The 65,170-nt window shown below is 35.7% G+C and overlaps 5 protein-coding genes across 5 annotated transcripts in view; 3 read left to right on the plus strand and 2 right to left on the minus strand.

Annotated features, from left to right (window-relative positions):
* Positions 1-25,111, plus strand: part of LOC107035741 (cardioacceleratory peptide receptor) — a 50,549-nt gene extending 25,438 nt beyond the window's left edge. The window contains exons 2-7 of the mRNA XM_015253308.1: positions 14,850-14,985; positions 17,330-17,527; positions 18,327-18,421; positions 18,491-18,743; positions 21,845-22,025; positions 24,916-25,111. Coding sequence (XP_015108794.1) covers positions 14,850-14,985; positions 17,330-17,527; positions 18,327-18,421; positions 18,491-18,743; positions 21,845-22,025; positions 24,916-25,111 — 1,059 coding nt within the window. The remainder of the gene's footprint in view (positions 1-14,849; positions 14,986-17,329; positions 17,528-18,326; positions 18,422-18,490; positions 18,744-21,844; positions 22,026-24,915) is intronic.
* Positions 25,112-39,261: 14,150 nt separating this feature from the next.
* Positions 39,262-41,417, plus strand: LOC107035743. Its single transcript, XM_015253310.1, has 3 exons — positions 39,262-39,471; positions 40,531-40,674; positions 41,276-41,417. The coding sequence occupies exons 1-3, from the start codon at positions 39,325-39,327 to the stop codon at positions 41,342-41,344; spliced, it is 360 nt and encodes a 119-aa protein (XP_015108796.1). The 5' UTR covers positions 39,262-39,324; the 3' UTR covers positions 41,345-41,417.
* A 178-nt stretch (positions 41,418-41,595) lies between these two features.
* Positions 41,596-44,483, minus strand: LOC107035742 (trafficking protein particle complex subunit 5). Its single transcript, XM_015253309.2, has 3 exons — positions 44,213-44,483; positions 42,850-43,159; positions 41,596-41,752 (listed from the first exon to the last, which is right to left on the minus strand). Exons 1-3 carry the CDS (start codon positions 44,383-44,385, stop codon positions 41,654-41,656), a joined length of 582 nt encoding a protein of 193 aa, XP_015108795.1. The 5' UTR covers positions 44,386-44,483; the 3' UTR covers positions 41,596-41,653.
* A 24-nt stretch (positions 44,484-44,507) lies between these two features.
* LOC107035738 (exocyst complex component 4) lies at positions 44,508-48,688 on the plus strand. The gene is made up of 2 exons (XM_015253306.2): positions 44,508-44,643; positions 45,717-48,688. Exons 1-2 carry the CDS (start codon positions 44,587-44,589, stop codon positions 48,519-48,521), a joined length of 2,862 nt encoding a protein of 953 aa, XP_015108792.1. The 5' UTR covers positions 44,508-44,586; the 3' UTR covers positions 48,522-48,688.
* Positions 48,689-49,028: 340 nt separating this feature from the next.
* Positions 49,029-54,992, minus strand: LOC107035739 (double-strand break repair protein MRE11). Its single transcript, XM_015253307.1, has 7 exons — positions 54,775-54,992; positions 53,556-53,724; positions 53,228-53,355; positions 52,748-52,938; positions 51,966-52,416; positions 50,245-51,068; positions 49,029-49,314 (listed from the first exon to the last, which is right to left on the minus strand). The coding sequence occupies exons 1-7, from the start codon at positions 54,872-54,874 to the stop codon at positions 49,204-49,206; spliced, it is 1,974 nt and encodes a 657-aa protein (XP_015108793.1). The 5' UTR covers positions 54,875-54,992; the 3' UTR covers positions 49,029-49,203.
* Positions 54,993-65,170: the final 10,178 nt, after the last annotated feature.

Consider the following 65,170-nt stretch of genomic DNA (forward strand, 5'->3'; position numbering starts at 1 on the left):
GTTTACTAGTTTATCTGCCACATGTTGTCGCCTCCGTTCCCAGTTATTTTGCCAACCTAATTTGAATTCTCATTATGGGACCACCCGGGATTAAAAGTCTGCTCTGTGGCATGTGGATCGAGCGTGTAACCTACTGTACCAGGAATAGATTCATTACTCTTCTGTCTCTGTTCTCACTGTATGAATGAGGGATCCAATCCCGCCAGGAGAAAGAAAAATAGATCTCGGAAATTACTTCGGGATTTTGCAATAAACATTGAGTGCGGGCTGAAGCGAGAATTTGAATTTCCCAATTCAAAACTGCTACACGAATGTACGTTTTTGTGTTTATGTTGGAAATTTTTCAGCAAATGACATTTTTAGACATTTTTTTTTTTTTTGACATATTTGTTATTTTTTGGTATTTTTATTATTATTACATTTGTTATTTTTCGACAATAACATTTTTTTCAGCAAATAACATCCAGGTGAAAAGCTGAATCTAGACGCGGCATCCATACGGAAGCCATAACAATTAAAAATGACATTTTTGCTGAAATTTTAAAAAATCTCGTAATTGAAAAATCGCGTACTCCATTGGTGATCCCATAAATTTACTTCCCCCATTCGACCCTCTAGATTGTCTGACCATTACGGTTAGGGCTGCCCACGAGTCGAGACAAGACGAGATTTCGGGAAGGTCTTGTTAAAATTCAAAATTCAGTAGCGAAGAGGTAAACCGGATTAAGTCGATCTTGACTGTTGACCAGTTTTTGATAAATATCTCGGAATCTAAGAGAGATAGCAAAATTTATCTCAAGACCTTTTTCATAACCCTTTACTGGCTCTACAAAAAAGGCTATGACAAAATTTTTTCTATCTCTTTTAGATTTTGAGATATTCGTCAAAAACTGGCCAATAGTCAAAATCGACTTAATCTAGTTTACCGCTTCGCTACTGAATTCTTAGTGTATTCTGGAATTTTCTAGAGTGAAAAGTCCGTTTTTTTTTAACAATCCAAGTACATTAATCTGCAGGAGATGATGATGAAGATCAATGCGCTTTTGGTTCCAATAATATTAATAATTTTAAGCAGGAAATTTGTTTAAAAATTTCGAGAGAGCGATGGCCTTCTGTTACCCCTTAAGACCAGGAAGATCAAACGTCACAAGAATAATCGCAATGTCGTCTCTTCCGTTCACCTTTATTATGGTTTGACTCTCACCTACATGTGTATTTAGTTCTTAAATCTTAAGTGGTTGTTAAAATTCGGCATCTACACGGAGAGAAATATTCAATAAAAATTACGTATCTTTTCCGTAATTCCGAAGCGAAATGGGGTTGTAGGAAATTGTACGCAACTGTCACGGAATTTTTCCAGAGCGTTCCGTAATTTTCATCTGAATCTCCTGTGAAAAATTACGATACCGTCACTTAAATTTTCTGAGTCGATTCCGTAATCGGTGAGCGAATTGTGAGTTCCGTAATTTTTACTGAACATTTCTCTCCGTGTAGTTATTGTATTTCAACAACTGGTTACCAACTCATTTTTTCAACAACCGATCGCTGACCTCCGACAACTAATTGTCGAATTTCAACAAATACTTTTCTTTGTATAAATTCCAGATCAATCGTTCAGCGGAGATCAGTAGACATACGAGAAATTGATATTCTTAATCTTCAAGTTAATTGAGAGATTCATATCAATTTGTAAATCCGAACAAGTTGTAAAATTTATTTAGCACTCAAGGTAACTACGTCAGTTACACAATTGGGTTTAAATAAACATTCATATAAATCCCGCCCCCTCCCTAAAAAAACGAGATAAATCTCCCTTCGAATGAAATTCTGACGCGTTTGAGTAATCGCGGAGAATAAATTTAACCATCACCCTTTCTCGGCGCAAACCAATAAATCTTAGAAATGAGATATATGTGAAGGGGAAAAATGAGAGATAGCGACTAATAATAGCGTTAAACAAATAGTACATTTTACATGCGGAGGGGAATGTCTCTAATTGTAGCCATGTTTCCACGAAAAGGGGATCATTTTTATATGCTATTCTGATATTTCTTATAAAATTCATCTACACTGTTAAAGTTTCGTCGAAAATTAAGTAATAGTTGCACCGGAATTCTCAATGGGAGAATTCAAGTGCAACTATTATTGTGAGTTTGAATTCAATTTAAGACGAAATTGTCCATGGAATCTCTCATTCAGGTTGGGAATTCTGAATAATTGGGTTTCCCATGTTAGATTATCACTGATATTTCAATGGCATCTAGAATTATCAAATTCATTGTGGAAATTGAACATTACATCCAACTGAATTTTCAGTGGATTGAAAATTCAATTGGATTCAGTTGGGAAATTGTTGCTTGAATTTCCAAATTATTTGATAATTTTCATTATCATGTGGACCTGAAAATTGGTATTCCATTGAATCCTGCAGAATTCAACTGATTTTTCAATAACAAAATGCATGAAAATTTCATTTGCATGAGTGATATTAAAAGATCAACGTCATTCACAAAAAGGCACATGTTTTGCAAAAATTGTCCCAAAGCCATTTGTAGGAAATTAATAGGAACTTTTGAAATAACCACATAAATTCATAAAATTATGAAAAATATTCTTCAAATGAATAGAAAATTTTCTACAATCAGTTTTTTTCTATTAATATTTTTTTCACATTTATTGGGATTTGCGTCAGAATAACTTTGACTACATATTCCTCTCCACGCAGCGATTGAGAATAAATATCACGCCTCATAGCGTAATTCTCTGGGTTTGATTTCTAATGCGGAAAAACAGCGAGAATTTTCTTCCTCGATTATTAAATTTTTTAAATTACTGGAAGTACCTGAGAAGACAGTAGGCGACAGGGGACTCACTGGGACGACCTTGAAAATAATATTTTCAATTCACTTTACTATCGCCCGTACAACTCTGCATCCGATTAAAATATGAAATATTAATTAATTATGCATTTGCCTCAAGAACGAGTTATTTCAGGAAAAAATTGTTGATGAGAACTTTTCTTGTTGGAAAAATTTTCCGTGAAAAAAAAATCGTTCGTGTCATTTTGCTCAAGATCAGTCATTCCTATGATAATTCCACGCACACCTCTCGCTATTTCTTTACAGAATTAATCCTCCAATTTAAATTACTCAAATACACTAAAAATTCCAAACTGGCAAATTCCACAAGACTAGCCACACTGATAGAAATGGTGGAACGATTCAGTTGCACCAAACGCGGCTTCTGAACTGTTACCGCGATTCGTTAATAGTTAACGAATCTTGGTAATACTTTAAAAGTCTCGTTTGGTTCGACTAAACCGTTCTATGAGTGCACTCCACCTCTAGTAACTGTGATTCGAAATGACGCAGTGGACAAGACAACAACGGATCAAGTAATGATTCAATCCCCACATCCAATTTCCTGGAATGTCACAAAGACCCACTTGCATTCTAGTTCACTTCAGTGAATAATTAGGAGGGGCCGCTGCAAAACTGCCGAGAGTTTGTTCAACAATGAGTGCAACGGAGAGCATTGTCCTCGGCATCTTCAGTGCTCCTTGCCAGTCATCACTTTAGTTTCACCCGGTGATATACGAAGGAACTAGAAGTTTCGTCCTATTGTCGTTTGAAATATCGCAGGATATCCGCACGAATGTAATTGATATTTGTGCACACGTGCGGACAAAGTTCATAGAAAATATTCCAATCCGTTTTAAAAAAGAATGTAACGTTTTTTGTCAGCAATCTATTCCGTCATGCTTGACTTAGCATTATTTCCATCCTAAACGTGAATATTTTATATATAATAAGAAAATATTCAAAGAATCATAATATAAAAAAATCAAAACATATCTATCAATAAAAAAATTGGTATGTAAGTGTGAAAAAATTTGATAAAATAATAAAAATAAAATAAATAAATTATTAAAATTTGATCTTCACTTTTTTTAATAAATCATTTAAATGGCAATATTTCTCCATTTTCATTCCGTGGAATATCATGACCTTAACAATGAAAATGATGGTAATGAAAATCGAACAAGATCGAATGAAGTGGAATTCAATACTAACTCGATTCATGATACAAGCCCTTCAACAACAATAAAACACGTGCACCCTTTCCTCAGTAGAATAAATTATAAAGAAAAACCTATAAAATTTCTTGACGAATGCTCTCGCGTTTACCATGAAATTTGTTCGTGCGTGAATTTCTCGTTAATTTTCAATAATCCACCGATTTTAACCACATTTGGGTTCCTATTATTGAAATAATCTGAATAATGATGGGATGATCCCAAAGGCAATCATTCAAAACCATTGAAGTCAACGAATACTTCACACACAAATTTCATAGAAAAAGTTGGTGTTTTGCTAATAAATTCTATTGGATTTCAATTGATAATTTTATCAGTTTTTCGCGGATACTATTTTACAGGAAGATTGATAGAATTTGATCTTTTTATGCAATTTATTTTCCGGATGAATTTATTGGCCCGAAGTTTCTCAGTTTTTATTATTTGGTTTTGTTGATAATAAAAGAAAAAAAAGTGAAAAAAAAACTTGGAAAATTTACATCGAGGAATAATAAGGAATAACAATAAAAATCTTATGAGGAAAAACTTGATAAACATTTTAATAGAAATTCTATAGAATTCTCTGGCGAATGCACTAGCTGATTCAATGAAGATGTTTTTGTGCGTGCGATTCTCATTGATTTCGAATCGGCCACGAGTTTTTAATATAATTAAGTTCCTATTATCGAAGTAATCCGATCAGTCCTGTGATGATCCTCTTCCATCTGCAGAAGAAAGACTACCCTGAACAGTTCTAATTTCCACAAAAAACGGATTTATTCCTCGATGAAAAATAAATTACAACGGCTCCAGAAAATGAAAAACTTCCGTTGCAATTCGAATCGCCTCTACCCACCCGTTCCACCATGAAAAAACGGTAGAAAACTCCAAGGTGAGCCAGTCTAATCTATCTATCAACCGCAGGAGATGAGGAAATGTGGATCAAATTAGACCACGGAAGGAGGGGTACAATGACCATTCCTCTTCCACTCGACATTCTTAAACATGAGCCAGAGTGATCGCAGTTTTCTATGCATTAGCATAAATGATTTTACCTCGGTTCGTTTAACATACCTCGAGTGTATATAAACCCATTTTAACGAGAAGCTTTTAGCCGAGGACTCGGCCCAACAATGCTGGAGGAAAAGAAGGGATCAAGAGGGGAAAATAACTAGACTCTCAGACTGAAAAAAAATAATTTCAATGAAAATCCAGATTTTCTAAATGAATTTTCCGTTTTACATTGCTTTTTTTCTACATTCACATTTTTCAGTTTTTGTGCTATCGCGTGGAGAAAAGTCATCTCACTATATTATGAAAATCCAAATCGACTTCTGGTGGAACAAATTTGGTACCCGAAATTTTGACTCCAAAATTGAGGGTTACGAGAGTCAAAATAAGGGTTATGAGGTCCAAACGAGGGTCACGAAGGTCAGAATAAGGGTCATGAGGGTCAGATTAAGGGTCTAAATAAAGGTCATGGGGGTTATACGGGGCTTTCTATATATTTTCAAAATCTAAATGGACTTCTGGTGATAAAAAGTGGGAACTCCAACCCAATAGTCTATTAAAAAATTGGTGAAACAGGTTTTGGTCAGCAATCTATTTCGTCAAGCTTATGCTGGACTTAAAACTACTTCAAGTTTATTTTAGCTCAAAGAAATTCTTTCTCTAGATCTTTTTTTACATCAATTCTTTAAAAAATATTCATTCGCAAACATCATTCTTTTGTCATTCAAATAAAAAAAAAGAAAACTAAATGAAAAAGTAAATAAATAAATAAGTATAAGGATAATGACGAACCATATTCCTTTTTTCAAAAAAAAAATCGTGAATAAAAAATTTTTATTCATGTGCTTGTCTAGGAACATTCATGTTTTTGTAAAATTCAAATACAATCGCAGCGAAGATGGATTTCATTTGTGACAAGTACATAATAAATAGTATGATCATAAATAAATTCGCAATTTTTTATTGAATTATATTTCCCTCCACAATCACCTTTCGGGTGGTAAAATCTGCCGAGATTTTCCGAGTACTTTCCCCTCAACTTTTCCCTCTGACTAGCCGAGGATTTGGCGCAACAATGCTGCAGGTAAAGAAATGCCGCACAAAAAGGAGAAAATAACTAAACTCTCAGACGGAAAAAAAATTAATGTCAACGACAACCCAGATTTTCTAAATATATTTTCCATTTCATGTTCATATTTCATTTTTTATCCTTTCAGAGGTAGGGATTCGTTGTGGTTGGAAGGAAATTCACGAGGACACAGATCTGGGTTTAATCTTCACTCGGGACGAAGCAAACTCAGGTTATCTTGTTACCTCAGAATATACTGGTAACGACCCTTAATCCTACCAGTCGTTGTATAACGAGATGAAGACACCATGAGCTTTATTACGTTAGAATCATGATCAGAATTTCACCACATCACTTTTTTACAGCGTACTTAGTAGAAAAAAATTTTTTTAAGTCCGTCTTTACCTGATTCAAGAAACTGATGCCGAGAATTGACAAGAAAAAAATATTTTAGAAATTTATAAATAAACCGTATTCACTCGGGACGAAGCAAATCCAGGTTATCTTGTTGCCTCGGAATATATCGGTAACGACCTTTAATCCTCACAGTCTTTGTACACGGAGAGAAATTTTTGATAAAAATTATCCTACCGTTCTATAAAAGTGTATCATGAGCTATCGTTTCCTCATTTCTATCCCGAAATTTAATAAAAATTAATATATGATGATCAAATTTTATTCTACGTTAGAGAATTTTATCCTGACGCATAATAAATTTTACCCTTCCAGTCCAATAATTTTTATGTAGATAACAACGAAAATTCTAGAACGTTTGGTAAATTTTATCCTACCGGTACGGTAATTTTTACTCTACCGGCACGGTAATTTTTATTTTTATCAGGATAAAATTTCTCTAACGTAGAATAAATATTGATCATCATATATCAATTTTTACTAAATTTTGGGATAGAAATGAGGAAACGATGACTCATGATACACTTTTATAGAACGGTAGGATAATTTTTACCAAAAATTTCTCTCCGCATAACGAGATGAAGACACCGTGAGCTTTATTACGTTAGAATTACGATCAAAATTATTTTACATCACCTTTTTACAGTACACTATTAAAAAATTACTGTTCAAATTTGAAGTAAAAAATCTTTAAATTTTTAGCATTGAATATTCAATGAAATTTGATTTCTCAGGCTCATACGACAATGAAAATTACTGAAGATCGTGAAACTTCAGGCAACTTTCCTTCTGAATTTTCAATCTGTTCAAGATTCAATTGAATCTATTGCTTAATTTCCACGATAGGTTTGAAAATCCAAATTGTCTTTAAAAATGAGCAACTGCATCAGCAATTTAGAATGAAATTTAATTCAAGTTCAGAGTATTGAGAATTCAACTGCATCTGTCACTTAAATTTAAAAAAATTTCTAACAGTGTACAGATGGTAAATTTTTTCAGATGTACGTCTCTACTTGTGTTACAATCAGACAGAAGTCCGATTGACTCAACTAAAATTTAATAATTATTTTGGAACTCAAACCAAAATTTTGACAGAAAAATTTTCGATTCACTTTTAATTCAACTGGACTTGATTTGAGAAATCACTTTCTTTTCATAAACCCATTATCCTCGGCTTCCGGACAAGTACGAAATCTCTTGAGGAAAGTTTTGTTTCTCAGTGCGAGACATTTTTTTCCTTCAATTTTCGAGCCTTAGTCTCTTGATGGAATTGCAGACATACTCTTCCAAAACTTTTTTTTTCAATGAGAGAGGGGTTCTTCGTATGGGTGAATGTGTATTCCAGACGGCAAAATTGGGTTTACTGCTATTCTGGAAAAGTAAAACTTGGGTTTTATTGTATTATGATATAGCCGAGAATAACCGTATGCAGTGCGGGGTTCGGTTTCAATGCCTGGGATGTTTTCCATTCTCCATACATTACAGAATTACGCATTCAACAAAATGGGTTATTAGGATTGTTGATGGGGAAATGTAATGTTTCGATGCGGATAACTCAAACATTACATTGTAACGAATTTCTAATTTCTCCATTTTAAATTCTTTCATTCAAGCATTCATTTATTTGTTATACTTCGAATCTCTCCTCACTGAGAGAAAAATATAATTTTTCTGACTACATTCCATCACCATCGAATTATAGTCAAAAAGTCCTCAACAATTTTTCATGGGTTACGGTAACTATGGCCGGAGAAGTAATTACTGCAATGGAAGACCTCAAAACTTCGTTAAACACTTCGTCAAACACTTCGTGTTTTTTAATATTTAAAGCGGTAAATAAAGTGAAATTTTTCCGACAATCACATCCTATCATCAAATTCTTCATGATCAGGAACAGGAAGAAATTTTCAAGTTGATGGTTGTGGAGAAAATCGGGTGAGCGGTATTACCCGCTGAGCGGTATAGGCACACCCTCCCCTATATTTATTTGTCTAGGTCTCCGCCTTCGACCCTTTCCTTCAAAACGCAAATTAACATTTCATATATAATTATTCATACAAATTCAACATGTGGCGAAGCATATCAAGCCTCACCAACACAAAAGACCAAATAGTCCACTATAGAAAAAGATTCAAGAAACTTCATGATATTAAAGAACCCAGAACTATTATCTTTTTTCTATAAAATATGCATTGGAAAATCTATCAAATATGCATTGAAAAATCCTGCGGGAAAGTTGGGAAATTTTCCAATTCCATTCTCTCGGCGGATCACGCCGCGTATCTCTCATGAATGGAATTTTCTTACTTTATCTGTTCACACATTTTGATTCCAAATAACTGACCTACGTCGAAGAAAATGTGAGCCAAAAGTTTCTGGATTTTCCCATTGTGATAAGGAATTTCTTCCCTTGAGGATAAACACGCGAAGAAACACTGAATATGGTGTGTGTGTTCAGACGTATATAACGAAATCGTTTGATACGCAGAGAATCAGTAGCGAAGCTGTAGAATTGTGTAAATCGATTCTGACTATTTGCCAGTTTTCAATGAATACTTCTATATAAAAAAATGTGCAGTTGAGCTGCAGACTTTTTCAATAGACTAGACATGTGCGCGCGCTTGTCTATTCATTGTGAAAATGAAGAAATCGAATTTATTAAACTTCATATACTCGTAGCCGTTTTACAAGCATTGGTAATGACTTGAAGAGAATGAAGAGAATGAAGAGTGAAACATGAATGAATAATTTTTAATCTTCCATTAATTATTTTTTTTACTTTTTAAAATAATCTGATTAAAATCTGTATAATCGTAGGTCTTCAAAGATTTCTCTCGAATTATTTGGGAAACCGAAAAATTTTCCTGAATTTTGTGGAGTTTAGAATTTATGTATGAAAATCTGAGAAGAAAGCTTGATCATTTTGGCGTATGATAAATATGAAAAAATTAAAATTTGGGAAGTGAAGAATAATTTGTGGGTTGAAAAAACTAAGAAGTACTATATTTTTTTCTCATGATCAACAATTAGGCAATTTAGATATGTTTTGATATAAAGATAAACTTCACACGTGAAAAAATGAACAATATGACGCAGAAAAAATTTTTGTCGCTTGAAGAATTTGACTACTTCACGTGACTCATTAACCAATCAGAATTGAGAATTAGCGGTCAGGCAGTTTCGAGATATTTTGATATAAAACACCTTCACGTTTCCTTCATCTCTTTAGTAAATAGAAGATGCATTAGGATTTTCTAGCGAATTCGCTAGGTCGTTCTATGATTTTTGTTTCGTGCGTGCATCAGGATATTCAAATTCCGTCACATCTCACCGCAGGGGAATGAAAATATACACAGCAATGACTGAAGCGATTTACTTTTTATTTCAGCCATTCAGGGCTCCTTTTTACTACTCTGCTGTGTACAATCTTTCAGAGTTTGCTCCCGACTTGTATTCCATTTCAGTGTTGCCCACATATAATCTTTTTTGTACATGAAGCTCGCATGAGTTCTCAACTTGTCAAATAATAAAAGCTAAAATCCTTTCCGGTAAAAGGAGATGGTACATGTCAGACTCGTTGAAGAATCTTATATATCACGGAAGGTGCACATAGCTGGAGCCGGATGAAGTAGCGGGTATTGTTCACAGATCTGATCATAACTTTTTTCGTCAACTCGTTCAACTTCTCCTTTTCAATTTCTTTCGAGGAACTATTCCACCAAACTATCACGACCCAAGGTCGTAAACTATTTGAAAATAATTTGGATTTTATAAGAAATCTGAAATTTCATTTTTTCTCGGAGGAAATTTTTTTTTTGGACCTACTAAATCTATTTTTGCGACTAAAATTTTTCATCTGAAGACAGTATTCAAATGGTCAGCAGTAGATTTTGTTCTTCTGGTAATTTTCAACTAACGATTTTTTTTTGTTCAGCCAAAAAAGGTTGAGAATTTTTATTTTCAATTTAAAATTCAAGTGAATCCAAAAATTTCGATTTTTGCTGAACAATTGAACTGAAATTTCCAATTTACATTAATTTTCGTATCAAATTATAATTTACAAAAGACGAAATTCTCTAAAATTCCAATACCAATGTCACTAAGTGAAAATTACTCTGAAATTTGTAACAGCTCAACTACACTAGTGCGTCAGTACCTCAGAATAATGCGAAATTTGCAACTAGTGCATGGCTTCATTAATTTCCTTCGCAAGGACGTTTCTAAAGAAATTAATTTAACTCGATATAAAATTAATATCGCCTCCGTGTGGCACCTCGACACCGACACTGCAGCCCTTTCTGTCCCTCGCTCTCGCTAGAAACACCCAGCACACCCACCAAATGGAGTTTTTTAAATGGATGTGTCAGAGGCACGCAAGATATTCAAATTAGAGGGACACCTTTCTTTTCGCGCATTAAATCCTTCTCTATTTTTCATTCACTTCACGCTAAACAACTGCGTTCCCTCGGGCGCTTCGCCATTATCGGTCGATTATACGTGATAATGGCTCGGTGAACGAGTGTAGTGCATCCGTAGTCCGCAGATTGTAGCTATCGATTTATTGAAGCTTCCACCCAACTATTGTTCACAAGCTACCGTCCATGTCTCACTTCACGCCGCTAGAAGCTTTCCGTGTCTCTAATGAGGATCAACGAATAAATTTTTTTGTTCACATTTCGACAAGTTGTGGGCAATCAATGTTACCTCTTAGTAATTCGATCACAAACAAAATTGATGCTACGTGCGTCTCTCACCCAGAGAAAGAACGTTAAAATAATTACAAAGTTTAGATCTATCACAACTTTTCTCGTTAACCCTCGATCACTCGCTCAATGAGCGCGGCGCAAGGTGTTTTCTTTTTTTTTTATTTTAGCGCGTTTCTCGACGCTTAAACATTTGACAGAAATTAGAGTTCCTAGTTCAATCCTTCTATTAAGCGTTGGCGTTATTCGTTTTTTCCCCGGGGAATTTGTTTAGCTAAAAAAAGAAAAGAAACGTCGAACGGACAGAAAAGCGGCGCCGCGCCGCCCGGTGCGAGTGAGTCCCTGTCGATCCCGCGAGCGCCAGTGTTGCTACATTTACTGCCGCACTTGAAATGCGCGCATAGCGGTAAGCGCCAAGGTGGCAACAGCGTGCTGGGTTTAACCCAGCGGCGCTGCGCTAACCGGCGACGGATGAAGGCTGGCAGCCGAGCGCGAGTGATCGAGAGTTAAAAGAAAACTTCAAAAGACGCGCACGTTTGTAACTACAGGGAAAAGAAGTTTGTGCAGTCGTGTGGATTGAAAGATTCGAAGATTTTAGAAACTTACTGTCAACACCATCTCAGAAAGGGATGATCTTACAATGTCCAAACTATTCTTACTGAATGTAACCAATCTATTAATTGATTCACGTGTCCGAAAGAGAGATGATGTAATTGTTGTAGATTTAATTGTTGGTAAGTAGAAAGGAACTTGCGATCTAGGATTCAAAGTCGATGGTATCCTCAAAGGCAATTGTTCAAGAAATTGTGGACAATCAATATTACTTCTTAGTAATTTAATCACAAACAAAATTGATGCTATCGAGCGTCTCTCACCCGAGGAAAGAACGTCAAAACGGTTACAAAGCTCAGATCCATTACAAACTTTCTTGTTTAAAGAAACTCCAAAAGTGGCGCACGCTTGAAACTCCAAGCAAAAGTGAACGTCAATATTTGCATAGGATGTTGACTCGTCAAGAAGTACTCATCTCTCAACGTGAAACATCACCTCTTGAAATGGATTCGTTCGAATTTAATCGACATCTCAACGTACACTTTTCATACTGATAAATCCCTTAAACTTTTTATGATTGAATTCCTCCCTATCGTCAGGCACACCAAGTGTGATATTATAACCGAGAACTGTTTTTATTTCTCTGAAAATAGAAGATGTGATACTGGAAAACAAAAATTTTCTCTCAATAATACAGTATTGAATTAAATGAGTCATGGTTCAGATTGATCGCAAATACTCGCAATTATCGATGTTCTTTCTTTGGAAACTTGAAAAATTAGTGATTTTCTGTACAAAATATTCTCTATTGAGCATTTCAATTTTTCAATAGAGTTGGCCAAAAAATAATAGAAAGTTCAATGAAAATCCAACAGAATTTGCTAGCGAATTCACTAGGTTTTTCCATGAAGTTTTTCCTCACGCGTCTTAAAACATGTTGAGTTCCCAGTAATTATACAAGACTCATTGAACCCGGAAGTGTATCGGATTAACCTCTGATGATAGTCGCGGAGATCCAGGTTGGGGTGTCGAAAATTATGATGTAATACGATAGCCTGTATTATCCAGTTTGACGTCTTGATCAGATCGGTCGGAAAATTGTTCAGGGGTTGACTTAACCCGGGATCTAATTTCACACACTATATTTAGGGAAGAATTAATGGAGATTCTGGGTAACACTTCGATCGAAATATTGAATTGACACATCAAGCGAAAATTGTGAATTTGTCAAAATTCCAGTGAAACGACGAATGAAGTCATTGTACTGATGTCAATAATTCCCTCAGCCTATACTGAGAGGAAACAAGATTTTTCATTACTCGTACGTAAAGTGAAATTTTACGCACGCGTCACGTACGCAAAATCTCACTTTTCCCACATTGTGATGAAAAATAGGGTTCGACAATCGTGGGAAAAGTATTCTTTGACCCTTGGGAGCACTACACACCTCCCATACGGAGAGGACGTAATTTTTACCTAAAATCACGGAATTTTTCCAGAGCGTTCCGTAATTTTTACCTGAATCTCTCGTGAAAAATTACGATACCGTCACTTAAATTTTCTGAGCCGATTCCGTAATTGGTGATCGAACTGTGAGTTCCGTAATTTCTGCAGAACATTCCCCTCCGTGCACGAGTCTAAAAAAACTTTTATGCATTCGTATCAAAATATACTATCCTAGGACCAATAGTATATTGTGTTACTAGTGTGTAAAGGTCTACTTTTTCGCACGCACGTGCAACACATTATATTTTTTGTGATATCTACCAAATTCACTGGTTGAAACGATTGAGGGGGTAAAGCGGTTGTTTTTGAGCACGAGTGCATAAAATTCAAGAGCGTGCGAAAAGTGAATTTCCAATGCGTAAAGCGAAACTTCACGGACGAGAATTCACTTTACGGACGCTTGTGAACATTGCGCACGCCGTGCAGAAAACAGTCACTCTGCACTGATCGTTTACGCTAAACCGTTTTGGTAAAAGCAATTTTTCAGTATCATAAAAAAAATTTTGCCGTAACTTTTCTCTAAAGATTGAGTCAAATTAGACCATTCTTGTGATAAGCCCTTGTACATCAATTTGTTCGCTCCTATTCTACTTTCCACCACCTGAAACGATTATATGGATACCGCTCCTCATGTTTTCTATCACAACATCTGCATGTTGGGGGAGATAAGAAAACTCGTAAAGCATCTGAGTAATAATTATCCCTAGATAATGCCAGCCTCGACGACGTAATTTATGCCATGGGGCTGAGATCACTGGGAAGGGGATGATTTGTCTGCCACCTCTTATAAAACATTCCTTATAAAGGACTCAATAACGGTGAAGAAATGGGAAATTTCGTCAATTTCAGCATTTTTGTTTCCCTCGAAAAACACGGTTTGCAAAAAATGTATAATATTGCGGGGTATTTGTTCTGTTCCTCCCTCTCAACTATCTTCATGTACGATCGTCTCTTTGTATATGGTCATTCTTTTATCTTGTGTTTTTTTCCGCGGACGTAGCTTTTCATTTTGTGCTCTTTTCATTTATTTATCTCGTCCCAACTTCTTTTAATTATTTCCGGTATTTCATTTATTATTTCCGGTACAAGTCTGAAATTTCCGATGCACTTTTTGGAAATTTTTATCGGATTTAATTATCACTGAAATTTCAAGCAATTTTGTCATTGAAAATTTAGAATTTCGTGGAAAAATTAAAGAGAACAGTAAATTTCAGTTCCATTTTTCCCTGAAAAAATCATGAAATTTCAGATTTCATTGAAAATTCAACGTAATTTGGCACTGAATATTCATATTAGATGAAAAATTCAAATAAATTAAGGAATTATCGTCTTAAAATTCTGAAATTCTACTGAATTTTCAGTGAAACCTGGAATTTCATGATTTTTTTCCTCTAAATCGCATTCAGTGTCACTTGTCCTGAAAATTACTAGTAAACTGTCCGTGAAATTTCATGTATTTTCTAACAATGTAGTCTCATAATACTTGATGTACCACTAATATTATAAATCATTGTTGCAGACGGAACAGTTCACAGTGCTGTGGCTGCTGTTTGCTGTAATTGTGGCGGGCAATACAGCGGTACTGGCGGGTCTGCTTCTGGGAAAACGCCGGAAATCACGAATGGACTTTTTCATCAAACAGCTGGCGCTCGCTGGTATTTTGTGTATCTCTGTGTTTTAATAATATAGGTATATCCATAAACATCGCGAACGTAGTTAATCGATTGAGGGGAGTTGTAAAATATATTTGGGTCATCAGATTTTAATGTTTGCACTTTTGTTGGGCTGAATCACATCACTTCATTACACTGTTTATATGCGTGTTTTTTTACCCTGATTGCCTGTCGAGGATTAACCAGAATTATCGAGTGTGTTTGGTGATCATTATCACACTGTTAATTCGGTATATTCTTGATCGAGATGTTTAGTGTATGAGTACTGCGATTATCCCGTTCTCAGCGAAACCAATCATAGAATTAATGAACCATTTCCCATGCTAGCGCCTCGTTTTTCGTTAATTACCATTAACTGGATAACCAGAAAAAATTCAAAAAAATTTGACATAATTTCCAAAATTCCATAAGAACATACATTATTTCTAACAGAAGTTTTTTATTTCCCAGAAAGTGAGTTTCATTTTCCGCTAGGCTACACAATTAATGAGTTCACTCGCAATTTCCTCCTTCATACGACAAACTAATTTCCCTCGTTATGGCAAATACGGGGGAGGTAATTATGTTGAAAAATATGGAAACAGAATCAGGAGTTATTCGTTATATAAGCTGAATTTGCTAGCGCACCGCTGGCAACGTTTAATCTCATCGAGTTCTCATTAGCAGAAAACTGAGAATGATATTCTCTACTTCAGTAATATCCTTCATTGCGAACCACTTCACCTGTTTATTCCGGGGGAGATGGTTCATTGGCAATGAGTCGTGAGAAAAAAATCTGATGGTCAAGAATATAATACTTTTTTTGAATATATTCATTCATTCGTAAATATTGTTGTTTTCGTACATCGAAAGCTCTTTTATAATATATTATATATTGATGTGGAATATGTTCTCGAATTGAGGACATATTTGAGGTATTATGAGGTATTATTCGAGGTATTATGAGAACTAGAAACTATTTTAAGAAAATAAAATTGAAATAATATTTCAATTTCTTGATTTGAGTATATTTTATACTCAATTGGAGGTTGGGTATTTCAAATCGAAGATGATTCTTTGTTATCAGGCTGGATTGTAGCAAGCCCTCTTAAGTGTAATATAAGGGTCAGACACTAAGTGTCAGAATATAAGGGTCAAAAAGTGGAGGTTAAAAAATGAGGGTCAGAATATTAGGGTCAAAACATTAGGGTCAGAATATAAAAGTAAAAGTGTCTCATTGCCTGACAGCCACTTTTTTACTTTTATATTCTGACCCTAATTTTTTGACCCTTATATTCTCACACTTAGTGTCTGACCCTTATATTACACTTGAGAGCGCTCGGTACAACTCGGGCTGATACGAAATAATCATCCTCGAATTGAAACACCCATCCCCCATTCGAATATAAAATATACTTGAATCAAGTATATTTATTCTTGACTCAAGTTTATGTATATACTTGATTCTGGTATAAAATATACTAAATTCAGTTATATTTTGTTTTCCGTGCTCTTGCAAGTTTTATCTTTCTCAGTGCAGGATATTTTCTTCTCATCAATTTTCAAGCCGTGAGTTTCTTGATACACGTGAAGGCGTACTCATCAAAAAGCTTTTTTTTCTCAGTGTAAATCATTGATTCAAGCCATTATCACGCTATGTTAGTCAGCAGTCTCCCGCACAGCATTTACAGATCCCCTGTAGCTACCCCAAAAAAGTCGATGCTGGGGATTTTCGTCTCAATTTTGTTCTGAAAAGATGGCTATTAGAAAAAATTTTAAAAAAAGTTGAAATGTGGAAGATTTCCTCAAGAAAATATCTTGATGGAAAAAATTGTATAAACGACGAAATTCTACGGATTTTGTTTACAAAATAGCTTTTATTGGACGTTTTCTACTAGAAAAGCCCAGTAATGCACATGCAAAAAATTACGAATAGATTTTCAATAAAAATTCAATAGTTTTTCTTTAAAAAAATTTCGTGCGTGAAGACAGGAAAATTTCGTGGAAACTTGCAAGAAATACGACCTCTTTCGTCCCACTAATTCCTGAGATGAGATTAATGGATTCCGCGGAATTGAATGCATCCCATGTGTCTCGAAAACTATTGACCGGGAAGGAATTGTCCCATATTTAATCTAGAATGAAACCTTCCATTACCTTTGTTGGCACCCCTTCAACTTGCGATCTCAGTAAGTTGTCAAATAAAAGCAAGTGTCTTGGAGTTGATGATAATCCCCTAAATGAGCAGAAATTCGCTTCTCCCGAATAAAATGAGAAATTAATTAAAATGCTATTATGAGCTCTCCTTCGAAATTAATTCAACTGCTCTTATGTTCTCTCCTTTTAGATTTACTGGTTGGATTAATCTCGGTGTTAACAGACATCGTATGGCGTTCGACAGTCACCTGGTATGCCGGGAATATAGCCTGCAAGCTCATAAGATTCAGTCAAGTCCTAGTCACATACAGTTCAACTTACGTTCTGGTGGCGTTATCAATAGACAGATATGACGCAATCACACGACCGATGAATTTTTCCGGAAGTTGTGAGTACTGACGAGAAAATAATTCCCATGACACGTGACACTATCTCCCCAAATGGAATTCAATATGCATCCCTAGCCCGTACTATCTTGTATGAAAATAAAAAGTGAAATCGGAAATGCATCAAATCATATATTTATGTAAATTGGATTCTAGGATTTTATTCAGATAGAATTGGAAAACGTCATTTCTTGCTAGTCATTTTGTCATATTTCAAAGTGTCAAGCATCAGATTATTCATAGAATATCAAATAGTTTGAAGAGGCGGTCTCACACTAAATACTTCTATTTTTTTTGTAATGACCCCGAAAATCGAATGTGGAAATTTAAGCATTTCTCCACGTTTCATGACCTTTGGAACCACTTCTGACCCTTTTCATTTACTTTCGGATGAGAGCTTTGTAATCAAATTCAAAGTTGAGTTTTGGTTGTTTAATGTTAATTTAGTCGTAATTTAGTGTAATTTTTGGGTAATTTGTGTTTAATGCCCTGTCCGTACATATCTGCAAATATGACAAAGTTTGTCGTTAATTGGTTACTAATGAGTGGATGGAATTCAATCATTTTTTAAAGGTACTGTTGAGCCTTGTCCATCGACATTAGTTGAAATTTGATTCATACATCAATTTTTATAGTATGCATTATTTACTAGGGTCCCGGTTCCCTGCTCGCTTCGCTCGCTAACACCGGGGAGGCCTTGCCCCCCCCCCTCACCTCGCTCGCTCGCCCCTTTCTTAACAATGAATTCCCTCAAATTGATCTTCAATATTCAACAATTGAAAAATGTTGATTTTCTCGCAGGGTGGAGAGCTAGAGCCCTCATCGCCGCTGCCTGGGGATTGTCAGCAGCCTTCAGCATTCCAATTATCTTTCTTTACGAGGAGACAGTGGTGGAGGTATATAATACACTTTCAAGATGATTTCGCTCGCTGCATAAATAAAGCTTTCGTTATTACGTGTTTCAGGGAAAAAAACAGTGTTGGATCGAACTGAGTTCTCCACTCAAGTGGCGTGTTTACATGACCCTAGTCAGTTTTACGTTATTCGTAATTCCAACCTTCATCATCGGTGGATGCTATACTGTTATTGTTGCGACAATATGGTCGCAGAGTAGTGTATTGAGACAGGGTCCCATGAGGGATAGACGAGCCTCTTCCAGGGGGCTCATACCTCGGGCCAAAATTAAGACTGTTAAGATGACGTTTGTCATTGTTTTTGGTAAGTTTTCATATTTTGTTTGTTATTTTTTCTCTTATTGACGATGTCCCAAGATTTTGGCCATTTTTTCTGCAGTGAAATGCTCTAAACAATCTCAATTTTTTATTTATAAGCAACGAGTTTAAACAATTTTAATTATTTGTTTGCAGAAAATGCATGTTTTGAAAAATCATGAGTCTGTGGAAAATGGAATTTTAATGACGCTGAATATTCATGATTTTTTTCAAATTTTTCTGACGCAATTTAATTGACAAATTTGATGATTGAACATGTGGAATCCGTAGTGTGGTCTGTTCCAAATTGTAAAAGATACTTGGGTATCCTTAAGGATATCCAAATATTTTGGCGATTTGTTCTCTTGTGAAATACTTTTCTACATTTGTAGACGAACATTAGAGCTTTCATTTCGGCCCCATTTGACCCTAAGTTTCCGGACATTTTACAATGGCTTTATTATTTAAACTTTGCAGGTCTGAATTTCAATCTCGATATTGAACCGTTAGAAGACATTTTTAACATCTGAAATAAATTATAAAGTTTACTTTTAAAGGAAGATTGATGAAATGATTTAAAAATTGCAACTTTTGAAAATTACAAGCATTTTCTTTTAATAATTTCTAAACAATCGATTTTCGGCCGTAAAAACCATTTGTTCGGAATCGTTAGAAATTTATTCATATTCTGAATTTTACCAGGTATCGATTGCATTCTTGAAAAATAGATTTCTGAAAGTTTAAACTATTTTTATTATTTATTTATAAACAACGAATGTTGTAAAAAATCATAATTCTGTGCAAAATGTAATTTTAATGACGCCGAATATTCACGATTTTTAAAAATTTTTATCACGCAATTTAATTGACAAATTTGATGATTGAAAATGGTCGAATCCATAGTGTCACCTATGAAAAAATTCCTTAGAAAACCTAAGCGCTATTCGTTAGAAAATTCTATTTAAATTCTCTAGAGATTCTATGGAAGTTCTATTAAAATTCTACGAAATTATCGCTAAAATTCTATTTATTTTTTGCGCAGATTAGATATGCGATAGGAAAAAGTCAATAGATTTCGAGCAGTCAACAGTTCGAACTCTTCTAGTAATATTTCTGATGGTCACGACAAAAATTTTAATATCCCTCAAGTTAATCTGTTCCACTCAAATAAAATATTCTCACGTGGAACATATAGTTTTTCAGCGGAGCAAATTTTTCCTCTCAACGTGAAGCTATTTCATCATTTATCATTATTTTATATTTTTTTATCCAGCGAATATACTTCAAATTTATAATTGGAATTTATAATTTCCGAGTTGAACCAAAATTAAATGAGTTTGCATTTTCTATGAATGAGATGCTATAAATATTCTCATTAATCGCAATCCTGTTGCAATCCGTTGAATACATTATTTTATTGAAACTACGTGTATGATGGATTATTTGTGAATTGCGTGGGCGAGTTATTGAATATCGCATCATTTGCACTGACACAGCATCCAAAAGAAATTTATATCAGACGATCGAGTACTTACAGTTGTATATTTACGTTCAATTATTACGGTTGCAATTCATTCAGCTGTTCATTTTTTCACATTTAGTTGAAAAAATAATGGACTTCGGTACGTTCGTGAAAAAAACAGAGACGAATGGCGAGAGAAATCAACTGTGAATTTACAATTGAAAACTTCGCAGAGTGAATTCTTCAGACGTACATCAAAAACATTCTTGTTGAGATCATTCAACTAGAGATAATTTTATGATGGGTCGAAGTTTTATTAGGTTGATCAATGAGAATTACCTATGTAGAAGAAGGCACATACGACTATTCGTAGAAAAGACATGAAAGGGGTTCATCCGTAATATTTATGCGAAGAATGTCCCGTGAACATTAAGTCTAGATGTCTAATCACACTCATACGGAGAAAGAAAGCGTAAAGAATATGTAAAGTTATGAAATTTGTAAAATGTTTACGCATTCTAAGAAGATATGCATGTAAAATGAAACAAACAAGTGGACAATTTTTTAATATATGGGTGTAGTTATTGTTGCTAATAAATTAGAAATTTGCTGCCGAATGAGGTGTTTTTTGAAATACACTGATTTAATTACTTTTACTGATGATTCTTTCCGTAATCATGAAAAACCGATTTTCTCGTTTAAATCGCATAAACAATATGCTGTCACTCAACAAAGAATTGTGCGACCCCCATCATATTCGGATAGAATCAAGAGGGCATTGTTCCCAATTTTGTGAACCCCGACTCATTCCATTTTTATGACAATTTTTTGAGTGATCGTTGAAAAATCGATTTCTGGAAAAATATCAATTTTTTCGAATCTGAATGAAAAATTGAATTTTAAATGATGTCAATGAATTGAGCTTATTAAAGTCTATATCCATGGAAAAATTAATAAAATTCGATTGATCCTTTACAAGAAAATTTTGAAAATAATGAAGAAAAACAACCACATACATACAAACACATTAGTTTACTAATATTATGAGCAGTTGTTACAATAATTAAGGTTTACTTATCATTATTGAATTTCGAAACATAATAAAATAATTGATAATTTAAATTTTAATAAAAGGATTTTCGATTCGCCAAATAATCATCAATCTTTTGATTTTGGAATTTGAGTATTCAATTGTCGATTAATTTAACAATTAAAAAATTGATGGGTACTATTAACAATTGACTTACTCAAAATCTAACTTTATTTAAAATTTATGGTTATGCTGATGTCTGCAATATTTAGTCACCCCAACATAAAAAATTGGAAACTTAAGTTTGAGTGATTATAAATCTTCTATTCGGAAGCAAAAACATGTCTTTCTCAAGAATTAATAATAAAACTGGAGTTTACTTAATTTAAAAACATTTCTCACTTAAAATAAGCCGATATTTGATACTCAATTTCAGATATACTCCTTTTGGAGCCACGTCCACAGCTTTTTTTATTATTCAAAGAACAATGCAATTTTCTTATTCATCGAACCATGAGTTTCTCACAATCAATAACTTTGTCCTGAAAGCTACAAACTTCCCCCATTTATGTAGAAATCACCGATTCTAACGTCATCAACATTTTATCTCTTCCAGTGTTCGTACTGTGCTGGAGTCCCTACATTATTTTCGACTTACTCCAAGTCTACGGCCACATACCGCGCACACAGGCCAATATTGCAATAGCAACCTTCATCCAGAGCTTAGCTCCACTCAATTCAGCGGCAAATCCGATCATCTACTGTTTCTTCAGCACGTCATTCTGCAAAACCGTACGGTAAGATCCTTGTAATAAATTCATCGAGAGTCTACTCGCTCCCGATGTATGCTCCCACTCCCTGAAAGTCCCTAAGTCAATTTGAAAATAATTGATTTGAAGTCAATTTTAAATCCCTGAAATCGGGCAATTAAAAATTTTCTAAATCATTTTTAATCCTATATTGATCATGCAAGGATTAGATTGCCATCTACTGGTTGCCCGGAAAAGTCCGGAAAAATTTAGATTCGTTAATTGAAGTATTTGGAAAATTTTAGTATTAAAAAAAATATATTACATCTCAAATTTTTAGAGGAAAAAAAATATTTCCAACGGTTGAACAATTTTTTCTTTTGATAAATGAAATTGCTCGTTGCATGACGTTGCCGGAAATTCGCTAAACACGTCCGGGCAGTGTAGAGTGAGTTCGGCAACGCTGGAACCTAAATAACACGGCGGGGAATCCCCGCGGAGGTGACCAACTAGGGATAAATTCGCCGTCAAAATCTCACTGGAGTCGTTCGAACCGAATCACTCGAAACTATTTTTAACAAATTCGGAGTTAAATGTCATGTTTGATGAATATAACTGGAACTTTACATAAATCGAAAACACAATTCAGTAGCGAAATGGTAAAACGGTACAAGTTAATTTTCACTATTGGCCAGTTTTCAATGAATATCTCGGAATCGAAGGAAGATAGCAAATTTTTTGTTATGACCTTTCTTGTAGAGCCGATTGAGAGCTACAACAAATGTAATTACGAAAATTTTGCTATCTCTCTTAGATTCGAAAATATTCATCAAAAACTGAACTGGGAGATGAGTCGACTTGAACCGTTTTACCACTTCGCTACTGAATTTCTCAACTATTACGTTAATTCTCTATTCCCCATCTCAATCCAACTATTCATTTTTATTTCAATCACATCATATCTTTCAAAATTCCAGATTTGAATTTTATGTAATCATTTAAAGTCAGTTGTGGGCAAAGCGTCAATTCAAGTAAGAGTTGCACTACAAATCAATAATTTTTCAAATCATCAAAGTCCTCTCCCATTTCGAAATCATGACATCACGTCAATCATGAAGTGTGTAGGCCCTCGAAATTCATTCATATTCCGATGAATGAGAATATCGACGATCATTTCCACGCGTCCAAAGCCTCGAGTAGACAGGATATATTTAAAGAAGCTTTTGATGTTCCCCTCTCCCCACTCGTTAATTGTTCCCTGGATCTCTTTGATGAACCGGCAGCAGTTATGATTAATGCACCTCTGGGAGGAAACTCACATTCACCGAAACTCTGATTGCATCTGCATATTCACTGCTAGCACGACCTTACAGAGAGGAGATTATTTTTCCTTTCAGTTCCAGTTTTCGCGTTTCATTCGAAAAAGAAGAGGCTGAGGAGATAAGTCCTCATATTCTGGAGGTTTCACCACCATCAGTGGAAGAGAAATGTAAACAAACGAATGCACTGACAGAAAAATGAACAAGTTTTCGAACAAATCTTGTTTGAGCCAACAAAATCTTCAGCTGAATATTACCAAAAAAATAATTGTTTGTTTCGAATTTGAAAGTCTCAAACATGAATAATTGCTCTGCTTTCCACAACGAAATATTTGGCTCAAGAGGCAATCAAAATATCTTTTATAGAGGAAATTTTATCGGGAAGTTACAAGATTGCTGTCACATAATTATTATTATTTCATTTAAGAATTCATTTTTTGTCTGTGATTTTTCAATGGCGGAGAGGACAAACTACTACCCCTCGTTTCATATAAAACGAGCATTTTCCGGGAACAAAATACGTATAGGTGCATCGAATAACGAAAAAGTAGTGCTAGAAATTACATTTCTTTGAAATTTTTGAATTTTTTTTTAAAAGAGTAAATCTATTTTTGTAATAAAAATGTTCAATCTCGGCGCACGTTCGCCTGTTTCATACAAAAAAATCCTTTGATAATTTTTAACAAACGATTTTTTTGGCACAAGTAAGACTTGTTTGAGAGCTCCGCTGTTTTTCTCTCAGTGTGGAGTGTGGAATGATTCATTACTGAGATATTTTATCCTCCAGTTTCTCATTTGTTAGGAAAATATAAGATAGGGTGGAAAAGCGAAGTATACACGTCATAACATTCTTGTTAGTTTTTTTTTCTCTCACCCATTCCTACCTTTCCCCTTTGTTGATTCCATTTCTCTATTTCTAGCATCATCAGCGGATTCTATTGTATGCTATGAATATTCTTCGTGTGGAATGATGACAGGAGCATTTGATAAATTGTTCTTTCGTTTTCCCTTCAATGTATATAGCTGAAGACTTCACTTGAGAGAACAGTTCCAATTCACGGAGTAAAAGGTCCTCAATCATTTTAAATGTCTCAAATACCAGCTATGATTATGCATTATTCGTTCTCACACTTTTTATTTGAAAATTTCGTTCGAAAATTTCAGCCTCAATTTCGGACAGATCTGTACTTTTCACGATTATTAATATTCAGCGGTTATTTTCATGTTTCTTCTCCATAAATTCCCCCCCCCCCGTGCAAAAAATTTCATAGAAAAATTCCGCAGTTCACCCGCGCGTTTTTTTCAATGGAAATGTTCGATGGAAAATATTTTCTAGAATAAATCAACAGAATCCTATTTTTCTACACACTCTACTCCATGGAGATTCATTCATGCAGATTAAATTCGAATGAGATTGATTCCATTCAGATTAATTTAATGAAAGAAGAACACAAATAGAATGGAAAAACTTGGAAAATTCATGTCGAGAAATTCATATAGAAATGTTTCAATAGAAAAATGTTTCTGTGAAATTTTTTGGTGCGTCCCCCCGATACTGATCACGAATGTAGTATTTAAAATAACATTTTCGTCTCCGTACTCATCGCGTCCTCGGGTAGGAACCTGCAGGCGATTTCCTGGATTTTTGGATGGTGCCCTTCACGTACACATCACTGCTTTGGCACCAGTAATAATCACCACAGCACGAGGACAACAATTACAACATCACTGACAGCACAGTCGTCGAGGCGTAGCAACCACATTGCTATGATACACTCGACATCTCGAAAACATGTGATGGTGTCTCTCGTTTGATACGTGCGGGCGACAAAAGGGAAAGGACAAAAATGTGGACCCGAAAGTCAAACATAATTGAGAAGTTTTTATTGAAGTAGCGAAGCGATAGGCTGAGTTATCGAGGAATATCTCCGATTCTAAGGGAGATAGAGAAATTTTTGTAATAACCTTTTTTGTAGATCTTAATGCGCTCTGCAAAAAAGGTTCTAACAACATTTTCGCTATCTGCCTTGGATCCAGAGATATTCATTGAAAACTGACCAGTAGTAAAAATTGACTTATCGCTTCGCTACTGATTTCCTCATGAGTATTAAAAATGAACTAGCGATTTGCGTCGATACAGTGAAGTAGATGAAATGTGAACAGTTCATTCGCGTGTAAATATCCCAATCATTGGCTTTTTCAACCCATTTCATCGAAGAATTCGATATTACAGTGGTGAAACAAGATATGTCAATTCAACTTCGAGATGAATTTGTGATAAATATCTTGAGGTCTGAAGGAGATGGCGAAATTTCCCTGAGGATTTTTTTTCACAGGACGAAATGAAAGCTACAAGATTGAAATTCATAGGAGCTTTGTTATCTGTCTCAGAAGAAGGAAATTCTCGGATTAAGAACATTATTCTTCGTGACTTGTAAATGACTGCATTGAATTAATAACGAGGTTCTTGAGTTGGGAAAAAAGGCCTGTTTTATGTTCCAAAAAATTAATTCTGGAAAACAATTGAGATAAAAGAGGTCTTTCACTTTAAATTTAAAATACCAAATACTTAGAAATTTTCTTATTCGTTGAAATAATTTTCCCCATTTGTAAATAAGTAATCAGAGGCGCAAATTACAATATTTCTTATAACTAATTTATGAACAACTGATTTTACCAGAAATTCCTTCCATGCCAAAGAAAATAAAGTTTCTGAAAGTTGAAAAAAATTGATAATTTAGTTATGAAAAGGGAATATTTAAAGTTTCTTATGGATCATAATTTAAATAATGCATAATTTCTTACGAATTTTGGTCTCCCAATTTAATTCACCAAAATGTCTGCATCATTCTCATTTTAAAACACTTGGAAACATTGCTCTTGATTCAAGAATTACTCGATTTAAAAATATCCAAGTACTTTGGCTATTTTTTCTCCTGTGAAATGCTTTTCTAATTTGTAGTCGAACATCAGAGCTTTCATTTGAGGCCCATTTAACCCTGAGGTTCAGGACATTTTACAATGGTTTTATTATTTAAACTTTGCAGGTCTGAATTTAAATCTCTATATTGAACCGCTGGAAAACATTTTAACCCCTCAAGTACGACGCGCATATCGCGCGGTGTGGTCTCATCGGCTACTCGAATTCGCTGTTCAATACACAATAATTTCTACCCTGATGATCGCAAAATTATCATCTAAAATTTAATGATAATCTTGAGCTTTTACCAATAAGTTGTTCAATTACTGTATTCCTTTACACAGATTTTTCTGGAATTTTCAAGACTAATCTCAGTTCGATAGTACAAACGGTTGCCAAGATCGGCGATTGTCGGGAATTTGTTAATAACAACTCAGTAATTCATTTAATCGAAATTTCGTTTGCGCCATTCGACAAAGGAATGTATAGAGTATGTTCGGTAAAAATTTCAGAATTTTTGATGAAAATTAGCTCGATAAACGAGAGATTTGAATATCCATCTGACATCGAATTCAGTTCCGTATTGTTTATGTATTGAAGAAAAATATTAAAAATAACTTGCAAAAAAAAATCGAGTCGCATTGTGTTGATAATTTTATCAATTCATGGGAGAAATTTTTATAATTTCGATATCTGCAATAGTACGAAAGATAATGAATTTTTAGTGAATGATAATGAAAGATAATGACATGCTCTCGGGTTTATATGTGACATGGTCGCTGTACTTGAGGGGTTAAAAATCTGGAAAAAAATTAGAAAGTTTACATTTGGAGGAAGATTTTACATTTTTGACGAAATAAGTAAAAATTGCATTTTTTGAAAATTATAAGTTTTTCTATAAATAATTTATAAACAATCAATTTTCCACCATAAACATCATTTGTTCGGAATCACAACAGATTTATTCATATTCAGAATTTTACCAAAAATCGATTTCATGCCTAAAAAATGAGGTTTCGGAGAGTTTAAACAATTTAAATTATTTATTTATAAATAGCAAATGTTTGAAAAAATAATTATTCGGTGCACAGTAAAATTTGAATGACACTGAATGTTCATGATTTTTAAAAAAATTTCTCACGCAATTTAATTGATATTGGATATCCTTAATTACGAAAAATTGAGAGAAAACTGATGAACATATATCGTTCACCCAGTACGAGAGGGAAGCCTCGCATTTATTATCCTACATGAGGATGCGGACATTCCAAATAAACCTAGCATAAGTAATGTAACCATTTCGCAAACTTTTGATAATAATTTGAATTCTAAAATTCATGCTCCCATTTCTCAACTTATTTGGAGTGATTCCAAAGTGGCGACACTTCCTTGTGAACGAAAAAGATATGACATAAATAATTGCTATGCGATTCTATCAGTATTTATTAGTTTCATGAATGAAAAGACTACTCACGTAGTTGTAACTCTCATGAAATCCACGGAAAACGATGCGCTCAAGTACTTATCTGTGTAAATAATATAAATATTCTAATAACGTTAAGTTAAGAAAGGATTATAAATTATTCTTCATATGATGGAATGCTATTTAAATAGAATTCTGGTGATAGTGTACCTCAATGTCAAATAGTAGAAATTAACAAAAGTCTATTGTGAAAATTATAAATCCGTATTTTAGGAACACCAAATGCCATTTGGATGAAGTATAAGCTTAATCACGTGAATAAAATAATTGACATGGAATTTATTTCGAATATATTTATGTATTCATTGACGTGATATGTACTCTACTAAAGGCATGTTGAAAATTTCATGTATTCATAAAATTGTGAATAAATCAATTGAAAATCTCTCATCAATTTCGAAATCTGAGTCGAGAGGAGGAGATTTTAATGAAAATTGACCCCTTTTCATACGTTTCCACGAATTCACTCCAACAATTCATGTTCACAATCGAAAAGCACTTGTCGTTCAATGGAGGAGTACTCTGAAAGCGACAGCGACAGGAAATATGAGAGAAAAAATGTCATTTTGTTGATTCATTAAGAAAAATAACGGATTATTCTTTTTCAATGCTTTAGAAATTCGCCCCATTATCGCATCATTTTCCGCCAAATCCATCCTTTCTAAAAAAAAGAGAGGGTAATATATCGAAGCGAAAATGAAAACTCGCACTCGGCGAATATCGAATTTTCATGAAGCCCGCGTAACAAACAAAAGTGAATTGAATACTATTCTATGAAACATGAGTAAAGGAATCATAATTGTCCAAATCATTTAGGTCAGAGGAAAATCGAACAATTCAACTTTCTTAACATTGCCTTTACTAAGGTTTTCTTCGAACAAAGTTGATTAGAATTAATAGCTAAAAGTATGAGATTATCTTACATTAAGGATAGGAGAATGTAAATGCAAGTGAAAATGATGATTGCTTTTTGCAATGATAATGATTACAAACAATTAATTGAAAAAAGGCATATCGAATGTGACAGGAAAAAGCGCCTGCGGCGAAGAGACATTTTCGATTAAAAATCACTAGATTTTTATTTTCCAATACAAGTTAGTCTGTCGAGAAATAACCATTAGAAATTGATTCTATCATTACATAATTCTTCTCCAAATTCATGAAACAAAAAATGTACGCCACAGATAAATCAATAGTACACAATTATCCCGCATGGTACCCTCAACCAATAAAAATATTTTTTCATTTCATTTTATCAAGTGACCCAGCTCGATACCAACTCACTCGACTCAGGAGCTTTAACAATTGGATTCAATCATTGAAAAATTGAAAAAAATGTCAATACTCTTTGTGAAAACGTCAAGCACAGCGAGCCCTCAAATTGACAGCTGCTCAACAGGTTAATCTCCTCGGTTTGATTCATCCACTCACTCCTCTCTACAATGACTTCGCTGAAATTCAATCAAATTTTTCCAATCAGATTAAAAAATAGAAAAATATTGGTAAAACTGAGAAAGTTGGTGACAGGTGTTGGAAACACCTTTCCTGTAACTGTCGCAACCTCTCTCCCTTTTATTACCTCGTGTTAGGTGACTCTCTGTGAATGTAACCCGAAAAGTTTTCCAGAGTCGTTGGAAGATACATAAAATCCGTTGCAATTTCTCTGTGAAATGTTTCTCGAGAATTTCTTGATAGAATTATATGAAAAACACTTTAGGGGGAAGTGAAAAGTTTTCGTCCACCACGTCTCTGCTGCCCATGGATGTACCTCAGGATCCAGAGTTTGTTAGGATGCTGCAAGAGGACAAGATCAAAGTTATGAGGACACGTACTGTTGCTCTTTTCAATGAGAATGTCTATTTGAAAGCACAGTGAGTCCATTAGGGGAGTCTCGATGGAAACTTTCGACTTTTTCGAAATGTTAATAATCGCGGAAAAAAATATACCTGCACGCGGAAAAACCTAAACGGAAATTACGTTTTGCTAAAAGTAATTTATGCTTTGATAACTGTAATTTACGCTTAACGTCAATATGATGTCTGGTGGCTTTTTTCCGTCATGAAAATCGTAATTTAGGCTTTAAAAAAGCGTATTCTACGATCAAAATAAAAACGTAAATTACGCCTAAACAAAGCGTCTTTTACGTTAATCAAAATGTAATTTAGGCTTCAATTTCAAGCGTAAAAGACGACTTCTTAAACGTAATTTACATTTGGGTTTTCCTGCGTGTGAATTAGCTTTTCTATTGAAATTGTTTCGTGCGTGATGTTTTGAACAATGAATTTTTTCTTGTTCATTTCGTTAATTCAAACAACTTTTACCTCTCGAAATTTTCCATTTCCCCGAGTGCAGCCTCAGAGGTATTTATTACAAAAAAAGCTGATCCACCGGTGAAATTTACTTCTGTATCAGCTCACTCTTGAATTGATTTCATGAAAATGTTGACAGATTCGATGAAAATTGTTGACAGGATCCACCAGGAGCGAGCCAGAACAAAAGAACTGGAGGAGCGTCTAATTGCGATGGAGGACCGACTCTCGTTAAAAACCGAATCATCGAGAAATATTGAGGTGAGGGAAGTAAATTTTATCACCAAAGTAATTGCACCCCAGCCCTCATCACCGGGCGCATCATTAAAATACCGTAGGCGATTCCGGTTTTTATTCTGTATCAAGAAATCCTTTGAAAATATGGAGATTTCGAGTGAAGCGAATATTGCTGGATTAACTTATTCATTATCGGCTAAATGTCAATCATTTCTGTTCAGGTTCATAAAATAGGAAGAAATGAGAGCGAAAATTCTGAACTCAGGATATTGGGGAAGTCCACGGACTTGCCGTCTCTCTGCCCCTCTTGTTGCAAAAAATTTCAACAAAGTAATGCTGATGATCCTATTGTTTTCATTACGAAGTGAGTTTTTTTAATTTCTCTCTGCGTCCAGAGGAGTAACACATTTGAGTCAAATGAAATGATTAAAGTAGTATGGATAAACTCCAGTTGAGTCATTGAGTGTAACGACGAAAAAGAAATTTAACTGGCAAAAAAAATTATTGATCATTGAGAATTTTTCCCATGAATTCTAATTTTAAGGAGTGTGAGTAATTGATCCATCGAATTCTTTCTTCCGTCATGTTTTTAAGTAATAGTTTAAATAATAATGAAACATTGAGGCCTTTCATTGTGCCCTTTTTCCCGTCAGATCCGGTATTCTTTTTTTCAATTAATTGATTATAATCATTCTCATTGCAAAAAGCAATACGACCAATGGAAATCATAAGTCCCAATTTATCAGCTGTTAAATTTTCATATTACAATAAATAATTTGCTCATGTTTCAATTCCTAAGCTTACTGAATAAGATTTTAATCATAATTACAATTCAATTCCTTCTAGAACACACTTTAGAGTGTGAATTTCTGGAATTCAATGTTTGTTGATACTCTGGTAAAAGTGCGTGCCCACACTGTTATCAATTTTTAGTTAGTTCACACGGTAATTCAATTAATCTGTTGTTCATCTCATCAATATAATTCCGTGCTCAGAATATTGTCATCTCGTGTTTTCAGGACCAAATTAAAAATTAAAAATTCATTTGGAATATTGAGTCACAGCATCTTTTTATTCATATCAGAAATTTTGTATTTAGATATTAATATTATTTGTTCAAAGTGGAAAAATCGATCATCATTTTCACTATATTGCATTCAGATTCTCCTATCCTTAACGTCAAAAATTTGAGATAATCTCATAATTCTAGCTATTAATTCTAATCAACTTTGTTCGAAGAAAACCTTCGGAAACGCAATATTAAGAAAGTAGAATTATTCTATTTTCCTCTGACCTAAATGATTTGGACAATTATAATTCGTTCATTCATGTTTCATAGAATGGTATTCAATTCTCTCTTGTTTGTTATGCGGGCTTCATGAAAATTCGGGGTAAGACGATTGTACTCATGAAAACCGCCTTACTCTCTCCATTCGTCCGTGCTTTTATAAAAAGAAAAATTTAACATAAAATTTTCATTCTTTTTTCTTCTGATTTTTTTAGATTTTTTGTCAATTTCAATCTTCTCTCTAATCTCGAAAAAATCATTTTCTCATCAGACTCTATTATTTTACCACTTTTGAATTACTTATTATCAGTAATACTAGACTGTCATTTGAGCACGTTTTTATTCATATCAACTTCCGTTTAGAATTTAATTCAAATTTTAATCTTCAAAATTAAAGTTATGTTTATACAACTTTAAATCGCAGCAACGAACGATCAATCATAATGTATCATCAATTATCGCAAATCATTATTTTTTCTTTCTAATTAATAATTATTAACAACTATAAAACAACTATAAATAATAATTAAAGATGAACCAATTGATTACGTACAAATAATTATCGCAATGTATTATGACTCATTGATAATAATGAATTCATAATAGTCATTATGCTAAAATACATTAACACAACGTCAACGTCTTTAATCCTTCACCAAAAATAACAGAACCGAATTGAGTAATTTGACAAAAGACATGGAGGAATTACGCGATGGTCTAGCAAGCCGCGAGAAAGCATGGGAAGGAATGATGGAGAGGGAGCAGAGTTACTGTACACAATTGACGCGCCTTGCGCAAGAAGTAATCACTGTTAATCAACTCGCTGAAAATCGTGGCAATGATCTAGAGACTCTCGCCAGGATTCTCGAGGTAATTTTAACGCCAGAAGCGTTTAATCTTCTCATTAATGTCAGATAATGATGTAAACTGTTGAATTAATGAGGAGCGTGATGGCGAAGTGAAGGCAGCGCAGAAGGAAATACTGGGATTGAAAAAATTGGTAGCTAAATACGAGAAACGTAATAGGTGAGTAATTATGGTTTCAGTGGTGTTCGGGTTTCAATGGGAGCCATTTATTAATGGACCTTTAAATTGTGGAGGTTTGTCATTAATTTCGAGGAATTCAACTTGAGAGCCATTTTGTGGGAGAAAGTATCAATTAATTAGATTTTTTAACGGATAGATTTAAAAAATTTGCTTCAGAATTTTTCTTCATTTTTTTCTGCGAAATTTTGTCATGAGGAATCAATCGAATTTCATGAATTTTCTCATGGATCCAGAGTTTAATGAGTTCTATTCATCGACACCATTTAAAATTCAATTTTCATACGGATCCGAAAAAATTACGATTTTTCCAAAAATCTATTTTTCATAGATCACCCAAAAAATTGTCATCAAAATGGGATTAGTCATGGCTCAAAAAATTGATAACAATACCCACTTGATTCTATCAGAATATGATGGGGGTCGCACAATTCGTTGTTGAGTGACAGCACATTGTTTATGCGATTTGAAAGAGAAGATCGGTTTTTTCATGATTACTGAAAGAATCATTAGTGATAGCAATGAAATCAGAAAGTAATTAATTAATTCGATTTTTTAACGGATAGATTAAAAAAAATTTGCTTCAGAATTTTTCTTCATTTTTTTCTGCGAAATTTTGTTATGAGGAATCAATCGAATTTCATGAATTTTTTCATGGATACAGCGTTTAATGAGCTCAATTTTCATACGGATCCGAAAAAATTGCGATTTTTCCAAAAATCTATTTTTCAAAGATCACCCAAAAAATTGTCATCAAAATCATGGCTCAAAGTCATCAAAGTCATGGCTCAAAAAATTGATAACAATACCCGCTTGATTCTATCAGAATATGATGGGGTCGCACAATTCGTTGTTGAGTGAGAGCACATTGTTTATGGGATTTGAAAGAGAAGATCGGTTTTTTCATGATTATTACTGAAAGAATCATGAGTGATAGCAATGAAATCAGGGCTTGAAAAGTATATTTCAATGCCTTCTTAATCAAGTTGAAAAATGGTGAGAACAGCATCATTGCTTATCAAATTACACAATATCGTCATGAGCTTTTTATATCAAAATCTCTATCTCTATTAAACTCAGGCACTAGTCTATTATGTTGAATACTTATTCATATTGATTCATGGTCCCGACTAACTTCTGACAGAACCTGGGTTAAACTCTGGCTAAATCCTGAATAAACCCTGATTAAATCCCGGCTATACACTGATTAAACCTTGATTGAACCTTGATTAAACCCGGACTGAAAACGAATTCGAGTCTTGAGCGGGTCTGAATGTAGAATTATTTGACAGAACGAAATAATACACAAAATTTTGATGACATTTCAATTGATGATAATACTATGACATGAACAAATAGAAGAAGAGATCAAGTTATACAATACCATCATGAGCTTTTCATATCAAAATCCCTACCTCTTTCAAACTCAGGCACTAGTTTTCTCTCCATGTAGCTTTACAATCGCCTGGAAAACAATAGTGCCTTGTTTATAGAGCCCTGGAACAACCCAAAGTGGAGAATGCAATACCAGAGATTAATGAACGTGACCATAAGTGGATCGAGACTATTATGGGACAAGTATCTACTCCCAGAGGTCGACAGAAGGCAAAGGGAAGCCATTATTCAACACCGCGGAGTGCTCAAAATTCTGCACGAGAAGATAATAAATAATTCTTGAGACAAAACTAGAAAAACATTGTTCATTCAATTGAAAATGCCTGTAATTCCAGCCCTTTTATATTGGATGGATTGAGTGAAACTTCAAGCGAAAACTGATATTGCGGAATTCCAATCATCTCTCATTAAACCTGTGGAATTGTTGTGCGATATCAATTTCATAGGCAGGATCGAGAATTCAATTTCCCCCCGATGGCCAGTTTTAAGTGTTCTTCCCACTTTGTGTACATATAAAAGTTTCGGTAAGTTATGAGAATAGTTCTCGAAGTCGAACGAGCCACTCGCAGCTGAAGTCAAGGGGTAGTAATAAATTTTTGTCTTTGTAATTCAAAATACATCTTCTTTGATCCCATGAAAACTCTCCCAATTGGGTAGAAATCCATAAAATTTGATGTCTTGCATTCATGGAGGAATGATACATTAGAGAAAGCATAGTTGGGTGAGTATGATGAGGATAAAAGAGGATACTATTCGATGAAGCAGAATTTATAATTTCATAGGATATAATGTGATAAAACTGAATACGGTTCAATTGATAAAATAGACGCGTATGAAATTCTGTGACTGCGAATCATAAATTGGTACAAAGAACTTATTTTGGCTGGATTAATTGAATGCAGAATTGGAAAAAGTGAATTTGAAAAAAATCGTAATTATTCAGCGTCAGTAAACTTATATTTTGCACAGAATTGCGATGTTTTCAAATATTCGTTGTTTATAAATAAATAATTCAAATTGTTTAAACTTTCGGAAAACTCATTTTTTAAACAATCATGATTATTCAGCGTCATTAAAATTTCATTTTGCACAGAATTATGATTTTTTTAAACATTCGTTGTTTATAAGTAAAAAATTGAAATTGTTTAAACTTTTGGAAACCTTATTTTTTAGGCATGAAATCAATTTTTGGTAAAATTTGAAATATGAATGTATTTGTTACAATTCCGAACAACTCATTTTTTTTGGTGGAAAATAAATTGTTTATAAATTATTTGAAAAATACTCATAAGTCTAAAAAAATGAAATTTTCAAATCATTTCATCAATTTTCCTTCAAAAGTAAACTTTCTATTTTTTTCAGATTTTTAAAATGTAAACAATAAAATCATTGCAAAATGTCATTGGAATCTTAGGGTCAAATGGGGCTCAAATGAAAGCTCTATTCGACTACAAAAGTAGAAAATCATTTCACTGGAGAAAAAAATAGCCAAAGTACTTGGATATCCTCAAAGTACACCATCCGCGAAAATAATCACATAAAATGAGAAACCGATGTTGAACGGCATTTACCAACACCGGGACTCCTGCGAAAAATAGATAGGGATTCTTCCCGCGGATTTGAATAATCTCCACTTTCCGTATTCAAACTGAACAAAAAAAACCATCAGATCCACATCGGAGAAAATAAACCCAATGGAACCGGATCCTCTGTAACCGAATTTCCTTTCTCATCATTATTCCAAGCGCTCGCTATCCATATTTATGGGAGCTCTCCTGATGAGAGTACATCTGAGGCAGTGTCAGATATCCAAATGCACGGAAAGACGGAAAATGAGAATGAAGCCATCAATTCTTGAAGGTTACTTAATAATTCGCTCAGTACTAATTAAAATTCCACTCATCAAAAATGGAGAAAATGATAATCTCATTACACCTCCAATAATGAGCCAATGGATAAACCCTTTCATTTCCCAAATCCCAGCAAAATTTGATCATTAATTTAATTAAAAGCGGAAGAACTCGAGGACCGAATGAAAATTTTTCGTAATTCCCTTTGATCATCGCGATGAATGAATATATGCGCATCCACAGAATGTGCCTATCAGATGTCAATCCCCGAGACGTATCCCAAAATTCAATATTATTTCATCGTGCATGCTATTCCGGAATACCACTTCACGTTCCGGTCAACGCTTATGAATAAATATTCGGGTTTTTCGATCACAGAAAATGTATAGAAAAGTAAACCACATCTCGGGGTGCGTAAACATTGAGTTTGTTTAGAACTCATTCAAAGAGAACTGATTGATTTCTACAATTTCTCGTCTTTATTTCGGGACGTATGGATTTCCATTCCACTTTTATTGGAAATTTTATTACAGTCGAGGCTTTACATAAGATACCTCTCTATGAGATACCTCGAGCTCCGAGCGCTCGAGGCCTACCCCCCACTCTCGGCACGTTTATCGCCTCCCGAATGTTCAGTTCCGTGGGGTTCTTATAAGATACCTATGGCCTCGATCATTTTCCAACGGGAAAAGAGTGATTACAAGGGTCAAACGGAGTTAAGGGTCAAACGGGAGGGACGAACGAAGTGATCATAAGGGTCAAATGACCTTAAGGGTCAAGAGTTCAAACGTGAGAGTCAAGTGAAGTAATCAGAAGGGTTAAACGATCCCAAGGGTCACCTCTTTTCTTCGACGCTGTAATTATTAACATGATGACGCAGAATTATCTCAATAGAATAAAGCCTAATTAAAATTCAATTAATTTATGTACTTTCAATAATTGGTACTTCCGCTGTCCAGAAGTGATTATTCTCAAGTCCCCCAACAATCCCCCAACATCTGCTGCCATTCTATCACGCGGGGTTATGTTCAGAGACAAAAGGGAACGCGGACTATACGAATTCAAAACATTAAACTCGTATAAATTGATTAGTTATCAATATCCATTCAGCAAAGATGAATATTCCATAGAATTCGGGCGCCACGAGCGAGGTATCTTATTTCAAACCGCTGATCCTTATTTTTCTCCTCTCTACAAGCGCGCGTAGTGGGGGTGTACGGATTCCCGGAATCCCGCTCTCCTACTGTTCTTGAGGTATCTTATACAAAGCTTTGACGGTATTTTTTGGTCGATTATATTGAAGAATTCCGCTGCTTCACTGGGCGTTTTTATTTTCATGGAAAATGCTCATGAGAGACTATTTTATAGACAACATTAGGTGAATTTTATCTTTCCATAGAACTTTTTTCATTGAAACGTTTTCTACAGGAATTCATTGACGAATTTTCTTTTTTCCCTTCTATTTTTCTTGTGTTTTCAATTAAAATATCAAACAAAAAACTGAGAAAATTTGAGTTGAGGAATTTCTATACAAAATGTTTCAGTATAGTTGTATAAAATTAGCGAGATCTATTGATTTTTCCTATAGAATATTTTCTAGAATTATTGAAAAAAAGACGCGTAGAAGCTGCAGAATTTTTCAATTCCAGAGGCGAATTCGACATGTTTTTGCATAAATTTTTTTTACGCTGTGCTTATGGATAAATAGTCGACTTTTTCAACGGCGAAAAATTGTACAGCAAAGTAAACCACATCTCGTTGGTATGTAAACGTCGATCTTGTTTGCAACTCTTCAAAAGAGAAATCCATGATTTCTACCATTTTTTGACTAAATTTCTGCACATGTCATTGTTTGTCCAATCCTGTGAGCTCTCCATAGTTCGCAGAAGAGTCAATATTGGGGAAAATAGTGTTCGTCGGGGCGATGGAAAGACCTTTCAGACTACACACCGCAACAATGATTAAAGAGCACTTTCGGTCTACCCACGTGCGTGCACGTTCTGAAAGCCCTGAAAATCCTTTCAAGCATAATTAATCATCGAACAAAAAATGGAGAGATTAACGAAAAAAATTATCCTTTTATGGAGATAATGAATGGGTATTGAAATGAGTGGAGTAATCGGTAATGACCGCGTGCACCCGGAGAATAGTGTGATTAAATGCTCACACTTGAGTTCCATTCGCACTTTTATTCCCGTCAAATGAATAATTTTTAAACGTGGAGAAAAAAATCCTGAAAACATTACGTGACACAATTAACGTTAAAGTGATGCGAAATGCTCTTTCGGGAATTTTGACGTGAAAACTCGGAAAAAATCAGGAGTGAAAAATGATTTTTCCCTCTGAAGGGCCTACAAGAAAAGCTAGTGACAGGATGGGAAGAATCGAGAGGGGGCTGAGGAAGGCAGAAGAATTTTTTCGCCTTCTGACGATTCTGATGATAATGAAACCCTCGGAGGGACCAGAAATGTCGAAATAAAAAATTTTTTTTTTCACCTGGGACCAAAGTGTCAGATCTTGGATTTTTCGCGGAGGAAAGTCGACTTTCGCCAATATCGAATTTTTTAGCCGGGTGAACGTTGATTCCAACTATTTAAGCGACGGGCTATTCAAAACTCTCAAAAGCGTGTGGAAAAAGTGAAAACTGAAAAAAAAATTTTCACCCGGAGCCAAAGGGCCAGATTTTCGATTTTTCCCGGAAGAAAGTCGACTTTCGCCAAAATCGAATATTTTCGGCAAGTGATTGCTGATTCTGTGTTTATTGGCCCCTCTAATGCCAATGAAACCCTTAAAGGCGCCCGAAATGTCGAAATAAAAAAATTTTTCTTCACCCGGGGCTAAAGTGTCGGATCTCGGATTTTTTCGGGGGGAAAGTCGACGTTCGCCAAAATCGAATTTCTTCACCTAGTGAATATTGATTCTTAATTACCACGTCGTTAGTTTTTTTAATTTACTAATCAATTGAGTAATCCTTCAACACTGATAAATGCATTACATTCATCTGCTAACGAATTACAAGTGATTTACCATCGTCATTTGTTTATGAATAATAGTGTCCGGCTGACAACCTATTGCTCCAGTTCGATTCAGTTTGTAATGCCGCTTGAAATGATAATAATCTCGCTATCTCTCAACGTGTCGCTGCACCAGAAAATTCGATTGGTAAGACTTTTTCAGAGGACATCAGCAATTATCAAACCCTGTTAACAGATTTCTAACATTTTATAACAGATGTGCGATCTGCTATCGATAGAAATCCAATACAATTTTTTGTCGAATCCGCTACATTTGTTTATAAAATTTATTATGTGCCCAATTGTCGAGGTGATCTGCAATGGGTAATATAACAATTCAGCAATCTTCTTAACATGAGAGCAAGTGCCCACGGAAACCTTCTCTATCGACTGACTGCACCCCTAAATGGTTCTCAACCATTCCACAATCGCCGAGAGCTTTTCAAAATATTGGAGCATTCGGATCTCCATCAGCTGAGCCAGTGAAAATGTCGGGTCGTGAAGTGTTCGATATTTCTCCGGTTCAGAGGAAAATCCTCGAGGAAAAGCAGAAAAGAGCTACTGCCCTTCGTCATGACTATCTGAAGCAGAGATTGAATCCCTTTAGACATGCACTTGGAGTTGGAGGCACAGTCGTGAGTATCAAACATGGAGTTAACCTCAATGTTTCTTCTTATCGTTTACTTCCTCTAGATTCCTCCGAATATTTGCAATGAATATCCTCTCCAGTTGCTGGCGTGAAAATCGTCTCTATCGTTTTTTCAATTCATATTCATCAATTTGAATTTATTTCCTAGGGGAATCATTGCTCGAATGGAGTTATGTAACAATGTTAGGGCCATTATTGTTGATGTTTTAATTGTCAATGGAATATCACACGAAAACAGTTGATTGAAACACTTAGCGAAGTCGCTAGACAATTCTATTGGATTTCTATTGAACTGTCTATTAGTTTTTGGCCGATTCTATTGAAATGTTGAAGAGAAAATATTCTATAGAAAAAGTCAATGTAATTCGTTTTTTCTATGCAACTTATTCTATTGAGAAATTTTCTAATTTTTTCCATTCTGTGTTTCCTTTCATCCAGAAAATTATACAAAACACGTTAGATCATTTGAGCTGCGGAAATTTTATAGAAAATATCTCAATAGAATAAGTTGTATAGTTGGATTCATTCAAGTTAATGGGATATCACGCACGAAAAAATTGAATAGAAAAACTTTGCGAAGTCACTAGAATTCTATTGGATTTGTATTGAACTGTCTATTAGTTTTTGGCCGATTCTATTGAAATTTTATAGGAAATATCCTGTATAAAAGTCTATAGAATTTGATTTTTCTATGCAACTCATTCTATTGAGATATTTTCTAGGGAATTTCTTTGGCTCAAATTTTCGGTTCTTTTCATTTAATTTTTAGTTTCTTTTCATCAAGAAAATTAGACATAAAAACTTGGAAAATTTGAGTCGAGGAAATTCTATAGAAAATATCTCAATTGAATAAGTTGTATAGTTGAATTCAGTTAGAATCATTGGAGACAACGGGATGTCACGCACGAAAAAATTTAGTAGAAAACTTTCGAATTTTCTAGACAATATTTCATACTCGCTAGATTTAAATGTTGGAACTCGATCTCTTAACATTCCAATTGATAAAATGTATCGAATAACGAATTCCTTTTGGTTGTCACGGTAGGAAGACCCTGCTATCTTGCGCTTCCAAGCACATCGTGCCACAATATACGAGAGATTCAAACCAACTTGGGGGAACGCTGCTTTCCACTTCGCATGCACAGTTCTGCCCATGATCATTGGAATAATCTTCATAGGAGCTGATAAAGTGAGTAAATCTTTCCGTCCAACTCTTCAGTAGAAATGCTAAACAACTAGTGTTTAAAAAATTTGATGAATTTTCCAGAAACAAATCTTGAATTCAATTTAAGGCAAAAAGTCAGTGGAATTACATATTTCTCTGAAAATTCCTGTTCCATTTTTTTAGCAGCAGGAAATCGGAAATTCGCCAATAAATATTTACTCCCAAATTCCCTTGAATTTCTGGATTTTCAGGATTTTTTTAAAGGATTCCCTGAAAATTCTGAGGAGTCTAAAATTTAAGTTGCCTTTTCTCTTTATTTTCATGATTTTTCATTGATTTCCCGGTATAATTCACCTGAAATCTACAGTTCCCACGGATTTTCCATGAAATTGTGAATTTTTATTGAGAAAATTCCTTCAAATTTCAGTGGAAAATCTTTAACAGTATTTCAGGAATGAATATTTTATTTATTTTTATTCGTTATTTATCTCTAACGTTCTCCTTGGTCGAGACAATTCAACAATCTAAACAAACTTGTCCGATTCTTCTTTATAATTTCATCAGTGCTTTCACGATTCTCTAGTTCTAGTTCTCAACTAATTTTTTTCATTCTCCTCTTTCACAGAAGAGAACAGAGCGTCTGCGTCGCACCGGCCACGTCAGTTACTACGACAGAAACGATAAATTCTGTTGAACGCGTATAATCAATCCACTGTAGAGCTAATGTTAATATCAAATATTGGGGAATAAACGTTGAATGTACCTAAGTCATCTGCATTACACTGATTCTTCAAAAAATTGAATCTGAAAAAGTCATCAGTTTCTTTCTTCATGTCATGAAAGATTAGTTCACGATATTTTGCAATCAATTATCCCCTCCCCTTCCTATTTAAGAAAAAACTGCACTAAAAATACAGGATTGATGGGAGTTACATTGAAGACAGATCAAAATTTTGTACAATTTTATTATCTTCGGGACATTAATTAATTTTAATGATTAGTATCATCGATCATCGAGCTGCTTATCTCTAGCTATTACTGAATCATCTAGCTTCACCATGTATGTTGTGCCTTTGTGCCAGTGTGCAGTTACCTTCGCTGGCTAGAAATTCATAAAAGGGAAGAATAGAGAAAATTATTGCATAGACTCATAAGGATGTTTATCCGAAATTACAAGCATAAATTAATTTTGAATTTTTTACAATTGATGGACAGATTAATCTTCGCACTAGCGAGAATTTTAATTACTCTATACCTTCATGTTCATAAAAATTTTAATTCACCACCTCAAGTTGATCAGTCAGAAATTATATAAACAATATCCATCAAATATTTGTTATTTGGAATATTTTTTAACCATTGTCCTCTATTTCTATTTTTATCCTTGGAGTTCCTTGCATTGCATCTAACATTATTAATTTCCGAGGCAATTAATGTTTCTTAACCTCCACAAAAGGTAGTTTCGTGTGCCCTCCCATCAGGCCAACTGATTGAAAAACGAATAAACATTCTTGAATTTCTGGGTGAAAAATACCAGATACGTATTTTTTATTTCGATAAATAGGGCAAAATTTGTACTTCGAAACAAAAAATACGTATCTAATATTATCCATTGAATTTTCGTATTTTTTCATTATATTCAATGGAAAAAAAATCAGGCAAAACCTAAATTATTTTATGAATTACTCTATAACTATAATTACCAAATTGTTACAAAAAATGAAAAAATAGAAAAACAAATTTAAAAAAAAAACTAATAAACATCCTTGAAATTATGAATTCGTGAATTGTGAAAATTAATATAAATCTCCTTCTAGTTAACTATGCGATCATCACAAAGCAAGGCAAGTCTAAAACTCCGAAAAAAAAATTCCAATTAAAATTTTCTTCATTACGAATGCATCTGTTGACACAAAAAGAAAAGAAAAAAAATGACCCCCAAATGTAAAAAATTATGAATTTAACTAAATTAAATTGCAACTATTTCCAGTATTAATTTAATTCATCTAAATAATTACCTAAATTTATTAGAATAATTTCCCTGATAAAGAATGCACACAGCATTCGTAACATAAATTTCATTGGAAATTTTTTTTCGTAATATTAGTTTTTATTTGCTTTGTGGTGATCGTATACTTGACCAGGAGTTTTTGAAAAATGTTCAATGGAAACAATAGAGAAATGACAGAAAATTCTTACAAAGCCAGAGTCGCATAGAACGGCCTCGACGATTCCAGCAACGAATGAAGCACAGTTGAGACTGCCCTTGTCCTTAGGCACAGAAACGAATTTGTTGACCAATGACTCCTTCTCGATTATGTAGTAAGTTCTCTCATCGTCATTGGCATGCTCCAGCTTGTCGGCCTCACGACCGAATAGCGATTTCCATAGTGTGCTTTTTATGAACAAGAGGACATTCAGGAGTTTTATCTCTCGCTTTCCGCCCTTCTCTCGCATTATGAGGAGATCTGTCATTCTGTGTCCAACTTCTGCTCCTATTTCAGTTAATCTTCGGAATAAACGGATAGTCAAATGACCAAAATCAATAATCGTTGCATTTTTATAGTGAATTTGATCAAGAACAATTTGTGAAAAAATGTAAACTATCGAATTTTAATTTATTTATATTAATTCATTTTCTGAACATTCGCTCTTTGTGAATAAATCATAGAAGTTGTTCAAACTTTCAATCATATCTAATGTTTTCCATCGAATTTTGAGATTTTCGCATTGTATTCAATGAAACAAAAATCAGGCAGAACCCCAATTATTTTATGAATCACTATCTATAACTAGAATTACCAAAATGTTACAAACAACAAAAAAATGGAAAGCATTTTGAATTTTCGTATTTCATCATTATATTCAATTTAAAAAATTCATCCACACCAATAACGATTCTATGAAGTACGTTCTACAATCAGAATTGTCAAATTGTTACAAAAAATGAAAAAATATTGTAAAAACAAATTAAAAAAAAAAAAATTAAATGTTGGAAAGCATTTAAACCTTAATTTTTTTATATTATTTATTGCAACTGCTGGAATCCGTAATATTGGTTATTTTATGAATTGCTGTAACTAGAGTTTCCAAATTGTTACAAAAAATTAAAAAAAAAACATTGGAAAACCAAATTTTACAAAAAACAAGAAAATGTTGGAAAGCATTTTGAATTTTCGTATTTCATCATTATATTCAATGTAAAAAATTCATGCAAACCATTAACGATTCTATGAAGTACGCTCTACAATTAGAACTGGCAAATTGTTACAAAAAATGAAGAAATATTGCAAAAACAAATTTTCCCAAAAGCAACAAAATGTTGAGAAGCATTTGCACTTTGTTCTTTTTATATTATTTATTTAAACTGCTGTAATTCGTGACATGGGTTATTCTATGAGTCTCCCTCTCCAACTAGAATTTCCAGATCGTTGCAAAAAATAAAAAAACAGGAAAAACAAATTTTACAAAAAATAAAAAAATATTGGAAAGCATATGAACCTTGATTTGCTGTCCTTAATTCTACAGCTAATTGATTTATTTACTAATTAATTATTCTTACTTGTTTTGAAGCTCTGGCACAGTGTAAACTCGATTTTGACAGTACTGCACCAGTTCAGAAAACAACAGAGCATAACAACTGAGACTGACTTCCCCCTTTCCTTTACTCAATGATTTATCGAGGATGCTAGTTCGATTCCGCACAGCAGAAATTGTTATATTGTTTATATTCATCTTGAATCACGGTTAAAAAACCGAAAAACCCAACTGACAACTCGAACCACCTCGTTCCTCCCCTCATCAGCTGATCAGGTGGCGCCCTGCTCCGAAACGGGCGTCAGCGCATAACTGTTTGTTATACTGTTCACCTCCCACTGTCATTTGAGAGTTTACTCAGTAAATTCTGTGCAATAGTATCGAAATCAGGGAACAACAATGTCAATTGCACCGCCAATAAAACCACCGCGTGGGATAAAACCGACAAAAGAAACCGTAAGTACCTTTGAAATAATCGATAATGGAGAGAAATTGATTCAGCGATCCAGTGAGGTTACATTTTGCCTTTGATTGTTGCTCAATGTTCATTGTTTTTTCATTCAAAATATCAGAAAAATCGCATTTTTTTCCATTCAAAAAATGATTTTTTCTCAAATCATGAAGATGACAATTCACAAAATGATCTCTTATTTCCTTTTTTTCTAACAGTTTTCAAATGTTTTCAACATTTGTCAATTTTCTCGAGATTGTTTGAAAGTTACGAAATTTTGATTTTTCATTTTAAAACTGCTAAGTCTCGAATTTTCTTTGAAAGCCTGACTATTTCCAGTTTTCAAGGAAATTAAAAAATTCCCCCAATTGAATTGCAGATATCAAAGAAAGCTCCTGAAGAGCGCTTTGTGCGCTCGAAACGTCGTGCAATTGTTTCGAAATTAGTGTTTTATTCATTTTTGAATATCCTTCACTGATGACTGCAGCTGGCCGAAACATGGCCCAAATTTTGTTAAAAAATACAAAATCAAGTTGATTTTTTATTCAAGAACAATAGCCCTTTTCACTAAACCATCCTCTAAAAATAATTACCACATCTAATAAAATTAAATTTCACCTCAAAGAGGGAGGTGTCGCATGGGAAGACCCACTTCACATAAACATGCATATTATAATATGAGTTGATTTGAAAGACGTCCAAATTCACATACAGCAACCCAAATGTGGTTTAAGAATTTTTTTTCGCACTAATGTAACTCGTGCACTTTCTACTGGAACTATTTTTTCTATTTTTCTTTTAATGAAATTTTTTCCGTCTGTTCCGTTGTACCTCCCCCCTAAAAATATGAAAATTAATCCTGTTACATCAAAATTTTTTTGTACTCTTCAATATTTATACCATTAATGAACACATTCGCATAGAGTAACCCAGACGCGATTTGAGACATTTTTTTTGCGACAATGTAACTAGTGTCCTTTCTACTGGACCCATTTTTTCTATTTTCTTTATTAAAAAATTTTCCGCGTGTTCCGTTGTCCCTCCCCCCCAAAAATCTGAAAACGAACGCTCGTTGCAGAGTGGCCTCCTCATCTCAGTAATCCGTGCGCTCTCCGCCTCGGAAACGAACGAGCAACGAGAAGTAGAAAAAGCGAAGCTCGAGAAAGAGTACAAGCGCAGCGATCAGCGCCTCGACGAGTTGGTCTCGCTCCACGACCAGGACCTCACCGAGGTAATGAAAATCTTCGGCAACCTCTCGGAACGAGTGACGACGTCCCGCGAGAAGATCCACGCAGTGAAGGAAAACCTAAACGCCTGCAAGCAGCTCCTCCGCTGCCGTCGAGAGGAGCTGATGAAGCTGTGGCTGGAAGGAGTGGAGCACAAGCACGTCCTGCAGCTGCTCAACGAGATAGACCAGCTCCGAGAGGTCCCCTCGCGCCTCACCCACTACCTGAACAAGAAGCTCTACCTCCACGCAACGCAACTCCTGGTGTCAGCGCTGTCGATGGGTGACGGCAGCCTGGAGGGAGTGGAAGCCCTCCGAGAGGTCCGCCTCGAGCTCGAAACGAAGAAGCAGCAGCTGCAGCAGAAGCTCCTGGAGGAGCTCTCCCGACACCTGTACCTCGAGACAACGCGGGAGGTCCTGCTGAGACGTCAGGGCTCAGGTCGAGACTTCCAGCGAGGAAACGAGAGCAGAGGCTCCAGAGGAAATAAAGTAAAACGCTCCCTCCTGGAGGTGAACTACTCCCCCTCCTCCCGCTCAAACCTGAACCTGGAAGACCTGACCAACATCACCGAGGACGAGAACTCCAACCCCGAAGACAACTCCGAGCACTTCATAGCGATAATAATCCAATGTCTAGCATTACTCAACAACATCCCCGAGACCGTGGAAGCCATAAAAGTCCAGATGCAGTCAGAGCTCCTGAACATCATCTCACGAACCTCGGAGCAGATAAAAAAGAGCTCACCCAAGACCCCTCCAAAGACAGGAGCAGAGCCTAATGGAGTAATCGAACCAACGAATACTGACAACCCACTGGTGGAGCTCTTGCAGACAGTCTTCGAGCAGTTTCGCTCGGTAGCCTCTGCCCACGGGACAGCCCTCCGCAGCTTCTCCCACGTCTGCAAGAAGCACAACCTCGACGTTCGTCTGTACGAGATGCCAGACGTCTGGAGTAAGATCCAGGCAGTTCTGCAGCTCCTTCTAACCGACTTCCTCGACATTCAGAACATGTTGGAGGGTCCCTTCCAGTCGTCAGCGCTGACCGAAGGAACAGTGGACATAAACACGTACTTCTCCAAGAAGAAGCCCCAGAAGCCCCTCCGGGGATCCCTCTTCAAGTTCGAGTCGTCGTCGCACCCGAAGACCCTCAACAACTACCTGAAAGATCAGAGATACAGTAATCTGGCCAGAGAGAGCAATCTCTCGAGCCAGCGCCGGCTGGTCTGCGAGCCCGACCCCAAGAACATCACGATAATCTTCCGGCCAATGATGCAGTTCATCGAGGAGATCGAGAGGGCTTTGGACTGCAAGCCGAACCCCTGCACTCTCAACAGCTTCATCGCCGATTACGTGAAAGAGGTCTTCCTCGGGCGTCACCACGTGATGGTGGCGACCACTATCGACGCTGCGACCAAGGGGTCCGACGCCTGGAGCGCCACGACGCCACCGGAGCTCATGAAAGAGCTGGGACTCACCAGGCCCCTTTTACAGAGCACTGTGGAGGTCGAACGATGCGTCTCTGAGCTGAGGTCCCTCATGATCTCGCTGCCACTTCAGGCCGAGCACTTCTGCACTCTAGCTCTGAACGTCCTGCACAACTACAGGGAGACGTGTCAGGGGGCGTACAGGGGGATCATCCAGCCTGACAGCGAGGACAAGAGGATTTGCTCGGCTGCTTGGCTCAAGGACGACGACATCAGCAGGTTCATCAAGTCGCTGCCCAATTGGGATAACATGAAGAGCGACGTCGGGAGGAAGGGGAGGGGGCGGTGGGCGATGAGGAGGCAGGAGACGCAGGAGGAGGAGAGCCCTGAGGAGGTCAGGCAGAGGAATCTCAGGGAGGCCGAGATACTGGCGAGCACTCTGGGGGAGGGGGGGATCAACTCCCACGAGATTCTCTCGGATGTTGGGCAGCTGAAGTGCCTGGCCCTCATTCAGGAGAGTGTCGAGTGGTTCTCGTTGTCCATCAGGTCGTTGGTCGCTGAGTTGAGTCAGGCCAAGGGCAGTGGGGAGCAGGTGGGGTTGCCCAGGGTTTCAGATTCTCTGGTCGAGTCCTTGGAACAGGTCGCTGGGGAGTTTGAGGAACTGGCGAATACCTGCACGCTGGTGCTGCATCTGGAGGTGAGGGTCCAGTGCTTTTATTATTTGTTGCCCAGGGGGGAGTACAGTCATCTCTGTGGCGGCGTTAAGGACCCCCAGGAGGCCGACCCTAGGGTCGAGGAGCTCAGCAGGGTTCTGCAGAATATCGATGAGGCTCTGCAGTCGACTCTCCAGCAGAAGAAGAGCAAATATATTTTTGAGGGCCTCGGCCATCTCATTGCGAAGATCTTGATCACCTCGGCGCAGTATATCGAGAGGATTGATAAGGGGGGCATTCAGAGGATGTGCAGGAATGTTTTTACTCTGCAGCAGACTTTGACGAATATTACGATGGCTAGGGAACTCGCGCTGGATTATGCGAGACAGTATTTTGAGCTGTTTTATGAGACCCCGGAGGATATTCTTAATAATGTGCTGGAGAATGGGCCGCAGTTCTCGGAGCTGGAGTATATCAATGCGTTTCAGCTGATTTCGAGGAGCCGGGAGGGGTATACGTCGGTGAGCAAACATTTGGAGAAGCTCTCGGAGATACTTGGGGAGGTTGGAGTTACTGTGTAGAGTTGTTTTTCTTTTTATGGAGAGGGGACGTGCAGGGAGACTTGTAATATATTTCGAATGAATTATTGAAATTCAGTTTTGAGGGCTTACCTCTGGACTTGTTGAATACAGAATAAAATGGTGGAGACTGTCGATGAATCGGAATAAATGGACTTGTTGTGTTGTTTAATATGTTGTTGATTTCATCCTTTCTGATTGGGAATCCTATTCTGGGAATCATTAGGGGGGAATTCAGAGGATGTGCAGGACTGTTTTTACTCTTCAACAGACTTTGACGAATATTACTATGGCTAGGGAACCCGCGTTGGATTATGGGAGACAGGAATTTTTAGGAAATGCAAAAACAATGGAAAAAAATGAGGAAGTAAATCGATCAAATTAAATGCACTCATTTTGTCTTCTACTTCCTTCACGTTGAAAAATATTTTCGAAATTGTAGCCCTATTTTGCCGATTATTCTCCGTGGGGAATACCCAACATGCTCGAGTGATGAAAAATATCTCACTATTTGCATTCAAACTCTTAGATTTTTATTATAAAAAATACTGTGGCAGAATATTACAAATTCGACGTTCATCTCTTGTAATTTTTCTTAACTGTTTCAACGTGACAAGACAATTATCGATAATATTCGGAACTTTAAACGAAAATAATAATACGAATGGAATGAGGCGGACGATGTTTACTCAGAATCAGAGCTAGCGTAATACACTGACTTCTGGCTTTTTGACACTTGAGTAGTGGAATTGGCTCGTTGACTCAAAGGGGTGGCAAAACGCTTGAATGCTGTTGTCTGAAATCAAATCGTCACCCATCAGTCGCAAGATATATTTGTTCCATCCCCAGAAAAAAATACAAAAACAAAAAAAAAGTATTACCCATTTTGTGACTTTTAGGTCAACGAAGTGGAAAAGCGTCATATGAACCTACTCTAGGGAACGCGAAATCTGGGCGATTTGGGCTCTTTAGAATGATTTTAACCCAATTTTTGAGAACAAATTTTTAGCGCAAACTTTTCCACAAATGTGTCTCCAATAGTGGAAAAATGAAAAAATCTTTTCGCCGTTTTCTCCCAATTTTTACGATATTCAGTTGTACTTCAAAAGAAATAAACATTATTCTAGAGTTGGCTCTTAGGGCCGTTTGCACCAGCTCCAGTTAACTAAATCGTCAGTTTAGAAAAAATCTAAATCTCGATGTTCCGTGGATATTTTTACCAGGGAGAATACTAAAAATTTATCCCAGACATAAAATATATGAATACATTCCAGAGTTGTCTCAAATGAGGCTGCTGGATAAATAAAAAAATTTTGCTTGCGTTAAATAATATATAATTAACCCCGAGGATGAAGTTTACGCTCGAGTTTATTTGCTTAACAGGGGTTGGCGCAACGGGCCCTAAAAAATTAAAAGAAAAATATACGAGTAATATATGCTCAGATATAAAAAAAAATGAAAACTGAAAAATTAAAAATTAAAAACCCTCGACGAAGAAGTTGTGAATTGATTGCTCCAAAGAAGAAGCCGTGTGAATTTGATATGCGCCTGAAGTTGGGTTAAAATGATTCTGAAGAGCCCAAATCGTCCAGACTTCACGTTCCCTAGAGTAGGTTCATGCGACCTTTTTTCACTTTGTTGACCTAAAAGTCTTGATCAATACGATTTTTATTCTCTCAAGTCTCAAAAGACTTGGTCAATACGATTTTGATTCTCAAAAACTCACATCGTCATCCGAATCATCAGCTCTCCTGCCAGGACTGGGATCACGAACAATGCTGACATCCAGTGCAGCCTTTCCCCTGCCCCTCCCCCTGCTCCTCGTCCCTCGAGCAGCAGTAGTCCTAGTGGTCTCAGAAGCAGTCCCCCGACCTCGTCCTCGTCCCCTTCCCCGTCCCCTCCCAGTTCCAGTGCCTTCACCGCCATCAGGACTGGCGTCCACCGCCTTGGGCGCCTTCGCCTTCAACAGATTCCTCTGGACAGGATCATTAAGCATCTCCTGGACCTCCCTCAGCTCCTCGTCCTCCCCAGCTGCCGCTCGTCTCTCCTGTCGATACTTCTGCAGCTCCTCAATAACAGTTTCTTCATTCACCTCAAAGTCCTTAGCCATCAGATAATCGATGCTCTTCCTGATCTGATGCTCCATTACCTGCGCAAAGGCGTCTTCGTCCCCAGCGCTGACAAATCGATCGACAGCCTCGTTGATCCCAGCTAAGGATATCACCTTGAGCTTGGACTCGTGCTTCTCGAAGTACTTGTTGATCCCACTCTGCACAGTCCTCGTCCACTCCTGAGGATCATCTGAATTGTGCTTGAAGCACTCTGCAATGTCCTCTGTGAGGTCATCGAAGTGGTCATTCTTCGTTTTTTTCGGCTGACCCTTTCGATGCCTCTTGCAAATTATCATGTCGTTGCAGTTGGAGACGAGGTCACTGTACTTGTGGGAGAGCTGGGAAACGTCGACAATCTGATTGTCCTGAGTGTAAAAAATCCGCAGGCGAATTAGAGGTATTTTCGGCTGGTCCTCGTGCCCTGACAACATCTTCTTGCCTGCGGGCATACGAAATGCACGAGCGGTACGGTTGATTTTGGGTCTCAGCTCAAGTGAAATATATTATGGGAAAGATCAAATTCATGCCTGATTTTGTTCAGAGATGGGCAACATCATAATTCAAAATTCAAATTATTTCATTACATTTGTTAATTTTCATCAAATTTATTATCAATCAATTTTTTTTATTTTTCAAGTATTTTGTAAATAAGTATTTAACTTCGCAAGAATGGCGATTATTCGATTAATCAAAACATCAAATTTAGATGTTTAGAATTAATTGTTCAATAATAATTGAGAATTGAAAATTATTTTCAAATTTTACTAAAAATTAGTGAACTTTAACTAATTTATGACGAACGTATTTTAATATGAGTGAAGTAGCGATTTTAGCCGATCCCTGATTTTGTTATCTGTGCAGGAGAGACTGGGGCAGAATGGAACGTTTATGATCTTTCGAACGTGATCTTGTTTTTTTTTTAATTTTGATAATTTGAAATGTTCTTCCATTGCCATTCAGCTTTACATTATGATTGTACAATCGAAAATACGTTGAAAAAACACTGAACAGTTTCAAAGAGCGTTTTTGAATAATATTGGGAAATGAACGCAATAGAGAGGAAATTACAAATTGATAATTTACAGTATCTAATGGCTATTCAGTCGTCATTTGTCTCAGTAGCCAACGCCTGTCAGATCGTTAGTTGCCATGATAAATTATCCACTTACAATTTCCTCTCCAATTCCAATTTGATTCATAGAATAATTTCCAAAAATTTCTTTTTCTTTGAAAATTAGAATTACGGAGATGTCTCTGGATATCACGACTCATTTAATTCAATCCTAGCTCCAAATAATCGTTTCAATGCTAAATAATAATTGTTTCAATGACTTACCTGCAGGGATGGCTGTGTTCTGTATGTAGTCGTCGATGTACTCGATGATCCCTTCATTTGAGAAGTCACAGTACCCTTTCTCGATTATCTCAGAGAGGAAGATGTCCCTGAAGACGAAGGGCCTCACTGTCTTTAGCTTGATTGCGTTTATTCTATAGGTATCGTTCTCGATGAAGAGGAGGCCAATGTGCTTGGGCACGGACTCACCCTCGCTGAGGGATGTGGCTACAGAACTCCCTGGCTGGCAGATGTCGTAACTACCCCCTTCTCGGCACTGTATTTCTTCGGGGGATATTCTGCACTCGTGCTCGTGGCCCCAGATTATCAGGTCGAACCAGGAGGGAAAACGATTCTCCTCGATGTACTCGTTCTCTGCGTGTTTTGCACGGTTCTGGTGGAGGACTAGGATGTTGAAGCAGTTGCCGATGTTTGAGGGTCGGAGGAAATGCACCTGTGAGGGGATTACCGAATTTTTTATCATGAATTCACGTATGAAAAAATTCAATAGAAAAAATTAGGGAATTTAGAAAATCCTATTGGAATGCTTTACAAATTCTATTGAGATTCTATTAAAATTCTAGAGACTTCCCGTTAGAATTCTATTTTTTTTACGCTATCAAAAATACTCTCTTGAAAATTTACGATGGAATTTATGTTAATAATTTCGTATTGATCAAGAGTGTGATATTTGAATCTTCAAAAACCAAAATTTTCTTGTATTTATTAACAGCGAATTTTTAATGAATCGAATATTCATTTTTTTAAATAATTTTTGTTGTTACCTTTCCTTCACGAAGGAGTCTGGACAGTCTCTGCTCCGTGAGGTTACCGAGACCATAAATAGCTATTAGAGTTTCCCCTTTCTGAAATATCATTGGAATTACTTTGATTTCTTGTAAATTACTCCACTTTCCGAAGTAGTTCACAAGTCCCGATGCCATCAGTAGATCCAGGGTCCCCGTCGACTCGAAACCTTTGAATTGGGGATGAAAACATTCGTGATTTTTTCGTATTAAATTTGCAATCGTGGCGACAACTAGTCATTTCCAGATAAAAATATCGAAAGATATTTTTTGTTCAAATATTCTCGGCTTTAAAAGACTCTTTTGATATTTTCTCTAAGATGACTCCATTTTTCGGGATTAATGCACATTAATTAAATGTTCAAATGTGACGAATTACGTATTACTACTCCACTTCAATTAAAATTAATTAAAAATAATACTACGATTTGGGATTTCTAAAAGTAGTTGTCAACTCACTTGGATTATCATGATTTCCATGAATAGAAAATACGGGAATGCTGATGTTCAAATTCTCGTCCTCATAATTCACAATTTTATTGGGGAAGATATCTTCCGGATTACTGAGCAACTCGAATGGTATCGTTCTAAAAATTATTTCAAAAATGATAAATCATTTTACAAATTGTATACTTTTTTTCGCATTTAGAATTTTACACAAACTCGATTTCATGGGAAAAGGTAAGGTTTGCAAAACTAGAACTATTGTCCATCGTTCATGTATATGAATATACATGTACATTATGCATATTCATATTCCCATATATTCATATATACATGTTGATACCTCTTTCCTGTGCAGTACTTCCTCAACAGATTTAAACTCTCGAGGACGATACGTTGCGAGGGCTTAGCATCGTGAAATAAATCTCCAGCCAGAAGTACAAAATCGACATCCTTATCCTTAGCTGTTTTCAAGATCTCCTCGAATGTGATAATACTGTCTGAATCTTGTGCTACGGAAACAACAGAATTTGTGGTCTCAATTGGGAAGGAGTGGCTCATAACTCCAGAATAGCAGAGTGAATTATTCCATTTTCATTTCATTTTCAAGGTGTTTTTTCAAACTTTAAAATGAGATCGGACTCATTCAAATCTCACTTCTTCATCAAAAGGTACTGAGAATCGAAGAAATTATCTGCCTGAATCATTCTCCTGCATGGTGAAATGAAAAAAATATCTTGGAATTTTGCATTATTAATTTTTCCATCTATCCTGTGACTAATTTACAGAAACAACAGAACTTTTGATTCTTTCTTCAATTATTTTTCTAAACAATAGCCTCTCGTTTGATTACGGTATTTCGAAACTCTTCTCGCCACCTCGGGCATGTAAAAACAAATTATTAATTACAAAAGTTTGGCATTGACAATAATTTTCATATTGAGCATAGAATTTTCATTTATTTTCTAGGATTTTCTAAATTTTTTCTATATTTTAGTCTTTTTCGTAACTTCGAGAAGTTAATTTTCACTTAAAACTGTTATTTTTGCACTTCTGGATTAATTATTATCAATAATACAAGACATCTGATTGAAGCCAAACTCAACCAGAATATCCGTAACTATCGTTTAGAATTTATTTCGAACTTTAATCTTCAAAATTCAAGTTATGTTTACAGGGGAGGTCGGGGTAAAACGGACACTTTTGACTTTTTTTAAAATGTTAATGAGGGGTTGAAATGTTGATAAAATTTAATAATTTTTTTTCAATACAAAGAACAATTCTTTTCCTTTGTGACGAGCCTAAACTGAGCTCAATTGATCAATTTGTTTCTGAGTTATGAATAATTTAAAAAAGTCTAAAGTGTCCGTTTTACCCCACCCGCCCCTTCTACTTCGAAGACATTCTCTGAATTGTTCTCCAGTCCTAACAATGTGCACATGGCTTGGAACAAAAAACATTTGCAATACCAAAAATCTTCGAATTTAGCCCACTCAATTCTCCCATAAATTTCCCCCAAACATAACAATAACTAAATATTCCATCAAGAATGAAAATGCTACCTCTCTTGGATTTAGTTTCATAACCCAAATGGCAGTCAGTGGCCACGAGAATTTTGAACCTGTTATTGTTGCTTCTCCCCTTCCCTGATTGTTCCCCCATTTCCGTGGATCAGCTAAAATCTCCCAACAGTCACATCAAATTTAAATAACCGAAATACAAGACAAAACCGGTCTATTGACAGCTACACCAGACGCGTATCGCATAAAGGGACTAGAGGTTAGAGATCACGTGGGGCAAATTGCGAACGCGAATTTCCCTCCAAATGTCGGAGAATGGAACAGCATCAGCAGTCGATAATACAAAAAAAATCAATGTTACCGACGATTTCTGTTACCATGAACATGAAAAAATGATTCAAAAATTCGTAGGACGATTGACAGATGGGGGAAGAGTCCGAAATATGTCCCGCAGTACCGAAATTCGAATTTTAAACTCTCATTTTGGGGAATATTTTGAATATTCACCTTCGCAATGTGCGACGATCCTCACGAGAATGAGGAGAAATCGATGTAATAAATTCCGGGGACGAGTGATAAATCACGTGCGAGCAGACTCTTTATTGGCTTTAAATTATCTCATCAAATAATTATTGCCATGTTAGACTGCACGTGATGTACCCCAATATAACCGATGAATTTCAAAAGGCCGGTGAGGACGTTTACGCCAGTTAGAAAGCCGGTTTTCGTGGATGATAAAAGGGGAGAAGTGGTTGTGCTTTTAAAGCCACGGGGACGAGAATATAACTGCGCGGGAGTTTATTACCTTGCCAGTTGTGAAAGCTATGTACTTCTTGTTATTACGAGAATACATAATTACCGGAATTAAATTCATGGGGGGATCGAACAGCCTTTTGAATAATCATTGGGTTCGATTTTTTAGACTTTGGGTATGGAAAGATTTAATGGACAGACCGAGCGCTTTCTTTGGGAAATCTATTGGAGTTCCATTGGAATTCCATTTGTTTTTAAGTCAATTCTGTTGAATACTATGCAATTTTATCCTGTCATTTTGTTGAGAGATATTTTGATAGGAAAAAGTCAATGGGTTTTGATTTTTATATATCGAAATTCTTGGGTATTTTTAAAGGTTTTTTCGGTTTTATTTTTGTTTGTGTCCATATTTGAATACAAGAAAGAAAAACTTGGAAAATCCTTGTTCAAGAGCACTCGAGCTAGAACACTCTCCATCTAATCATTGAGTTTGATTTATTAATTTCACGTATGGAACAATTTAATCGAAAAATCTAGACTTTTCGTTAACGATTTCTCGTGAAATTTGATTGGAAATCTATAAGAATTATATTGAAATTCTATTCTATTAAAAATTATATTTATTTTATGCCGGTTCTATTAAATATTATGCAACTGAAGCTTGTTATTTCGTCAGATATTTGATAGAAAAAAATCAATAGATTTTTATTATTCTATAGAAATTCTTAGGTATAAATTCTTCAAGTTTGTTTTCCGTTGTGTTTTCATATTTTTCTCATAATAAAATCCACGAAAAAAAAGAACTTAAAAAATTTTTGATGAACAATTCTTAGAGAAATTTCTAATAGAATTAGTTAAATGGTAAAATTAACATCTATGTACTTTTTTTAATGAACAAATGCCTATTGAAAGACGCATTTGAAAGTTAAATAATTGTTAATAGAATTGACGCAAAAAATAGAATGTTTTAATAGAATTTCACAAAAACTCCCATTGAATTCTTCCAGAATTCCAATAAAAATGGAGAATGTTTCGTGTAAACACTTTCCATTTTTTCCAATTAATTCAAAAACATGATTTTTGTTCTTATTCAATCAATAAATAATTGAAGAATAATAATAATAATAGTTGATAGTTAAAGATTATGGATTAAGATCTGAATAATATGAATACTATTATTATGTAGAGCACACAGGGATTGAATTTTCAAATATTAAGGACGAACAATTAATCATCATGAGTGAAATCGAAGGGCTTATTGTAGCGAAGATATAATGGGGTCCTCCAAGGTGCCTTTATAAAACCCAGTAACAAGGTCCCACCTACCCTATTAACTCTGTCACAACCGACCATATTTAACGCCGTTTGCCACATTATTACTACCCGTTTCGCTCCGTAATTTATTATGCACTATGTGAGCCCCAATTTTTTATGAGACCGTTGAGGAAACCCATCTCACGTTTACTAATTTTAATATCAACTTGTTTGATATTATTTTACATCAAAATTACCATAACCATTTGCCAATGCAATATTTTCTCCTGACTTCTGTTATATAACACGCATGAAAAAATTTCTTAGGGAAATCTAGAGAATTCGCTAGCAAATTGTATAGAACTTATCTTAAATATTTCGTTAATTTTTTGACGATTTCATTAAAGTGAGGCCTTTCTTTAATATTCTCTAAAGAATTAAATTAAATTTATTCTCTTGAGATATTTTCCTTAGAAATTTCTCGGCTCAAATTTCCCAAGTTTTTTCGCTTAATTTTCCGAAAAGTAATTTTAGTTGATGATTGAAAATGTCAAAATCTGAATTTAGATTTTCGCAACTATAAAGCAATTATTAATATGTATCCTCCTCAGCACCTTCTCAACGAAAAAAAGAAACTATCAAAAGTATAAAAAAAACAATGAAAGAATTCGCTAGAAAATTCTATTGAACTTCTCTCAAAATATTCTATTAGTTGTTCTCCGATTCTATTAAAATAGAAGCCTTTCTGCGCATTTTTTCCATACGAATGTTCACTGGAAAAAATGTTTTATTGAAAAAATTAACTTTCATTTTTCAATACAATTTCTCAATTCTCAACAAATGTCTCAATATTCTCTTGAGACATTTTCTATAGAAATTTTTCCTCTCAAATTTCCCTGTGTTTTCATTTGATTTTTCTGTAATTAATTTCAATAAATTTATGATTCAAAATTTCCAAAATTATATTTACATTCTCCTAACTCTAGAGCAATTATTAATTTGTATCCGCCTCAACACTTTCTCAACAAAAAAAAAACCTATGAAAAGATGCCTGCGAACGCTACCACTAAATATAATTCAACACAAATCATCTCTAAGGACTCTAAACTCCACGTGCGTCCCCACAATAGGTTGAATGACTCGTTAATATAATTATGCTTTCAGAGCCCAAAAAAAGTGAAAAGATAGACAAATGGGTCGTACTACGATTTATAGTGTCAGGCGAGAGAAGTGCGTCTGAATGGAAAGGCAACATGTTTTAGGTATAGACAGAACGTGTGGCTGTCGCGTACCCCAGTGCCATCGCATATACGGCAGCTGTATTGCCAAGACCATTGTGAGGGTCACGTATTAGTTGGAACTCTGATGTGACTCCATAGGTTGCTTACAGCAGCGTAAACTCGGGCATTAACCAGCACCCCTCTTCTTTTTTTTTTGGTTGACTCCTGGGCTTTTGACGCTTCTCTATTGCGAAGTTGGTGTGTTTGCTTTTTCTATTGACTGAAATAATATAATGAAAAGGTGGATGAGCAAATAACGGTATATGGAGCATGAAATATCCCGTGCATGGTTCAATAGGATGTAAAAAATAATGTAAATTATGATACCTTTCCAGTTATTTGCATTGAATTTTTTTCCCAGAATAATTCTCATATATATTTTTTATTATTTTATTACATTATTTTCATGCACATCTTTTGTATTTTTTATTATGTTTTTTTAAATTGTTCTATGGTTGTGATAAGGATTAATAGAATGGATGTTGATAAAATCATAACATTTCAGAATTATAAAAATTCTTTGAGAATTGAAAACAGAAAAATTATGTTTTCTTGTTTTTTTGTGCCCCTGACATAAGTGACAGTTGATGGACTGTACAATTTTCAGTTGAGGAGATTGGTGTAAGTGATTATTAGTTCATCATAAAAGTGTGATAACGAAATTCTTAAAAATATCACAAAATTTTTCAAAGAGATTCTTTTTGTACAATCGTGTGGTTGCGCTGTGCCAAAGAATTTACTATTTCGTCTTTCCTCCCTTCTCTGATGGCGACTGATAGGCCGCCATTTGCCATGGTAATTATACATTATTCATATCTCTTCTATTGAACTCATCCCTCAATATTAATTAAAAACGTTTTTTCAAAATGTTTACATTATTTTTACTTTTTTTTCAATCCAAATTCATAATTTTCGGAGGTCTCTGAGGGACGGGGCATCGAGTTGAAATTTCGAGATAAAAATCGAACAAAAAAAGCAATCTAGATTACGTTAATGGAAGCAGGCTTTAAATTTGCTTTATGTTTTTCAAAAACTAGGAAAATTTCTTGCAATTTCTAAAAAAAGAATGTCACTAAAAATGATTCCATAAACAAATTGCTTCTTCTTCATTTCAAAGATTATCGGGGCGAAACGGGCGGTTTTTTCAACAATTTTGGATCAAATAACGCTCGTTTATCTTCAATTACATGATCCTCCCAAATAAGAACACGGAAAAAAACTTGAATTGAGTATATTTTATACCAGAATCAAGTATTATATATGCATAATCCTTATTCAAGAATAAATATACTTGATTCAAATATATTGTATACTCGAATGGGGGATGGGTGTTTCAATTCGAGGATGATTATTTCGCATCAGTAATGTGTAATATAAGGGTCAGACACTAAGTGTGAGAATATAAGGGTCAAAAAGTGGAGGTTAAAAAATGAGGGTCGGAATATTAGAGTCAAAAACTGAGGGCCTGAATGTAAAGGTGAAGGAATGAGGGTCAGAATGTTAGGGTTAAAAAAATTGCCTGACACCCACTTTTTTTACGTTTATATTCTGACCCTACTGTTTTGACCCTAATATTCTGACCCTCATTTTTTAACCTCCACTTTTTGACCCTTATATTCTGACACTTGGTGCCTGACCCTTATATTACACTTGAGAGGGCTTGCTACAACCCGGCCTGATACAGAAGAATCATCTTCGAATTGAAATACCCATCCCCCAATTGAGTATTTATTTTTTCCGTGAACCATATAATCATTTATATGACTTAATGCTTTCTTCCTTCTTCTGTTACAAAAATGCGACATATGTCAAGAGCCAAAGTATCACATGTAAAAACCAAAGGTTACGATTAACCGATATTACCGGATCAGTTGAAATGTATCAGAGCTTATTATATTAGTTTGCTCATGTGCTATAATGAATTGATACGATATATACGTTTACCTACATGCAATAACAGGAGGCCACGCGCCAGATGGCAACGCGATATCTATATATATAACGCTGAGTGTTGGCCACCAATATTACGACTCAATCACTCCCCATCGATCACACGACATATATTACATTATTACAGTACGGTTTTCCAGTTATTACCGTTCGCCCATCGTATCTTGGATACGGATAGATGACATTTAGAAAATTCTCCCCGTTCATTTCTCTATTTCCAATTCGTCATACTCAGAATGTGAATCCAATTTCTGGGTTCGTAAAACAGTTTTTGGAACATCATCGAATAAAATTGACTGTGACGAAAAAGATTCTGTGATTCAGAAGGATTTTTTCTATTGAAGATGGGATTTTACAGGATAAAAACTTTAAATGTTCATTTTCATTTCAATTTAAAATATGGGAAGATGATTTTTCCTCTGCACAGAGATCCAGGCTGTTAGAAGAAAATGGAAATGTCATGAAAAAATCCCGAAATGTCTCATTTTACTGAAAATTTGATGGAATTCTAAATTTTTGGGCAGCAGGAAGACAAGACTTTCTCAAACATGAATTCTAGTAGAGTACTGGAAAAAATCATAATCAACCGGCTGTGAAAATTTCTAGTACTGTTAAGGTAAAATTTTTCGTTATTTCTGGTAAAATTTCTGGGGATTTTTGTCAAATTTTCACAGAAATATGGGGAGAAATGCACATTTCCCCCAATAAAATTTCTAGTGCCGACACTGGAATTTTTTCCTGGCCGTCATTTTACGCTTCTTTTCCCGCGCTAGCACTAGAATTTGTCTAAAAAATTTCTGGAGCTATGCCCCAGGATCATCAGCGCACAAGTCAATTAACAGTCACCGAGGAGCGCTCGCCTATCAGCAATTAACCCCCCCGGAAGAGTCTCCTCAACCCAGGAAACCTGTTGTTCCTGCATTAAAACCCTATTCCCCATGCGATCACCTTCGCCTGCCATCTTCAATCGCAATCGTTATCACCCCCAACTGTACACGATTTACGCTCGAAACTGGGCTCGAGCGCCCTGTGGAGTTGCCCCGGGGTGTCCTAACCCACTAGATACTACGAAATTCCCGACAAGACTGAATAGTAAAACGGGATTAATGCTCGAGGAGGACATAACGCTTGGATATTATGAATGAGAACGTAGTAGCAATTTTATGAATGAAACTGCGGGCGGTGACTAGCCGTGTCAGAGAGTCAACCCGACAAAGGGAGCCCAGTCACTAAACACTATTTTTCGGGGGTGGCGCACCTGTCCAACTGGATATTTTCTACTGGGCTCACCTTCCAGGTTCATTCATGAGAGAGCGATAATTCCGTCTCTCTCTGGCTACCACAAAAAATCGAGGACACCTTGAGGGAGTCACGTCCGGTCAATTTTTCCGTGGGATTTATACTCCGAGCATAGACTTGCACAAAAGAAATCGACAATAAGAGTCAAGAAATTTCCATTTTTTTCTGCCTCGTCTCTAAGATTTTTCAGGGGTGTCAACGCGCTGAGTCGACAGGCCTGATCCGTTCGGATTTATCGGGGTTAAATCCTATTTTCTTCATCGGGAGAGAGAAAAATCGGCAATCGTTCAAAGGTGCTCTGAATGACAAAGGTATCACGGTAGCACGGGGATGAAGTGTGTGTTTACTAGAGGAAAATGATGCTGTTAAGTGACAGGATCGGAAAGGATTATTTTCCGTTCGAATGGATAATTTGAAGTCTGAAAGGACGATTTTGGGTTCGATTGAACGATTTGGGGGGATTGAATCGTTTTCCATTATCATAAGGCGATTTTCATGAGCACAATCGTCTTGCATCGAATTTTTATGAAGCCCGCCCAACAAACAAAAGAGAATTGAATACCACTCTATGAAACATTAATAAACGAATCACAATGGTCCAAATCGTTTAGGTCAGACGAAACTGGAATAATTCTACTTTCTTAATATTGCGTTTACTGAGGTTTTCTTCGAACAAAGTTGATTAGAATTAATAGCTAGAATTATGAGATTATCTCACATTTTTGACGTTAAGGATAGGAGAATCTGAATGCAATATAGTGAAAATTATGATCGATTCTTTCACTTTCAACACAATATTAATATCCAAATACAAAATTTCTGGTATGAATAAAAAGAAGCTGTGACTCAATATTCCAAATGAAGTTTTAATTTTTAATTTGGCGCTGAAAACACGAGATGACAATATTCTAAGCACGGAATTATATTGATGAGATGAACAACAGATTAATTGAATTTCCGTGTGAACTAACTAAAAATTGATAACAGTGTGGGCACGCACTTTTACCAGAGTACCAACAAACATTAAATTCCAGAAATTCACACTCGAAATTGTGTTCTAGGAGGAATTGGATTGTAATTATGATTAAAATTTTATTCGGTGAGCATAGGAATTGGAACATGAGCAAATCATTTATTGTAATATGTAAATTTAACAGCCGATAAATTGGGACATATCATTCTCATCGCTTGTTTTGCAATGGAATTACATGAATTTTCTTATATCACTTTTTCCGGCTAAATCCTGAGTAAATCCTGATTAAATCCCGGCTACACACTGATTGAACCTCGATTGAACCTTGATTAAACCCCGACTGAAAACGAGTTCGAGTCTTGAGAGGGTCTGAATGTAGAATTATTTGACAGACCGAAATAATACGCGAAATTGCGACGACATTCCAATTACTGATACTATGCCATGCAAAAATAGAAGAAGAGAATAACGACACAAGAATTGAAAACCGAGAACCCATTCGGAAGCAAATTGCCGATTTATTAGCAAAAATATATTGACTAAGTATCGCGAATTACCCCCTTCCTTCTGACCCTTCACACATCAAAATGCCTGATCCGCTCAGATATATCAAGCTGAAATCCTATTTATCTCGTCTCAAAAAAGAAAAATCGAAGGCAATCGCTTGAAAGTATTCTGAATAACAAAAGTATCATTGGTAGAATGGGAAAAAGGGGATAAGACGTGTTTACCAGGGAAAACTGATACTGTTAAGCGAGAGGATCTCCGGGCTGCCACCTGAGGCACACTTATAGGGTGGCTTTTTTTTCAGGGGCTTGCTGGGGTGATAATCATCACGTGACTTGGTGTGAAATGTTTTCAAACGCCTTTCCTCGGTTTGATGGCTTCCGTATGCATGGGGTGTACTTTCAGAGGGTGTATTTTTTTAAATATGATGATTTTGAGTAAGGGAGGGTGGGGTAAAACGGCCCCTTTTGACTTTTTTTGTGATGCTCTTAACTCTGGACCAAATTCATTAATTGAGATCAGTCTAGGCTCATTCTAAAGGGGAAGAAGTGTAGTTTCCACAGAAAAAAAATTATTCTATTTCATGACAAATTGAATGAGCTGTTAACATTTTTGAAAACATCAAAAGAGACCGTTTTACCCCACTCGCCCCTAATTCCTGGTTAGCATCTGTCCAATGGTACGGTTGTAATCCTGGATGGGATTAATCGTGTTATCTTATCAATCCTGTTGGTTGTGTTTTGACTGATATTGAGTGAGAGCGATAACACCGGGTGAATGGGAGATGATGAAAAATATGAGTGGCTGACTGATAATAATTGTGGTATCGGAAATTAATTGGAAATGTGGTTAACAAATTCATGGAATCCATTATCTCAATTATTGTGAATGTTTATCGTGGGGTATCAATTTATTCATGTAATTTACATTGTGAAGTGTTTTCCTCTTTTGAATGGATATTGAACATTGGGTTTTCGGGTTTATGGATTTCGTTTACAAGATATTTTCCAATATATTGGGCAGCATCAGTTGAGAGTTTCGTACTAGACCCATGCACGCGCTTATCTATTCGTTGTGAAAATGACAAAAATCGAATTTATTTAACTTCATATACTCATAGATGTTGTATAAATATTGAGAATGACTTAAAGAGAATTAAGAGAATGAAGAGTGAAACATCAATGAATAATTTTTAATCTTCGATTAATTCTTTTTTTTTACTTTTTAAAATAATCTGATTAAAATCTGTAATTGTTGAGTAATGAGGGGAGGGTTATGAATTGATTTCCTAGAAAACAGAAAAATTTCTTGAATTCGTAGGAAAATTGCAGTTTTTCAGATAACCGCAGAGCTTCAACGATTTTTCGGGAATTACTTGGGAAACCGAAGAATTTTCATGAATTTTGTAGAGTTTAGAATTTATGTACGAAAATCTGAGAAGCAAGAATTGATCATTTTTGCGTGTGATAAATATGAAAAAATAAAAATTTGGGAAGTGAAGAATAATTTGCGCGTTAAAAAAATTTAGAAATAATATTTTTTTTTCTCACGATCAACAATTAGGCAATTTAGATATGTTCTGATACAAAGATCAACTTCACACGTGAAAAAATGAAAAATATGACGCAGAAATTTTTTTTGGCATTTGAAGAATTTGAAAATACCGGGGATTTTTGTCAGCGACTACTTCCCGTGACTCCCTGACCAATCAGAATTGAAGCTTAGCGGTCAGGCAGTTTCGAGATATTTCGATATAAAACAACTTCACGTTTCTTTCATCCTTAGTAACTGGGATATTTTGACATTATCACCAATTTCTAGTGACATCGTCACTAATTTTCAGGAAAATGTTACTGATTGCCAGCTACTCACCTCCAATTGTTACAAATCTACCGCTAAATGTCAATACAGAAATCGATGAATATCAAAATTTTCCTCCCCCCCCCTCGCGCCTAATTGGTACCAGATTCCTAAAAATCATCACGTTCGACAAACCCAAAATTTATTTTCTCCCCGAACTTTCAAACATTTCCCCTTCAACCAGCCCCCTCATCATTCCGATCTCGTTCTCGTTGTCTGGAATACGGATTTCATCGGATGGCAATATAAAAAAGAGTGCACACCAGGAGGGGGCAACTTAAGAGTGGCTGCCGGGGTAAGGGGTTTCAGCCAACGGGCCACGTTTGCAAGACAACGAACGAATGGCAGGCGCACCCATCGGAATATTAAAATAATCTGTGATTACTTTCATAAATCTGGGTCTACCCCTCCGCCAGCAACCCTCCCCCGCCTGTTCATCCTTCGTTTTCTCTCTTCACAACCTATATATATTTCATATCCAACCATTTTCTCGCGCGTCTCCACTAACTGTGAGCCCCCTCCTCCCCCTTCCAACCCCCTCCTCACCCTTCCAACCCCCTCC

Source organism: Diachasma alloeum, unplaced genomic scaffold (assembly GCF_001412515.2).
Source record: "Diachasma alloeum isolate Michigan unplaced genomic scaffold, Dall2.0 Dall_scaffold_00200, whole genome shotgun sequence".
NCBI lineage: Eukaryota > Metazoa > Arthropoda > Insecta > Hymenoptera > Braconidae > Diachasma > Diachasma alloeum.

Coding starts and splice junctions, on each gene's coding strand:
- LOC107035742 (XM_015253309.2), bottom strand. CDS start 44,385: ATGAATATAAACAATATAACAATTTCTGCTGTGCGGAATCGAACTAGC. Junction 43,160..44,212: donor GTGCCAGAGCTTCAAAACAA/GTAAGAATAATT, acceptor TTTATTCCGAAG/ATTAACTGAAATAGGAGCAG. Junction 41,753..42,849: donor TTCTATGCGACTCTGGCTTT/GTAAGAATTTTC, acceptor ATGAATTTCTAG/CCAGCGAAGGTAACTGCACA.
- LOC107035739 (XM_015253307.1), bottom strand. CDS start 54,874: ATGGGGGAACAATCAGGGAAGGGGAGAAGCAACAATAACAGGTTCAAA. Junction 53,356..53,555: donor AAGTACTGCACAGGAAAGAG/GTATCAACATGT, acceptor AATAATTTTTAG/AACGATACCATTCGAGTTGC. Junction 52,939..53,227: donor TGGAAATCATGATAATCCAA/GTGAGTTGACAA, acceptor CCCAATTCAAAG/GTTTCGAGTCGACGGGGACC.
- LOC107035743 (XM_015253310.1), top strand. CDS start 39,325: ATGTCGGGTCGTGAAGTGTTCGATATTTCTCCGGTTCAGAGGAAAATC. Junction 39,472..40,530: donor TTGGAGTTGGAGGCACAGTC/GTGAGTATCAAA, acceptor TTGTCACGGTAG/GAAGACCCTGCTATCTTGCG. Junction 40,675..41,275: donor TCTTCATAGGAGCTGATAAA/GTGAGTAAATCT, acceptor CCTCTTTCACAG/AAGAGAACAGAGCGTCTGCG.
- LOC107035738 (XM_015253306.2), top strand. CDS start 44,587: ATGTCAATTGCACCGCCAATAAAACCACCGCGTGGGATAAAACCGACA. Junction 44,644..45,716: donor TAAAACCGACAAAAGAAACC/GTAAGTACCTTT, acceptor CGCTCGTTGCAG/AGTGGCCTCCTCATCTCAGT.